The 62,903-nt window shown below is 43.7% G+C and overlaps 2 protein-coding genes across 2 annotated transcripts; one reads left to right on the plus strand and one right to left on the minus strand.

Annotated features, from left to right (window-relative positions):
* The first annotated feature begins 8,337 nt into the window (after positions 1-8,337).
* Positions 8,338-43,436, plus strand: AGK (acylglycerol kinase). Its single transcript, XM_027881196.1, has 15 exons — positions 8,338-8,482; positions 16,658-16,697; positions 20,577-20,656; positions 21,921-21,996; positions 23,344-23,436; positions 24,378-24,410; positions 26,387-26,481; positions 28,528-28,597; positions 29,164-29,243; positions 31,343-31,400; positions 33,638-33,782; positions 34,367-34,464; positions 36,656-36,726; positions 41,025-41,109; positions 42,970-43,436. Exons 1-15 carry the CDS (start codon positions 8,382-8,384, stop codon positions 43,105-43,107), a joined length of 1,263 nt encoding a protein of 420 aa, XP_027736997.1. The 5' UTR covers positions 8,338-8,381; the 3' UTR covers positions 43,108-43,436.
* A 3,381-nt stretch (positions 43,437-46,817) lies between these two features.
* Positions 46,818-60,726, minus strand: KIAA1147 (KIAA1147 ortholog). Its single transcript, XM_027881195.1, has 9 exons — positions 60,252-60,726; positions 54,704-54,803; positions 53,487-53,645; positions 52,643-52,796; positions 52,270-52,408; positions 51,673-51,804; positions 51,332-51,482; positions 51,066-51,134; positions 46,818-49,975 (listed from the first exon to the last, which is right to left on the minus strand). Exons 1-9 carry the CDS (start codon positions 60,499-60,501, stop codon positions 49,780-49,782), a joined length of 1,350 nt encoding a protein of 449 aa, XP_027736996.1. The 5' UTR covers positions 60,502-60,726; the 3' UTR covers positions 46,818-49,779.
* Positions 60,727-62,903: the final 2,177 nt, after the last annotated feature.

A 62,903-nucleotide genomic window follows, 5' to 3' on the forward strand; every position in this document is an offset into this window, starting at 1 on the left:
CAGGGAGCACGTAGTACCATGATGCTAAGGGAGTTGAGATCTTTTCTGGGTCAGCATTACAAATGATGCCTTTTGCAATATATTTTCCATTTATTTTCCAGTTTTGTTCACATACTTCTTTGTGCTTAATAAGCTTATCACTGTCCATTCTGTTTTCCATATTTACTTTCTGCTATGTGTGACTCTCCCACAAGTGTTCTTCCAGAAGTATTTCTGGCAACACATATGCTTCTGTATAACAGTTAAAAAATAAATATCCTATTTATTTCCAGTTAGACCATTTCATCTTTGGCTGCTATGTTGTACATTTTCACTGTGTATAATTTTCATCTAAGCAAGAGGTGCTACCCCTATTTTTGCTACCCATCCTATATATTCCTTCTGTTGGTATTCACATCTTTTTGTGAAGTAAAGTTTGGTGTTCCTTCCCTCTTTCATCATATAATGGACGTTATCTCAACTTATGTTACCTGCAGTGTGCATAAATCCATTAACTGTTTCACATGTTTTACATGTTTGACATCTTGAGCCTCCTCTTTTCTATGACCTGGGATTCTCCATGCATTTGTCATGTCAGAGCCCTGTCCATCCTCTGCAAGATTCATTCTGGACTAAATGATTTCTGTCTCTTGGCAAAGCTTTTCTTCTCTGTTAATTCTTAATTGTAAATCTCCTGTTAGTGGTTTAACGCTTCATTCTTTCACTTATGGTGTTTCCTCAACTTACTTTACTCCAGGTACCTTATGGTATTCAGTATTTAAATTACTCTTCCCATCTGTTCTTACCAAGGGAAAGCAAAAAACAAAGAAGCAAAGATGTCATATAAATAGAGTCAGTAGCGCCTGTGCATTTGGAGAGCAGGAATAACAAGTATTGGCTTGTTACTGTGGTCCAAACCACTTTCATTTAATCTAAAATAGAAGGCTGTTCTAATCTAGCCTAGTCAAGTCCCAGAGTCTTACACTGCCCCAGTAACATCTTATCATAGAACCTTAAAGCAGCACATTAAGTTAAAAGAAGGTCTGAACAGCCTGAAAAGCAAAGCCAGCCTTTGAACTGACACCAGATCACAATGGGGTAGGAATTCAAAGAAAGCACTGTATGCAGTGAAAGAAATGGCACGGGATTTAAAAGCAACGTCTGTGTCATAATTAGCATGCCAATAAGCAACATGAAAAAAAAAAGAACAGTTTTTAAAACCATATCACTTAGTAACTTTCTGGAAGATAAATGCAATGTGAAACTGTACAAAAACAAACTTATCACAGAGCCTGTTGAAATACATTTACTGAAAATGCTACACAGTTTGTAGAGAACACATTTTTGGAAGAACTCTCTAATGTCTTCCCAAATCTAAGGAAGCAGTTTGTATGATCAGATCTTTAACTTCAGCAACACTTTTTCTCACAGGAAGAGTAAACTGATTGCCTTTGAAATAGTTGAAAGTTGGGAAACGATGAAAAAGCAGAATATCAGATTTTATTCTAGTTTAACTAATTAGGTTAAAGAAAAGAAAAAAAAAAAAAAACACAAAGAATGCTTATGCATTCACCAGTACCTGAAAACATTAAGACCTTTATTTCACAGACTGATGAAATGGCCAGTAACAATTCCTAAGCAAAGGTCCTTGCCACTATTACATGTGGAATGTACCTTTTGGCAGGGACTGAACTGGACCAAGTTATAGTAACTTTCGTGGGATTATGCTTGTTCTAAGTGGCCATATTTTGTGCCCCAAGACAAAATAAGCTTCTAGCTTCAACCGTGGCAATACTTTGCTGGTGAAGAGGAATGGGTGTGGTTCATCATTACAGTGATGGATCTTCTCAGCCCGCCTTTGCCTGCAACTGATTCTGTTGTTCCCCCAGCTCCACCCGAGGACAAGGGTAAAACAAATTGTCATCATAGAGCGCTGCCACTGACTTTGCAAGGAGTGAAACTTTGAGCAAACACAGTAATGTGCTGGATATGTGATCTAAGATGTCAGCCAGATGTGTTCAGTGGGCCATGGTGATGCACACAATTGAGTCAAAACAAAATGAAAATAGAAGCATTTAATAGGAAACCAACTGGGAATCTCTTTCCTTCAAAGTGTGGCTGTTGCTCTTTGATTACAATTGCCCAAGGCCCCACTCCATCTGGTCCATAGATTAGTATGTCACTGCCTCAGTGAAAAATGAATCATTGCTGCAGATGTATTAGTAGTTTTCAGGAGCTCCTCTGAATACAAGATCATCTGCCTATGGAATATAACCAGGATGGTATATAGCAGCAGCTGGATGTTCTGGTAGGCAATACCTCAATGTGAATATAGGTAACTAGTATGTAACATTTCTGGATGCACTGGAATCAAGAAACAGCATAAAAGCCTTAATTTCCTACCCCCTCTCTTATCCAGCTGTACAACAGGGATAAAAGGAGAGAATATGACTTTTTGTTGTTGTTGTTTTGTTAAACAATGAGCTTTAATCTCAGCTGAAGGCAAAATGCCTGAGTGAAGAGTCTCATGGTTTACATCCCTCGCTCGGATTCTGTCTGCAGAAGAGACAATGCTTGCATGCAGATGGAAGCCCAGGAAAGGTTATGCACTCCCAGCCTGATGGGTGACAGCTACCTCCCTTCCAAACAGATGCTGCTTGTAGGGGCACACACATCCTGTGAGCAAGCCTTCACTGTGCATTTGGTCCTCTCTCCCTCCCTGCATCATACTATTTCCTATGCAGAGTCCTCTGATATGCATCACCACCATATTAACAGCATAAGCTCAGAGGGGAGTGACCTTAGCCTGGGTCAGCAAGACTATCTTAAGGGTAGGAACCTGTAACAGCAACAAAACCGATGTCCTCAGTGTAGCTCTCACTGAGACCTTCACTGAAAAGCAGAGTGTAGAGCAGATAGTATGAGCACAGGAGCTGCTACAGACTTTTCTGTGCAGGGCTTTGTGCTACTGAGTGAATGGATAAATCCCAGTCCAGGGCACTGTCCTTGTTCCTTCATCTGGAGGAGACCCAGAGGAGATCTAACTGGTGCTACCCTCAGAGCTTAGGGTCCAGGCCTGCTCACCCTAATGCCTCAGTGGCACCTGTATTTGCTGAATCCAAATGGTTTGGGAGTGAGTGTAGAGCCTTCTGAAATGTGTCTCTGCTAAAGGAACAAGTTCCCGACAAGATTGCCACAGAGCAATTTAATGGGTTTCTGCTGCTGTTCAAAAGCTGTGAATATCTCTACTCATTCCCTTGGAAAAAAGGTTAATAAACTCTGAGAATCAGGGAATACTTCTGTTTAATAGCTCAGCTGTGGGAAGAGGGGGCAGGGTGTAAAGGTGGTGGGGTTTGCTATACAAATACACTAGGCATGCTCCTGAATTTCCTTCTAGGGAGGGTGAAGCTCAGGTCATGTTCTGCTAACGGAAGAGCCAAGGAAGAGTGAGGAGGGGAAGCAAGGGGAGAGATTATTCTTGTGCAGAGCTTCCCTGAGTTACCCAACCAAAAACCCTGCCAGTATGATTCAGTTCCTTCTCCAAGCCAGTGGAGCAGGCACTAACTGCAGACATGACTACCCCAGGGAATCACACCTCCAGCCAGAGCTGGAAATGAGGGCAAGAGAATCCATCATGAACTTTCTCTGCTCTCACAGGCCGGAACTTTCTCCGATTAGCTTCAGTGGCTGCAGCGCTCCTCTCTTATACAAGTCATTGGCCGAGGTGGAACAGGGCGGAGCCTGGGACACTCAGTGGAAGAACAACTTCAGGCCCTGGATGCAAAACCCGGAGAACAGAAGCAGAGAAACACAGAGTGGGAAGTCCACCAGAGATTTCAGCTAGCACAAGAACCCCCCCAGACTGGGAGAGAAAGAGCTCTGTCTGCAGCCAAGCCTATGCCCATGGCTTGGGGGGAAAGAAAAGGTGGAGGAGGATGTGCCTGAAAAGCTGGAGCTCCTGGTCTGACTGGAGAGATACCCAGTCAGTCCTGCTCCCATCCACCAAGGAAAAGGGCTCTCCCTCACTTTAAATCATGCTCGCTGTTCAGGTGTTGTGGAATTAAAACAAAGCAAATTATAATCTCCCTCTCTGGGTTAAAGGCATGGAAAGATTTAGATTCCGTGTTTTTTCTCATCAGCTGCACAAAAGCCCAAAAGCTGTGTGATGACACTCTTCCCTGTCACTCTGGCCACAGTGATATTAATCACGTGTAAAAAACGGAGGGATGTGGGCAGACTATAACCAGACAACGCTGCCTCGGTCTGGCAGGAATGCGGACTTAACATCGCTGTGGTAAACACGCAGCTCCTACAGAGCAGTACATTTGCTCTCTTTGCAATACAAGCAGCTATTTGCAATCTACTTGTAAGGAGATGATCATCGTGGTGGCTTGGGGTGTGGCTGACAGCTCTGCTGTTCCACACCCTCAAACCATCCATAGGTGAGTCACAAATGCCAGGATAACCAGCAGGCAGAGGGATCTCAATTCTCCATCGCTGCAAGGATGACAGAATGACTACACTGGACTGGCTTTTTATGCAAACATAGGCACAGACTGTGCTGGACAGAAATGAATACAAAATCATTCTCTGCCCTTATCAATTGTAGGGCATTTCCAAGTAGTAGAGAAAAATCTCTCCACTGTTTCCCCCACATTCTGTGCCTAAGAAGAGAACAGAGATGATTGTGGATGTGACTTTCCTAAAGTTACAAACAAGTTGGTGCCTGAAGCATGATCATGTATCTGAAGCTTCTTCTGCTAACAGGCTTGGAACTGATGGTAGAGACAGGAGTATTAAAAAACTGCTCTTCAAAAAAGGGTCAGACATAAGTAACTGGGATGAGGCATTCACCTGTCTTCACACACAACTTGTGTGATAATTTTAAGTGACATATCCCCAGTCAAGTATTAGAGTTGCAGAGCAGCTTTTTGAAATATTCTTTTTTCACACCATCCATCTAGCAATCATAAGAAAACAAAAACACACATTCCAGAAAGCAGGAATTTTACTTGGCCTAAAAAATTACTACAGCACATGATCTAGAGGATGTTCGAGATCAACCCTTTATCCTCTGCACATACTCTAATACCTACTTCTATTGATCTGACATGCAGAAAACTAGGACAGCTAAAAGAGAAGTCCCTGGTACATGCAGCAGCATGGCAGGTGTGATCTACCTTGAGGGTGATCAGACGGCCACAGCCGAAAAACTAGGACGTACATGTTTGCCAGGAGGAATTTCAGAATGGACGCTGCATTCTAAGTAAGGCCAAATAAAAAGACGAGTACACAATCTGTCGCTGTTGCCTGCACTGTCTCTTTCCTCTAAGGGTAGTTCTCTTCAAAAAGACCCATCTCAAAAATCACCAACCCAAATTCTCAAATAGCCCCAATAGTGGGGATGGGATGGGACCTCTGGCGCTCACCCAGTCCTGCCACCCTGCCCAAAGCAGGGTCAAGTCCCTCTGCCAGGGATGCTGAAGACAACTAGGATTTGAGATAAAATTTCTCACTTAATACTAGCCCTGATGTGTTTTCATGGTTATGAACTCAGGAAAATTTCCACTCAGCCATCTTAGAGATATTCAGGTCTTTCATACATTTAAGCATTTTTTCCAACTGCTCCGAACATGTATTAGCATGCTAAAGAGGCTTTATTTTAAAAATTCAAGCTTGTTTTGGAAACATCGTTAATAAACATAACTGTACTCAGACTTGGTTGCAAAATAGGAAGTTACAGATGCTTGTGAATTATTTGTGGCACCACATGAGAATTATGAATTTGAAAAGCATTTATCAGCACAGTCTTTTTATAAGTGAAGGAAAGCAGGATGAGAGTACTAATATCTGTGGCTATCATTGCTGTTAGTGGTTGGCCATACCACCCGAATCCTCAAAAAAAGTAGGACAACCCAAAAAGAAAAGTAGGACATTTAATCACTCCACGCCACCTGGAACACTCAGCACTGCATCAAGTGCATGCATTCAGCACACTGAGATGCACTGGGCAGATGAACCTGGAATACTGAAGTGGGAAGCAATGGCTACTGGATGAGGTCATGCCTGAAATATTAATCAGGAGAGGATAATTTAATGTTTTCTTGGGAAAAAAACAATTCCCAGATCATCTGCTTTACAAAACGAAAAGAAAACCCACAACATAGTAGGGAAACTGATCCATAGGGTTTAGTCTGCTCTTCTTATCACTAACAGCAGTGTGTCTTCTGGACCATCTTCTGCCTCAACGTGATTTTTCGCAGAACAGACTTTTGCATACCCAGAATCCCAAATTTGGCCTCAAGCAGCCACCTTATGTTACTAATCACATCCCATCACGACATTCTTAAGCAGAAGGATTTGGGGAAGCTTTTGACCAAAAAAAAAAAAAAAAAAAAAAAGCCATTTTATTGACTTGGACATGTTTGTATTGCTGCAAATGGCATTTTGGAAAAGGGAAAAAACATCGTGGAAAAAAATTTGTGTCCAGTGTTAGGTTCATTACCCTGACCCACTGGTCCCTGCCAGACTGCATCCTTGTTCTTCTGAGTCCTCAAGCTCAGGTCCCTGTCAAAAAGAGGGCTGTGGTCTACAAAAGCAGCGTTGCTTCCTCACACTACTCATTTAGCCCATGGTTGTTTGTGAATGGCCAACACCTCTCTTCCTTTCTTATCGGGTGGGGTCTCTTGGCACTTCTATGAAATCTCTGAGGCTGTTCTCCATCTTTCAGGAATCATGAGAGACCATATGCTGAGTTGGTAGACACCCACAAGGATCACTGAGTCCCGCTCCTGGCCCTGCGTAGGACAGCTCCAAGAGCCACACCATGTGCCTGAGACCATTGTCCAAACACTTCTTGAACTCCATCAGGCTCAGTGCTGTGACCACTGCCCTGGGGAGCCTGTTTCAGTGCCCCACCACCCTCTGGAAGAAACAGCTTTCCCTAATATCCAACTTAAACCTCCCCTGACACAACTTCAGCCCATTCCCTTGGGTCCTGTCACTGGTCACCACAGAGGATTGATCAGTGCCTGTCCCTCCTCTTCCCCTCACAAGGAATTTGTAACTGCAATGAGGTCTCTCCTCCAGGCTGAACAGACCAAGTGACCTCAGCCACTCCTTGTATGGCTTCCTCTCTATATCCTTCATTGTCTTCATTGCTCTCCTTTGGACACTCTCTAATAGCTTAATGTCTTTCTTACATTGCAGTGCCCAAAACTGCCACAATATTCAAGGTGAGGCCATCCCAGAGCAGAGCAGGGCAATCCTCTCCCTCAACCAGCTAGCAATGCTTTGCCTGATGCCCCCCAGGACATGGTTGGCCCTCCTGGCTGCCAGGGCACTGCTGACTCAGATTCAATTTGTCATCGACCAAAGTCCCTTTCCGTGGCACTGCTTTCCAGCATCTCATTCCTCAGTCTGTACTTACATCCTGGGTTGCCCCATCCCAGGTGCAGAATCCAGCACTTGGTCTTTATTAGTTGTTGGTGATTGCCCATCTCTCTAATTTGTTGAGGTCTCTCTGCAGGGCCTCTCTGCCCTGGAAGGAGTCGACAGCTCCTCCTAATTTTGTATCATTGACAAACTTGCTTAGTATCCCCTCCAGTCCTGTGTCCAAGACATTTATGAAGATATTGAAGTGCACAGGGCCCAAGATGTAGCCCTGCAAACCCCACTAGTGACAGGTCACTACCACTAGTTTGTCCCAAAGTATTTTCCATGCTAAGGTCAGATCCTCCTTTCCCTGGCAGGATGTTTATGCTGTTCATGGCTGCACGGCATCCTTCTGAGGCTCATGTTTTCCGTGCACGATTGGAGACATTTCTCCTGGTGCCTGTGGTCATCCCATCGGTTCAGCTTAAACATCAAACCCCGGGTCCTTCTTGGACGACATTTATTCTGGCTGGAATATTCTGGAGTACTTTAAGGTTGTTATTATTATTATTATTATTATTATTATTATTATTATTATTATTATTATTATTATTATTGAGATTTGTTGTGTTTGTGGTTGGTGATTTTTTTTCCTCGTTTTGTGGTTGTTGTTGTTTTTGGTTTGTTGGTTTGGTTTTGGGTTTTGGCGGGGGGTGGTCACCGTGTATGTTTTTACTGGTGTGGAATAAAAACCTGTTCCCTTTCTCCCTGTGCCACACATCGCCTCCTGCTCCCCGTGCCCCGGCAGCGCCAGCGCTGGCAGCCCAGCGCCCGCGGCAGTGGCTCACCTGGGGGGCAGGAGGGCCGGGTCGCGGCGGCGGGCGTGGGAAAACACTTTTCCTCGGGATTTCTGTGGGTTTTTTTGTTGTTTGTCTCACCCAATCGGTGCCGGGTGCCGGCGCGGAACGCCGGGGCCGCGGGAGCCGTTTCCAGCCGAGCCGGGCCGGGCGGCGCTCCCCGAGGGCGGGATGGCGAAAGTGGTGGCGGCCCTCAGGAACCACTGGAAGAAATCCACGGTCGGCGCCTGCCTGCTGGGCTGGGGCGGGCACTGGCTCTATGGGAGGCACTGGTAATGCCGGCTGGGGCCGGGCAGGGAGGCGGGAGGGAGGGGGAGCTCCTAAAACGGGGGAGTCCCTAAAACGGGGGAGTCCCCTCGGAGGGCCCCGGCACCCTCAGGGCTGGGTCTCCCTGCCGCTCCAGCAGCCGTGGGAAGGCTCGGTGGCTTCTGCCCTTCCCACCTTGGCCGCGTGGTGTACCTGGCGCTGCTTCAGGCGGGAGGTTTGAACGCAGGGGATGTCTGGGTGGCGTGAGCGATTTTGGGGCCTCTTGCGGAGCAGAGAGTTTTCTCTCTTCAGCTTAAAAAAAATGCCGAGGACAGCCATCCCAGCTCGGTGGTCGTGTGCCCGTGGGTTTTCTCAGCTCCTTTTCACTTTTAATGGTACCATACGCCACAAGAGGGATGCCAGGCCCCTGTTCCTTTCCTGAGGCAGGGCATGGGCAGCAGCCCTGAGCTGTCCTTGCTGCTGTTGCCCACCCAGCTGCAAGGAGCCCGTCACTGCTGCTCACATAATTTGTGCCTAATGATGTCATTCCCTTTGTTTACCTGTGGAGCAAATGTCCCTTATGGTAAGCAGAATCCTCATTTGTGGTTTTTAAATAGCTGTGTTTATATTTTAGTCCTTGTCCATTAAGATGACAATTAATATTTCTGACTAAAATGCAAGGGTAGCCAAATTATTTTTAAAAATTGTTACTTTTCGTGCTGCTGTTTATCCTGTCCCTGTCTTCATGCCTTTTTAGTTGTTAAGTTGGGATTTTATTAGTGTTCTTTTTTGCTTGCATTGAAATGCTGCCAAAGCCTCAAGGGAAAAGTTAGGAAAATAAATCTGTTTATGTTGTTTGTTATACCTTCCTTCTTCACATCGTTTTGCCTCAGGACTTTTGCATTAAATCAGTCTTTGTTTTGCATGGTACATCTGCTTTAGTTGCTTGCTTCTCACCTGAAGCAACTAAGGCTCAGTTGACTTTCAGAGAAGTATCTGGGGGTCCTGGTGGATAAGAAGCTATCCATGAGCCAGCAGTGTGTCCTTGTGGCCAGGAAGGCCAGTGGTATCCTGGCATGCCTTAGGAAGAGCTCAGCCTTAGGAAGAGCTCAGCCAGCAGGTCGAGGGAGGTGATCCTGTCCCTCTACTCAGCCCCGGTGAGGCACATGTGGAGTGCTGTGTCCTGCTCTGGGCTCCTCAGTACAAGAGAGACGTGGAGCTCCTGGAACGGGTTCAGTGGAGGGCAAGGAGGATGATGGGGGGACTGGAGCATCTCTTTTACGAGGAAAGGCCGAGAGAGCTGGGCCTATTCGTTCTCAAGAAGAGACAACTGAGGTGGAACCTCGTCAGTGTCTGGAAGTATCTGAAGGTCCATCTGAAGAGGATGGACCAGCTCTTCTCAGTGGTGCCAAGCAATAGGGCGAGAGGCAATGGGCAGAAACAGGAAGTTGTGAGCAGAAGTATTTGTACTAAACAGGTTGGGGTTTTGATGCCTCCGTGTAATGTCAGTGACCTTGCATTCAGCTTTCTCCTCTGACGGCTCGAACTTTGAATTTCAATGAAATAACAAAATGTAAACAAGCAATTATTTGAAGTTCTATCATTCTAAATACCTCTTAGCCAAAATAATAAACTTAATGTACAAAACGAGGAGGAAGAAACTGCTTGGTGGCATTCCTGTGAGGGGCTGGCTGGTGGGGCAGAGCAGCCTGTGACCTTCCCAGGTACCCAGCTTATGCAAGTGGCCTCTTCACTGGCTTTCTGGTGCCACAGATACTAATGACAGCAGAGTGCACACTGCAGAGAGCTACTGGAGTAGACATTAAGAAAAAGACTGTGCTCCTTGTACATATGGAGAATGGGCACTTGAGAAGGCCTGGGAAAGGTGACAGGCACAACCAGTCTCCCCTTTGTGTCTCTGGTTTCCCGGAGCTCACGTGCCTGTTCGTGTGCTGTTGGTTTCAGCTGCGCTGATTTCCTGTGTGGTAACTGTGAAATCACGTTCTGATCACAGAGAAAGCGAATAAAGAGGAAAATATGAAAGGAAAACAAACAAAAAGAAAATCTTTGGTATCTGAATTTCAGTGCTTGGAGGTTATTTGCACTAAGTGTAGGCATGGTGCTTTAACCCAGATGATATATTGGGGGGGGAAATGTGTTCACATATCCCATTCTTTAATCTCCCCTTCTATCTATAAAGGAAAATAAAAAGAAAGATTTCCTTACCAGACACTAGAAATGCCAGGTGGGAAGTCCTGTGATGACAAGCAGCTGCGTGAGACTTTGATGCAGGGTGAAGCACAGCTGTAAAGTACAGCTTTCAGAGACTCAAACAGTGTTTGGAAACAGTGACAACTGTTTAGCTATTTCTGTGCTATTCTCTGTGGAGGATTGTTTTAGCCAGGGAATAGAAAAATGAGGAATGACAGAAGAACCTGATGGCAAAGGTGTAAAAAAGTATTCAAAGTGGTCTCAGCAGCCCTTTCATAGTGCTCTGTGCACGGTGAGTGCCTTACTTTGGGACGGCTGGACAGCAGGGAATAGGCCAGGATCCCTTTCTGCAGCTTGTTTTGCTTTCAGATGTGCTGGCTTTTGGTGTCTTTTTGTGCATTCCATCTTCCCAGTGTCTTTGCCTTCATGCCAGTTATGCTGGGGAGCATGAGAGGTGCCTTTTGCCCCACGCACAGACTGCCACAGGCAGCACTGGGAGAGGTTAATGAAGGATCCGTGTATGGGCAGTGTCGGCCCTGAGGTTTGCTGTTACCAACATCAGAGGCTAAATTGCTATGCATGAGGCATACCTGGCTAGACTTAGATTTGCCCTTTTAGAACAGATTTAAAGGTTTAGTGAGGTCTCGTGCTTTGGTTTCTGGCATCACGAGTTTCTGATGACGGAGTGTTTTGCTTTAGCACAGGATCAGTTCAGATTAGCCTCTGACTTCTTGGAAGGAGCTCTCTGAGATGCTGCTCATTTGTTTGCAGCTGGAGAAAATTTTTGTTTCCCATCCTGCATCCCTTTTCCTGTCCTTGAGGGTTTTCTGAAATATTTCTCTTGCAAGAGCAGATCATTTTCTTTTTTGACTTCTCAAGGTTCATTGCTCTTTTGGATGCAGTGGTTATGATGCCTGCATTAAGTGGAGCTACTGTAAATAACAATCTGTCCAGCAAATAAATGGCAACTCTTCTGTAGTCAATCTCTACATGCTCACAGGGACAGAAGAGCTCTGGAGTACTTCCTTAAGACTTTGGAGGGTGCTACGTGGACAAATCTGGACAAGAAGAATGTTACCTTTTCCAGTCTTGTTCTCAGTGCCACTTTTCTGCCTGGAAGTGGACCTGAGTGTCCCCCTCCTGCACCCTGAAGACTGTGCTGTGGGTCTGATGTGGATGCCCTTGTGCTCCTTAGGGTGTAAAGGGAAGAGGGGCACTGGAGTGTGATGGATCATTGCTGAGTTAGTTGAAGGCTGTGGATGACAATAACTGTCAAGGTCGAAGAGCTGCTTAGTCTGGCCTTTTTAGGCTCATTTTAATCTATAGCATATCATGCTGCAGGTACAAAAGACACTGAATTTAATATCCTAGATCAAAACTTAGAGGGTATTCACATTGTCAGGTGTGTGCTCATACACAGTAACATACTTCTCTTTAATGTATACACGTGAGTTTGGTTACACACAGAGATACCATATGATTGTTTTAAAATTTCCATGAAGTTTGGAAGCCCCTCTCACATTTATGTCCTGAGTCACCTTTCCTCAGTTGAGCTGCTGCTGTTCTTTGTACGTCCAGGTGGTGCAGTGAGTCCCCAGCTATGCCAAATCAGCAGAAATTTAATCTCTGGCATGATGGACATCAGCTTAACTCACTGTCAGATTTGACCAGACTGTTACAGTGATGTCCCTGCATAAGTGATCATCGCTTGGTCAGGATGGGGACTCTCGGTGTTGTACTGAGGCAGTGGACCCATCAGACACTTGGTTTTACTCTGTATGTGTTAAAGTATTGACTTTCTCCTTAGAAAATGCTGGCAAAGCACCTGAGCCTTTGACTGCCTGCCAGTAATCTTCAGTGTTATTGTTATCTACAATTTGAATGTTCGTCTCTGTGTGTTTGCCCACTGATAACTCACTTTTTCACCTTTCTGCATATACTTCTGAGTGGCTGACTTTATTTCATCAGAACTTAGTCAAAAAACCCAGAGTATAAATTCTGAGTCTTGGGTAAAGCTGATGAAAACTGAGATTGTCTTTCATGCCCTTCCAAAGCCGAGATGGAAGTAAATGCTAATATCCAGCAGAGAGGATACTGTGCTCTTGCCGTATTAGAAGCAGCCAAAAAAGCTCTCATCTAAGATAAAATCTCTTTTAGGAGTTCTGTTATAACTCCTGAGGAGTGATCCAATATGCCCAGCTTTGGTCAAGTTTCTCCTCACAAAACTAGTGTTTTAACACAGACACTGAGCTGGAGAGTCTTTAGGCTTCTTCTTTCTTATATACTTAACAGTGTTAGATTTAATACAATAACCCTTTTGGAAATGGGGTCTCACACTTGAGCTTCTTTATGCATCTGTAGTGTGGTCACTTCTAAGGGAGTTGCTTTGGTTGGCCCTTAGACAAAGGCTTACCCTTCCGCAGCTGTGGGCCTCAAACAGCCTTGTTTGATATTTGACTTTGTTGTTCTCCTGCTTTTTGCCTTCATGGCTGCCCTGGCTGACCCTTCATCATGGGAACTGTCCTTTCCTGCCTGGCCTCTGCTGGCACTGGGGCAGAGGATGCACTCTCCGCTGCAGGAGCATCCATATTAAATTGTGTGGATCTGTGTGTTTGGGTGTAAGAGTGCTAATTCCCTACTCTAGCTGAAAACACTCAGGGCAGGAGCAGTGGCCACCAGCCCTGCACTGGGGATGTTGATGACAAGTCAGAACAGCCCCTGTTCAAGGGGGTCGTACGGATGTTGTGCTCTCCCAGCTCTGGTGTGTGGGGAGCTCTGGGCAGTTGCTCTTGCATTCTTTCTCCCTTGGCTCCTTGCTTTGGTGTAAGCCCTCTCTGTCCTCCAAAGAGTCTGTGCTGCAGTGATTGCTGGCCTCGAGGGTTGACTGGGAATGTTCTGTTCATGGGTTCAGCTTAGGACATCCTCTTTCTTCCATACCCCACTGCCTCTGTTTGTTCCTCTCCGTCTCCCAATTTTTTACTGCTTAAGCAAGTTGTCCCAGCTGTAAGCTGTGCGGTGCTTAATTCTCACAGCGGGAAGACAGCCCTGAGTTGGCCAGCAGATGCAACACTGCTTGTCTGTTTTGCTTTAAGCTCGAATTGTGTAGATAAGCCCTTAGGGGAAATGTAAAGTAAAAATTGATTTTCGGTTTGCTGTGGATATGGTGCAAGTCAGAAGAAATCTCTGCATGTTCTTCAAGGCAGTGCAGCAATTTTCCCTCAGCCTCCACCTGCTCATGTTCGAGGGTTGTTGAAAAGGCTTTGTAACTGTCTAAGAGTGGATGATAAAGTACAAAAAAAATCAGCAGAATCTTGTGTGTGTTGTTAAAGTCTCTTTTTCTCTAGGAGCTGGTGTGCAGCCATATTTTGAGAATTAATACGTATGGAGACAGAAGACTTTAAGAAATTACCTTTCTGCTGTTTTTAACGTTTTTCTAGCCATATTTATTAATTGGTATGACCTACAGAGGGCTTCCAGAACACTTGTGGTACTGTGTGTGAGCGATCTGAGGTGAGTAGAGGAAAGTGCTGTGATGGAGGAGGAGGACTGTAAGTGCACTTGTGCTTTTTAAACTTCAGTTTGAAGTCAGTCACATTTTAAGGAAATAAAACATTTCCTGTTACCTGGCATCTTTTAGCCAAACTTAGGGCATCCTTAAGACTCAGATGACTCTGAAATATATGTCCCAGTTGAATCAGTGGGAATCCTAGAGGTGAGACAAATAACATATAAATTGCTGAATGGTAAATAGTTCTTCTGGTCTCTAAATCTTTCCTTTGACACCAAAACGTTAAGTGTCAGAATAGACTTTTTCTCATTCTGGAAGTGTTTCAGTGCAGGAGAAAATGAGCATAAATGTGGACATCCAAACTGTCAAGCTTAATTTTTATGGTTGAGACTCCATTGAGCTGAATCGGGCTTGCATCCTTGACAGTTGTTTTGAGGGTCTTTGAAGGTTGGGAAAGAAAGCAAAATATATTTTGCTTACATTTGGAAAGTATTGCTGGGCTCCATTTTAGAGGCAACTAAAACTGCAGCATAAGGTTGCAGGCACCAGGAGAAGGTGCAGGCTGATGGTGTGACACGGCTTGACTTCTGAACAGAATAGCATCAATGTGAAATAAACAGATAACGTAAGTTTGACCAGGATTCGTTAATGAGGTCAGGGCAGCAGTTCTCAAAGACATCAACTGTGCTGCCATCATTTGCTAGCACGATTTGCTTGATATCCCATAATATTTCAGCTTTATGTGTAGAAATTGCAGTTGCTTTGTGTTTGCTCTGGTCACACATAGTCATGGTGGGGGGGGGAAGTCCCCATGTGAGGGCTCATGCTCTCAGCAGTGCAGTGTGGACTGTCTTGGCTGAGCTGGAATTAGCTGTGACAATGATGCTTAGCTTGGAACACAAACCTTTTCAGAGGCACTTACTTTGACTGGTGTGCTTTCATCGTGTTACTGCAATCAAACCCAAGTCTGTCGCTTCCCTAAGTAATATTGCAGGTACTTAATACAAATTATTTACTTCTTTAGTTTTAAGGAGCAAATATGACAGCATGCCTCTGGGGAAATTTCTTCTTAGACATTTCAGTTTCTTGTTATCTTGATGAGGTATTACTCACATATTTTCTTTTTCCATGCTTGACTCTTCCTTTGTCCTTTCTTTATTACCAGGAATAATAATGTGGCTTTTTTACTGTAGAGTTATTTTCTCAGAACACAGTTTGATATCTCACCTGAAGTCACCCTACTTCCCTTTTTATGACATTGCAACATCTCTTGTTAAGCCAAAAAGAGCAGCTTATAGAGCTCCAGTGAGAGATAAATACTGTGAGCTCATGGAATCGAATAGATGGCACTCGTGTTTGGGCCTCGCTCTCTCCTCTGCCATTTCCATGGCAGGGTTTGGCCACACTTTGGGGCAGAAGCAAGCTGGTTTCTTAGTCACTTGTTCTTTTCTGGTTGGCCTTTAATCCTTTTAGTGTAGTGTTCATTTTGGTATGCTGACTGTAATTGGGTTTTTCTGTACTTGATATTTTAAGTACAGAATATACAGTAATATACAGTCTTGCCAGGTGTTGGCAAGGACAAGCTGGAAGGAATGTTTTGGTTTTAGCAAGGAGGGGCAGTGTCTGGTATCTAGAGGACAGGTGAGACTGGGCACTGCAGAACAGTACTCCCCATTTTGTCTGCAAGGGGAAATAGGGCAATTTTGGTCTGGAAAAAAGCAGACTTCTGTTCCTCACTCAGTAGCTCTGTCTCCTGTGTGCTTGCCAACTATACCCTGCTTGTCACCTTGCTAATGCTGTCACCAATGACAAGCACAAGGATTAGTCAGGAATTTATGTCTGAAACAAATGTCTGTGACATATCTAATACTGATATTTTCTCCTTTGTTTTTAAACTTCACTTGTGTGAGTTGAGTGTTTTTCACCTCTGTGAGTTACTGCTTTAGGCCGTGCTCAGACCTAGGTGGGTGGTAGGTGCTGCATGAACATGTTCAGCTCACTAACTGATGGAGAGAGGAGTTTACAATTATAAAGCACAAAGGTTTAAGTCCATGAAAGTTACACTTAAGTCTACTCTAAATCCCTTCCATACTGCCAGAATGGTAAGTACCTTCAGTGTAAATAACAGGCAGCATGAACATTGGAAAAACCCTCACCTTAGCTCTGGAGTACAGTTATGTAGCAATTTAAAAATAAATTACAGTTATGCAGCGTGTCAGAGCTTATGTAACCTCGGCACAGTCGGCATCCTGGTCTTTGTTTCCTGCTTTTCTTTATTTGACAAAGAATGTTTGTGTGCACAGGCAGAAAAAAAGTTATGTTTGTGTGCTTAAATGAGTGTGTTTCATCCACAAATTTTTTGTTTGTTTCAGTGTTGTCAAACTGTGTGTAAGAGGGGTATGCACCTACATTTTAAAAATGAGCAAATTGTTTTAAACTTACCCAACTGAACGCCTGCTCTCTCTTCTGTCTCACCTGATAGCGATAACCTGCTACGAAGAGCTGCATGCCAAGAAGCCCAGGTAATACCGTTTAAAGTCATAAAATTAGATTGAAATCTCCCTCTTATCTCGGTTGTGCAGGGCTCCTGAGATTTTCCCAGCGGGTCCCTTCTGCGTGACAAGCCTTGTAATGGTGCCATCTGCGCTTCTTTGCTGAAGTGCCAAAGGGTGCAGGAGGCCCCGCCTGCAACAGGGACGCTGCACCTTGTGTGCCCTCCCTGCTGCCGCTGCAGGGGACGGCACAGCCTTATCGCTGGGGTGATCTTAATTCCTGCTGTAGCTACCGGCCCCACAGTACTGCAGCTGCAATTGCTCTGTGCCTGTGGAGTTGTGGTAGGAAGGCGATTTGTTGATCAGAGTGAAATCTCAGACCCACCGCGAGGGGTGTCGTCTGGGCAGGAGCATCGCAGACTGCTTCATGTCAGTGCTCAGCTGGAGAGACCCTGACCCTTGTCTGTTCAATCCTGAGGGACTGACCCAGCTCTGTTGAGACCCGTGTGCTGGGAACTTAATGGAGTCGACCTGTTTGCTGATCACTGACAGGAAAACAAGCATTCGGGGGGAGATAGTTATCTCTGAGGGGACTGACTATTGCGTTTCCTAGTTTGTGGCCTGCCTGGGCAAACAGCAATTAAAAAATTCTCATGCTGTAGTATTCCTGTAAAGAAATCCTGTCCTTAATAAACAGTCTTTCAAAGGTATAAGTGCTGCTGCCCGTGACTGACATCACTTCTGTAGGATTTTAAGAGTCTTTTCACCTCCCACAAACAAAGTTTACTCTAAACTTGCTTCTCCGTGACAGATCTTTGCGATTTTGAAGGGTGTAACACTGTTTCCATCACTGCTACATAATGGGGCCTCAGAAGAATGGGGAAAATAATTTTTCTCAGTAGAGAACTTTTCTTCAGATTACTCTGCCTCTGTGGTGCACCTGAATAATTGCAATTTTAGCCTGCCTGCTGTTGAGAGGAAGAGTTTCACAGCAACTTGTCTTGTGCAGTGGATCTTCATGCCGGAATAGATGTAAGGGAGCTCAAGTCTCAGGAAAGAAAAAGAAAAATTTTTCCCTGAAAATACTACTTTCATAAATGATACTTATAGCTTCAGAGTATCAGTTGTTCTTGATTTTTATGTTTTCAATATTCATTTTTACTGCATAGTAACGAAGTGATAGAAGTTTTTTATATTGCCAAAAATAGCTGTTAATACCTCATTATTTGAAGCATGCTGGCCAAATTAAAGCAATTTTTTAAAAGGCACTGAGGAAATGGTGAGTGCGTGCTGTCAAAAAGGTATAACTGCTAAGGAAAGACTGGTACAAGAAGATAGTTAAGTTGTGGGAATTCTGAATTTCCTGTTTCTTAATTCTAGTCATTAAGTGACGGGTTCTGTTCCATTATGGCTTATTCTTATAAAGGAAAATACAAAAGCACTGTCAGTAGAGTTTTCTACAATTTCAAAGGTGAAAGCCTGGGAAAATATCCTGCAGAGGACTCCTACATTAGAATGGAATGAACCAGAAGAGGCTAGTAATCAATTCTTGCTGTAATTTCCATTTTTACTGATGTGTCAGTGCCAAATAGTTCTTGAAAACACACAACAATACAGCAGTGAGGCATTAAGTATCTGATATGTTCTTCAAAGTAACAGCAATCTGAAATTGTTTGAAAAATGCTCCTTGAATTTATAGTGTTGTATAAATATTGGGAAAAAAATAGCAGCAGACTCACCCAAGAGAAAGTTTAGTCTGAATGAAGTGGTGTTGGGGGGTTACTGCTATTTTTACATTGGATTTTTAAGATTTTAAGCCTGTTACAATATCAAATTGAGGAGGCAGCTGCCTTTCTGCCAGAGTATCCACTACAGCAGTACTTCATGCAAAGGTTCCACCATGCGTCTGAATTTAAATACAATTTTAGGATGACAGTCTTGGTGTGGCAAATGACTGTAGAAATATTCTATAATAAATAACTCATTTATCATATTTTAACATTTTACACCTCCTTCTCTTGAATAAGCCAGTGTCAGCTGACTTGGGCTTTGCAAATCAGTCCTGCTGATTGACGTTGTTGCTGAACTCAGGGCCTGTGTTAAAGGTGCTGTTTATCTGGCAAACAATTCACTCAAGGATAGTTTTGTGTAAAAGAATGTAGTTTCTTTGTTAGTATTCATAAAGCACCATAAAGGCTTTGTATAAAGGGTTTTTTATAGTTGCAGGTAGTGATTGTCATCTTGGCAATGCAGAAATACAATACCTGGGAATGTGCACTTGACAAGAAAGTGAAAAAGGCATTGGCTTACCTAAATTACACCTTCACATATATATTTAATAGCCGTTTTTATTGTCTGACTTTAAATTATCTTTACTTGTGTTCTGCTCTGAAAGACTTCTAGAACGTTGCATTATTATTTTTATATTTCCTGTCTTACAAATCAGCATTTGCTTTAGAAATGCCCCTGTACGTAACATAAATGTCTAAGTGCATTACATAAAGAAGTGATTATTTCGTTACTCATAAATTCTTTATGAGTCTTGTAAGGTTGTTTAGAGCCTTGTTAGATTGTTCAGAGCATGCAAATACATCACATTGTGTCCCCCAAGCAAACAATTAGTTCTTTCTAACAGCTGTAACATGCTAGAGGTCCCCTATTCCCCAATTCCCGCCCAACAGTTGCAATATAATAAGTTGGTCTGTTTTCCAGCAGATCTTTGAGTAAAGCTTAAGAGCTATTGATTTGTTTCCATCTCTTTGAAGATTTCTTTTCTCTCAGCAACTTCTCTCATCCTTTTCCTTTCTTGAAGAAGAAATTTGAATGTTTTAAGCAGCGTAGCGGCTGCACCCTTCTTTTGATTGAGGTTTTCTGAGCAAAATTGGCAAGTGGAATTAATTGTAAATTTGAACAGCTAACAACCACTAAAATCTGCTGTTCTTTGTGTTCCATATCACCTTCTTCAAGTTAAAAATTCAAGTTAAAAATTCAAGTTAAAAATTCAAGCCAAAAATTCAAGTTAAAAATTCCTTCTAGGGGGATTAACTTTCAAGATAAAGGGGAAAAGAAACCAGGGACAATTGACTGGGCCGTGTTCAGCTCAGTAGTCTTTTGTTCCTACTTTATTTCTGTGGCTTCTGGATAGTATTGCTGAATACCTTGTCATCCTTCTGCTCAAAACCAGCTTGATTTGGTGTGTTAGTGAGGATGCCTTTAAGTGACCTAAAAGAAGTTTACAGAGTGGGATGTATGCATGGAAGCTTTGCCTTTTCTTGCCCCTCCTGTGCTGAAAAGCTATGGAAATAGGTATAAGAGTCTGTATGGAGTAACTCTCAGAGAATTTAAAATAGAGGTGCCTCTTCAGAATTGCATTAAAAATTGAAGAGGAATTAAGTGATTTTTATAGAGAGACATTCAGGGGAAAAAAAAAAAAAAGAGAAACAGTGAACTTACTCTGGTAATTCTTTCATATCTCCAAAAACTGAAGCAAAGAAAATACTAAAATGGGTAGAAGAGACTGAGGAATTGAAGTTCAGAAGTGAGAAGGGATGCAGAAAGAAGGTGGCAGGCAGGTGTATGAGAATTACATAAGGAAAGAAAATCAAGTAACCTTGGAGTCAAGGATAGCTCCCTGGATCTCTGCCCATGGCAGAAAACCAGAGGTTGACAAAAACGAAATGGTGGTGGAATTGTAAAAATGAGCTAAAGAGTACTTATGACAGTGATGTGAGCTGATGCTAAGAGTGCAGGTCTTTAAATAGGAGACCTGTACAATGGCTGAAGATGGAAGTCATTTGAATGTCATGAGGCTTGAAAGCCCATTGACATTTGTAGAGGAGCATTATTTTGACCTGTTTTAGTACTGTGCTTAAAAGATAAACTGAGCTCTGCTCTTTTTCTCTTACTTAGGCTTTTGGCAATGAGCTGATCCCTCCCACTATGCCACTGAAGAAAGCAACAGTGTTCCTCAACCCAGCAGCTTGCAAAGGGTAAAATTCCTCTTTTCCAACACTCTCATTTGAGGCACTCTTTCTTCATTTTTGCTCTGCCATCCACTACAAAAGCCAGCCAGATTCTTGAGCTCATTTTTGCCTCCCTCTGATACCAAGCTGGCGCTATATAACTATGCCAAACTTTATTTCACCAAATATATTGGGATGAGAAATAGAATTAGAGGCTTGAGGTGAAAGAATGTTTTCTAAACATATGTATATTTTGAATTTTTTTTTCTTTTATCCTGTGTTTTGGCCTTTGTCATTCCTTCGTGTGTGGCATTCCTCCATATTCCATCCAGACTTTTGCGTGTGATACATTTCCACCTCAAAAGCTTTAGAAACGAGATGACCTTGATTGCTTCAAGACTTGACATTAGCCAGCAGTGCTCTTACTTCAGGGGGAACCTGTCCTTGAAAGGGATGTGCCCACAAACTGAGAGGCTAAATATGGGCTCAGAGCAAGACTCCTGGAAGAGGTCGGCTGCTATTTTTACCTGCTCATTAGCAGAAAACCTGTAATCTTGGATATGATGTGTGTCTGTTTCTGCTGATCAGCTAAGCTTTGTATCAGCTGCATTTTGGGGAGGGGCAGGGAGTTGTTAGTACCAATATGAAGGGAATAATATATCAGACGTGGAAGTGCTTGGACTTAGGTGCTTTTGTTCAAAATACACATGACTGGAAAATGCCAAGTATTAATAAAGCCTCATATTTCTACTTGAAAGCAATTTATAGTTAGTGGTATAATTATTTTATTATGCAATTAGAGGTAGAAAATGTATCAGTTTTGTAACAAAAAAAAGGTCAGATACAGTTTTTCTTCTAACCCTTACTTAATAATATGTTGTAGTAAATAGTTGGGGTTTTTTGATGTTTCTGAAAACCTATATGGGCCTTCTTTGAGGTCGTAAAGCCTGGTGCTCTGTAAGTCAATAATTTTCTAATAAATTTCTTTTTGGAGATCTTATTTTGTTTCGATGGATTTTTTAAATTATTTTTGGAGAAAGGTAGATAACATTTTCTGCATTTGTTAAAACTGCAATAAAAAACCTGACATCTGAGATATGAGACTAGAAAGGTAATACATTTGAACCACGTGAAATCTCATATTTCCTGACTGGCAGATTGAGTGACTGATTGTGTAGATTGTATGCTTGGTTTTAAGTAATTTCTTTTTGCTATTCATTTATTTCTTTTCTTTTTTAATTTCTTTTTAGCCACCAGCCTAATTAAATAGTTTTTGCTCTGTTATTTCTAGCAAAGCCAGGAACCTTTTTGAAAAGAATGCAGCACCAATTTTGCACTTATCTGGCTTGGATGTAACTGTGGTTAAGGTAAGAACTGATAGGTTCTGCTAATATAGGTACATTGTCTGCTCTGCTTTCTCCTCTGGAAGAATTAAAATTAAAATCTGTATGCATTTGAAATACTCATTTGTCCTGTAGCCATCTAATGGGAAGAAATAAATACTGAGATATTAAGCTGGTACTCAGTCTTTTTCTTTTTTAATTGACAGTTAATTTACGAACAGTATACTGAGATTTTAGTTTTCAGCTAAAGCAGTACATATGCTTGTTTGTCTGTCTAAAGCAGCCCTTCTGTAATTCACATTTGAGAGAAAACTCTCCAAGTACTTGAGTGCTGGCTCGTGGTACGTGCCCAGTGCTGTTGAAATTGTCATTTCTGCCTGAACTTGCAGAATTCCGAAGTGAGGAACTTGGACGTGCAGTGGAAATGTTCAGGTTAATTAAAAATAACCTCATCTTTTCACAATGGAAATATCTCAGTGTCTCTCCAAATAATTTGACATTCCCATTACAAAAGCAGAACACTGAGATCTAAATGTTGTGAATTAACAGACAGGTTTTCTTTGGAAAGACAGGAACAAATAAACATGAAGGGATTCTGATCTTTTTGCAGGTTTTTGAGGTTGTGATATGAGGATTATTTAACAGTCAGTGGGTTCCAGCAGTGAAGTACTCTGATGTGCATTTTTCTGTCTTGGAATCCTTTTCACAAGGTTTAATGTTAAAATGCTATTTTTATTAATGCCTTTCTCTGATCATTGAAAATACATAGTCCTACCCAAAGAGAAGAAAATTATTTTGCAAGACTTGAAACTGATGCCTGGTAGCAACTGATGAGTTGGCAAAACAGGGCTGAGCCAGCAGATGAGGCTGAGATATCTTTGTAAAAGACAATAATTTTTCAGAAAACAGTTTCCATGGTTTAGAAAGTCAGTGTTCCCTGTACTGTTAAACCCATGGTCAGCAGCTTGCTGTCGGGCATGTCATGTAGCTGATGCTGCTTCAGGAGGTGCACTTGAGCACTTTGGCTGCTAAAGGTGTCGGGAGTTTATCTGCGAGAGCATGGTTAGCTTTTGGTTTCTCTGTGAATTTACCTGGAAATAAGGTTGTTGCTGTGATATTGTAGATCTGTTGAGTAAGATATACTCTGATATTTCATTTAACCTTTGTGTGTGTGTGCCTGTGTGTTTACTTGCACATGTTGTATTAGGCAGCAGCCTGGTATTGAAGAAATCTCCATGAGTGTAAGTACAGTACTGCGTGCCTGTGTGACAGTAACTGTTAAGCAGATGGACAGATGATTCTTTTTCCTCTAAGAGAGAGAAATTAGAAATAGCCATCTGAGTTCTCATGTTTGGATTTCTGTTTCTTCAGACTGATTATGAGGGACAAGCAAAAAAGCTGCTGGAATTAATGGAAAACACGGATCTGATCATTATTGCAGGAGGAGATGGCACAGTACAAGAGGTACTGCAGGAGCCTGGTTGGCGGGAGTCGTGGTTGGGCTGAGAGTGAGAAGATTGAGTCTGTGCAATGTAGCAGCACCATATTACTAGAGATTTGTCAAGTTTAATGTCTGTGTTTTCAGTCAATGTTATAATCTCCTGGGAGCAGTGACACTCTGCTAGTTGGTATTAATCTAAAAGTGATGATGGGAGTGGGGGCAAAAGGAGTGTGTGACGTGTCTTCCAGAATTTTATTCAAGAACAAGCAAACTGTTTGGAGAGACACAATTCTAACTTTTTCTTTCTATGTGATTTAGTTTTAATGGTTTAATTTGCCAAGTTCAGTCCTATCTGTATGCTCCCCAAGAGGAATGCATATTTTGCTAAGTGGGAATCAGATAATTTAAAAGTTATATGGGAATGATAACAAAGCATGGTACATATTTAATAAATGCCTATTGTCAAGATGATTAATGACAGGAGCAAACTACCAGCAGAACTGGGGGATACTCTATTTTTCAAGTAAGACTGTATTTTGTTGAAGCATTTCCTGGAATGCTAACTACTTCATGAGACAATGGCTAAATGAAATGCAGTGACCTTAAGAGAAAGTGGTCAGAGTACATCTGCAAGTTCCTCCTGGCCTTAGAGTTGATTATTGTTAATTGCACTGGCCAGTGCTATTTTTGCACTATGCATAGCGTTATTCAGTGTTGAAACATTTACACTGGCAATGGTTATGGTGCCAGCATATGGTCAGGCACACTCATAACCCTGCTGTTTCCACCATGTTTGCACACTGAACATGCCTCCTGTCCCGTGTAAACAACCATAGCACCTTCCATGAAAGAGTAGGTGCTCCTTAAATCTTTCCAGAGAGTAAAGGTGGTTAAGAATTTCTTAGCTTTTTACTGTAACCAAAAAGTAAAATCCTTGGGGCTGAGCATTTCCCTTGTTTTTCAGGTCATAACTGGACTTCTCCGCAGAGCAGATGAGGTGAGAAAGTGTAATTTTTAAAATTCTGTGCATTTCTTAGAGTGTCTTGTGCATCCACTGTGATCTCTTGGCCTCAGCTGTCTTCTGCAGATACACTGCTTCCTAATCTGGAGCCAGCTTGCTACGTACCAAGTCAGCCGTGCTGGTGTCCTGCAATGCTGCCTGTTGTTCTTCTTTCTGAGGGATGCAGTGGCTCCCAAACCATGGCTTTGGGAGGTTTCCAGCATCAGAGCAGGGATTGTGGAGAAGCCAAATGCTCAACTTTCAGAGACCCGTGGACCAGCTGTGCATGCCACTTTGTTTGGCACAAGCATCGGGCGAAAGTACATGTTTTTCTTTCTTGTATTTGTACAGGCTTGAAAACGAATTCAGTTATGGTCACACTCCTACTGCTTTGGGAATGCTCTGCTGTTTTTTCAAGCAGTGAATATCTACCTATGCAGATGGCTGCACTAAGCAAATTTTAACCTCTCAAGGTGGATCGCTCCAAATGGAAATGAGGGAGATTTTTCTTTTTAAAGTGGGAGGACAGTGTTATTGAAGAAAGGAGGGAATCATTGTTCCCAAAACCTTCTGGCAGGAACTGGCAGAAACTCAATTAAATGATCCAGACAAGATTATGATGATACCCTTGGCAGCTAGAATTGTATCTGTTTAGGCATTTGCTTTGTCTGAATGTGACAAGAGGAACTTTGCAACCAAGCCAGTATTTTTAAAGGAGGGCTGGCTGTATCAGTTCTGAGAAATCTTTTTTTAAAGTTTAATATTATTATAGTTGGCTCCTGAGACCTCTGTAATCTGAAGATAGCGGAAGAAAAGTTTTAGAGGCTTTACTGGCTGGTTTCTCTTCTCTATTTTTTGACTTACTATCTTGATGTAGCTTGGGTCCTTTTGCAGCAGTGTAGGAAATTCTGCATCCAGCACAATTACAGTTGGAATACTGCATTGTAGTATTACCGCTGTGTCACTTTGTGTCTTTGGCCAGGGAATCCTTCTTGTCCTTCATATCACTGTGTCCTAGGAGTAGAGATCTGCACTTCAGCCCCCTCTTTCTGTGCTCTGCTTCCCTTTCCACTCGGGTATGTCATACCACTGTTGCCTGGATAAGAAGAACCTGTGCAAGGCATTCCAGAAACATTGTTCCTGGCAGCCGGGGGAGCAGAGCTTGACTGCATGAGCTGCAAACAGCCTCTGGTCAGCACACTGTAAAACAGCTCTGAGGAAAATGAGAGAAGGGTGTTTGAGATGCATTAAGACTGGCAGGTGACATGGAGATAGCAAGGGAGAACGGTTGGGCAGTGAGACAGGAATTAGTGAGTCAGTGCGGATTGGCAGTGTCCCGGTGCTGCTGGCAGCAGTGCCCAGGAGGGAGATGGTGCACTGTGGTATATGGTAGTTCACAGTGATTTGCTGACACGCTTCGAGAAGCACAGTTTATTACGAGGCATAGTGTAATAACTTGCTCCTTCAACAAGCCCTTTCGCTGAACTGTGGTACAAAAACCCAACATTGTCAATGACTTTCAAAAATTAGACCTTCTGCTGCTTCATGATTTGAGTGCCAGAGGAATCAATTAGTTTCCTCTCCTTAAGTGAGAAAATCTCTTTGCTGTGCAAGGTTACTCTGTCAGAGTGGGATTTCTGCAATGGTAAATGAGATTCAGAGCTTGTGGTGCCACCGTCAGTATTGCGAAAGATGGCAGATTACTGACAGAATCCATGCATTAGTTGGGATGTGGCTGCCAACCTGCGTGTAACAGTGCTCTTAATGATTACAGAGAGCTCCTTTGTACCCGGTTGGCAGTGGTGGATTCACAGATTTGGATGCCATGTTCTGAGTCATTATGTGTTACTGCCTCGTTTAAGGAAGTGCCTGGCTGCTCGGTGCCAAAGGGGTGATACCAGACACAGCTGTGATCTCCACACAGGAACTTCCTTCAGCTGATGCAAATGTTAATTTACTCTCCTTGTGTCCAGGCTGCCTTCAGTAAGATTCCCATAGGATTCATACCTCTTGGAAAAACCTGTACTCTGAGCCACACGCTGTACCCTGAGAGCACGAACCAAGTCCAGTAAGTATTACTTGTTTCTGAAACATGTTTGTTTGTTTTCAAGGAGCAGTGCTTCTTGGTAGCTTGGATACTTTCCTTTCTCTTCTGAGTTATTTAGAAGTTGGCAGTCTCTGGTCAGAGCTTGACGATTCTCTGAACTTGCCTGAGTTAATGACTTCCAAAAACTGACTAAAAATTAAAAGAAGGAAATGTATGTATTATTAGAACATGATATAATTTGCTGTGGCTAATTTCTCTGTGATGGTGTGATGCTCAGAGTTTTTTTTTAAAAAAGAAGGGATTAAAAGGATCAGCCTCTTAGGAATAGCAGAAAGGGTATGACAAGGATATAGCAAGGATATGACAAAGTAAAACAAAAATAAGTCCTATTTTTGTCCCTTCTCCAGTCTTAAGAATTCTAGAAACGAGTCTGCATATAACCTGGTTAGCACCTGCAAAGTAAGGAGTAATACAAGAATATGGGAAAGGCTGGATCCTATTACTGACTTTTGCAGAGCGGGACTGGCTTTTCCCTGTGGTGGGACTGATGCTGGCAGCAGTCCAACAACCTGATTCTTACGTTTAGCATCCTGGATGTGATCCAACCTGCCGGTATCTGTTGCTGGCATTTCAGGTTGTTTGCAAGATCATTTTGTCCAGTTCTAAAGTAAAAAGCCTGGTCAACTAATCTTTCTTTTCCCCACACTTCACTTCTTTTCGATTGCTCCCTTCCTCTCCTCTCCTACTGATAAATACGTTATTTTCTTGCTGCTGAAATCTCTTTGCTCTCGCTCTCCCACTAACTCATTAAAATTTTTCTTTGTGGAACCCTTGCTGGTATCCATCATCCATAAAACCCACGAGTCAACTGGCATAACATCCTTCATTAAAACTGCCAGAGTGCTTTGAAGCTCAGCAAGATGGACAAGGCTGTAATCAGCAGCTTAGATTAAAATAATAATTTATGTTTGGGTTCCAAAGAAGCCTTTTGAAATGAATGATCTTCTTGTCCCAAGGTAATGAACTGTGCAGGTGAGTCTGCAGCATATTGGTGAAGTTGAAGGTAATTTGGTCAATAGACTGCTTAACAATCCACACCAGTAATGGAACCTAACTTTAAAAGTGCAGAAGGGATATTTTTAAAAGGAGTATTTGGGCTTTGGTTCCTTCAGCACTCCTACTTTGGAGTGTAGGAACTGTAAAGGTCTTACAGAAAGATAAGAGTTAGGAGAGAAGAAGGACTGTGGGAAGATCAGCTTCCTTATCTGTCTCAGTATTGTAATCCTGATGGATCCAAGGGCAATTTCTCCCCCTGATTCACAAGAGTATTGCGCTGGATCTGAAAACTGCATTTTTTTCTTGTCCAGCTGAGACACTGGAAATGTATGCAATGTGGAATCTGAATTTTACCCAGCTTTGAAAACAAAGGAGGAATTTTAATCAAGTAAATGCTTCAAGGTTTGAACATAAACTACTTAATGGACTTAAACACTTTGATTACAAAATCTTTACAGCTTGAAATGACAAAGTACCTTAGCTACTGCCCACAACTTAATGGGGACCAGAAGGACAGGAGCACTGCTGATAGGTAGATTTATGTTGATTAAAAACTTCAAAACAAATTAGCATACTAATGCAGTTCAGTCCCAGACACATGAGCTGAGGCCAGTCTTGTGTTATCCCCACCTAGTAAGATAAAACAGTGATTTGGGTCCACAGTGTGTTAAGTATCTGAAACAGCAGGTAACACAGTTGGCATGTGATCTGCCACGTTAGGTGAAGAGGGAGGAATCTCTGAAAAGCTCAGGCTGAGAATTTCCTTTTGCTTCTTGTCTGTTTTGCTGTTTGTTAGGACGCAGGTTTTGTCATGTGTTGCAGCCCCCCATTTTGCTTTCTGATTTCAGTGAAATGGAGCACTTTTCCCTTGGGGTTGTTACATATGCTGAATAAAAGCCCCACCTGGACTTGTACTGGAATTTTCTGGAAAAAAATGTAACTATAAAGCTTACTCATTTTCTTCCTTCCTGTTTGTTTTTCTTTGCTTTTTTTCCCCTGTTTGTTTTGCAGACATATTACTAATGCTACACTGGCCATTTTGAAGGGAGAGACAGTTTCACTTGATGTCTTGCAGATCAAGGTAAAAGCATCTGCTTTTTTGGAACTCAGCATTCCTAAAACTCTCCTATTCTCATGTTCTTATGTTTACATGAACTGCTTTTCCTCTGTTTAATGCTGTTACGAATTTTGGTTTATGATATCAGCAGTTCTGATGGCAGTCATTTCTCTGCTGTGACATCAGATAGTCTAACTGGGAGGAAACACTGGAATGCCTGAACATCATCTCTTCTGAGGCTCAGAGAGTGTTGATGAATACAAAACTTAGTAACAGTGGTGTTTCTGTACCAATGTTGAGAGACAGCAATAGCTGCCCAAGCTGATTTGATGCATTCATATGTAGTGTGCAGTTAATAGCTTGCTTTGACATGCTGAAAAATGTAAAAGCAGACGGGATGTATAGTGCTTAAATTCTGCTAAGCTCTTTTTGCTGTTAGGTGTTTATCAAACACCCTTCTGTTAAATGTCACTTCTGGGATTAATCAGAAACCAGTTTTTACTTAGAAATGCTGTTTTCCCTACTTCAGAAAATAAATTTGGAAACAAGGTAAGAGAAAGTGATTTCGCAATTCTTGTTTTTCTTTACAGGGAGAAAAGGAACAGCCTGTGTTTGCAGTCTCTAGTTTGAGATGGGGATCTTACAGAGATGCAGGAGTTAAAGCTAGCAAGTAAGAAAATACCATTTTTGAAATTGTGCCTTTTTTAGCGTCTGTTGCCAAAAAGATATAACCCCCTCTCTTAAGTAAGTCTTTTTTTGAGTGTAGGCATTTGATAGACAGAAGCACCCACTCTTGTTAGGTCTGGCATTACACACATGGGAGTGTAAGATGTGTCAGCATTTTTGTAATTTCAAATAAACACTTATCTGATGCCGACCTGTTCTTTTAAGTATTTACTTTCTTCTTGCCTTGTGGTATCCGCTTCTGCAACTTTATTCAGATTTGTAGCAGGGGGAAAATCTCTCCCTTGAGTCAAGTCTAAGTAAAGTAATTGGCCGTTGTTTTTCATCACTGCCAATGAAAAGGTGCACGTGGACTCTGTAACTCAATTCCAACAAGGGACATCAGATGCAGTCAAAACGCCTTGAAGTTCCTGCTGGAAATGGCATGGACTGTGCTGTCTGATGCCTGTTCTCTGAATGCTAAACTAATAATTATTGGACTCTCTCCAGAAGGACATTTCACGTGCCATGTCTGTGTGTCAAATTACAAGCATTGTCTGGTGAAGGAGCAGCAGTGCCAAAGCAACTCACTTCATAAACTCTTGTGGGGGGAACCCAGCACATACCTCGGGAATGCAGCTTTAAGGAAATACCGTGTGCTTTGCGAATGTGCTGTCTTTGTCAGGAAGGAAGAGGTAGCAGACCTCTGGAGTCTGTCTGGCAAATATTTGAGAGGTTTGAGAGGTGATGTGGGATGGGGGAGATGCAGTAAATGGTCAGGTTTGTCCCTGGGAAGCAAGGAACATTCTTAGTAGACTGTGCAGGTGCTGACTTGGCTTTGCTGCAGTCTCTCCTGCTAATTGTAGCCCCAAGTTCAGGGAAGTACACTTCTCTTTGCTCTGCACTCTTACTAGACTTCCTTCCCTGGTTTTTCCTAGTGCCAGCCTTCCCATCTTTTCCTGCAGCAGTTCCCTTTCGTAAGAGTCTTTTGGACAGAGTACTAGAGCCATAACAGCACCTCTGGTATGTGAGGCAACATGAACATCCTCAAACCTCATCCCCTTCCATGACTGTTTCCTAATGCAGAGAAAATGTAAAGAAAATGTGCCCAGCTTGGAAAGCACTTCAGCACAACTGGCTGCTCAGAGTCTGCTTGGAATAAGAACCATGTGTGCTTGTCCTGTTTTTATACTTCTCCGCTTCATCTGCTTTTGGTCCCCATGAGGGATGAGTTACTGGGCTAAAATAAACATTTGGTGTATTCCAGTCCAACTGATCTTATACTGGAAAGAAGGCACCTATTTAAAGGGAGTTAACCTGTAAGACAAAATTCCAGAAATTTATCTAACTATCCCTCTGCTAAGCACTGTCCTGCTGGAGACTTGGTGCTGATTTATGTCATGATTTTACAGACAATTTAATGGCTTGATGGGAGTGGTGGGCAGCTGCACTCCTTAGTAGTTAATGATAAACTTTGATCTGCAGTACTCTTGACTTGATGGTGTTTAATGTGCTTTGCTGACCTTATTTGCTGGAAGGCAGTGATCAAAATGTTCACCAAGCCTGCCTAACTATAATCTAATCTTTAGATTCTATACAGTGTGTAGATTCTACCAACTGTGTGGCTGGTTGAATTTTTATTTTGTAAAACACTGATTTTGATGTGAGAATCCCTTGGGACAAATGAATGTTTTCTGGCTTTGTTCTTCTGTCACTGAAGCTTTTGATTTTTGTTTGTTTCCTCCAGCCTAATGCTTTATTGCATATTGTGGAGGTGCAGACCACCAGCTGTTGGACCACAGGCCTTTAAATCATCCCCAGTTGTGTCACATAACTAGGTAAAATTCTGCTAGTGAGATGTCCTGCTGCCTGTAGTGAAGATTATACACTGCATTTTGGTGATCTGTAAATCAGGAAAGGGATGTCACTGCTAAGCTGCTGGTGATGTGTAGAAATTATCTTACAGTATCAAAAAGCTAAAAGTTGTCAGGGAGCACTAACTCAGTGGCAGACAAGTCTGTGTGCTCTGACTGCATGCAAGGTTTCTCCCTTTCCCAGTATTGACCCCTGGATATCTTAGAAGTTCTATTTGTGTTCTCTTTTCAGGTACTGGTACCTTGGGCCTTTGAAAACCAAAGCAGCTCACTTTTTCAGTACAGTTAAGGTAAAAATTAATTGTGAGAAAAGTGTATGGGAAATGAAAAGGCTGACTTTGCTTTGTATAATTTATCTGCAAGTTTTTGTGAAGGATTCTGGTAACAATATAAAATGGCAGTGAAACTCGACTTGTTAAAAAACCTGCCAGTTGATAGACTTATTTCAGAAGAGATGAAAGGGAAGAGAAAGGCTTTTTTTTTAAAATTCCCTTTACTGAAGATCTGTTGCTGCAGGATCACCAGGGGGAGCCAGTAACCCCCTGTGAAACTAGTGAGCAGCAGTGGTGGTGAAAATTAGCACCTGAGTGCTCAGTCACCTTTTCTCAACAGCCTTTCTTGTGATAACATTTCACTCTGATTTATTCAGCCGGCAATATAATTAGGCTGCTCATGCACATTGATAATCAGGCTTCCTTGTGGGGTAAAATGAACATGAAGATTAATAGCTTATATCTCACCTTAAACTTTTCTGTCGCTTAAAATCCTGGAAAGATTAAAATTTGATCTACATGAAAGGTGAGGCAGTTTCATACACGTGCTTTTCCTCTTCTCTGAACATACAAGGATCCTAATGACAGGCTGTGGAAATACCCAGGAGCTGGTGCAGTAGATCAGACTGTGCAGTCTAGTCATGCTGTCTGTGATAGTGCCAATGATTCTTTTATAGGAAGCTCCTGTGAAGGAGAGTTTAATTGTAATGTATCCATGAAAGTTGGGTTGTTTGGTTGTTTGTTTTTTTAAATCCCCCCCCCATCCCCAGGAAATTGGAGATGATGAATGTGTGCTGGCATTCTAGGTAGGCACCTCCTCTTGATTTCACTCCAGCCCCCTTCTAAGTTTTGTTGAGTCCTTAGTCTCAATGATAGTGGATTTCAATGGTGAGCTATTCACTGTACATTAAAAAGATCTATTTAACCTGCTGAAAGTTGAAGAGAAGTGGCCACTTTTTATGCTATTACAATAGAAAAGTTTCTTCCTGAACTCTCCTAATTGTGGTATTTATTGGTTTATGAGCTTCTTATGTTATCGTTTTGTTAATTTCTGTAAGAAACAGCACCAGCCTGTTCAACTTAATCTCTTCCTGGCTTGTCTTTGCTGCTGTACACTTCACATTTTCTGGTTTTGCTGTAGCTGTCTTTTGAAACAGGATGACCTGTAACTGAAAAAGTGTAATGGAAAAGGGCTCACCTCTGGTACTGGTAGGGGCATTGTTCTGAGGTGTTATCATCTAGTCTTAAACATACAGGCTTAAATTATCACAGCATTGCTGCTTTTCCCTTTAATCATTAATATTTATTGTTTGTGTATTGCCCTACTGATACAACCTCTGTTTGTCCTCTTTATTATGTAAGTATGATAGTGGAGCCCTTCCTTGCTGTCAGAGGTGTGAGGTGAATTAGCTTAACGACCCGTGCTCTATAATCCAAAACTACTTCTAAAGTTTTGTGCATAGAAAAATAATTATATTGAGTTCACGTGGGCTCTTGGCTGTTTTGTTTTACTATATATGTTTAAAAATCTATTAAATGATTCCCTCCCTTAGTCCTATGTTTGGAGCGTTTCAGAAATTACTTTCAAAACAAGAGGAAATATCACCAAGAATAACGTGTTAGTACTTTTTTTCCCATTTTTTTTTCCCCCTGACATGCTTTTTAAAGTACACGTGACTTGCCTGAAGACCTATTGTATTGCTGTCTATAAGCACCTGGCTATCAGATCAGATCTGGATTGTTTGAGTTGTTGGAGAACAAAGACCTGCCAGGTTTTAGTGCCCCCCGGCTGCACACAGCACTGTCTTTGTCTGTTTGCACTGGATCCTGCTGTGCTCTTTGAAGTTGCCTTTGTGCCGTGCAGAGACCAATTGTACTTTCAGACATTAATATTGACCTTGCTGGTTTTGGTTGTTCCCTCCAGCCAGAAGCAGCTGTGTCACCCTGCCGCACATCAGCAGCAAAGAAAACATCCCTTTACCCTCTGCTCATAGAGGGAAAAATGCCTCACTTTGTGTGGGGAAGGAGTAGATTAGTGGACTTGGTGGACTGTGGGTAATCTTTTGGAAGCTGCAAAAAAATGTCATCTCACATATGGATCTGGAGGCTGGAGACCACAAAGTAGGCTGAGGCAGTGGTGGGGCCTGGGTAGATCTCAGGAGTACTTGGGAGCACAGAATAAATAGGCTACAGCACTAAACTAAAGGTAGGTGCTAAAATGCCTTTTATCTTCTGTCTTTTCGTGTAAACTCAAGGAGTGGCCTCAGAAACATCAAGCTGCTCTCATGTATGTGGGTCCAACTGAGAGACCTCCAGAAGAGCCAGAGGAAAAACCATCGAGACCTCCTTTATATGTGAGGCTTTACAGACGACTTCGCTCCTACTGGTCACCGCCAAAAGGTGAGATGTGTCTATTTTGCCATAAAATCACAGACAGGCTCTACTCCTCTATTAGATTGAGGGGGAGGTTTGTAGTGGGGGTGTCTGCTTTACTTTTGTGCTCTTTTTTAATTACTATTATTTATTAATTTATTTTTATTTGTGTTTTTTTTAATTTCTTTATTAAAACTGTGATTTCGTGAAGATAGTTACGGTGGTATCTGCCAGAAATGGAACAGAGTAGTCCTGCCAGTGCTTGTGGTCTCTTAAACAAAGATTCATTTGTAAAGAACCCAGGGCATTCCCTGGACTAACAGTTGCTTCCCATTGCTGTGGAGGCCTCCTTAGGGAAAACTTGGCACTTCTGGGTGGGCTTCTTGAAATCTTCTGGTGGAATGGCTTCTCAGTGAGCTGGTGAGAGAGGAGCAGCCCTTGTTTTCCGGGGTGGGGAGAGTTGCTGACACAGAGCAACAAATGTTACTTAAAATAGAACAGTAAAATTTGGGCCCCGAGTTTCTCATAGTAACATTGATGTTTCATTGTTCATAATGATCAGTGCAGTTGATTCCACTTAATGATTTATGTCTTCTCCTCTTGATATGCAGAAGTTCCCCGGGAGGTAGCCCCGGAGGACTGGGAAGAACTGAAGCTATCCACCATTGAGCTTTCCATTGCAACTCGGAACAGGCAGCTTGATCTAACAGTAAGACCATAATATAACTGGATTCCAAATGCTGGCTGCTTACAGAGTTTTCCTTTCTTGTTAAACTCCCATTCTTGTGTCTATATAAATAAAACTTGCTGCCTCATGCAAGGAGAGGCCCATGACTGAATCCTGGAACGGGCAAGTTTCAGAGCCAGTGTAAAAGCACTGGAGATGGATGTAAAACTGGGATGCAGTGGGATCAGGAGGAATTTGTACAAAGACTGCCCATGAGAAAACAAAGCATCAAAACAGACATTTGATTCCTTCTTCAGCATGTGAGAGTGATTCTGTTTGATCAACCAGTGCTAGAAGGAAGTTGAACCTGAATGTCTGCCTGGAATTTTGTCTTTTTCTCTCTTCTTTTTGACTTGCAGAGCAAAGAGTTAAAAAGAACTAGGACTAGGGGAAGGACAGGGGCTACATTTATTAGAAAGAAAGGAAATGCAGGTTGTTGTGGAAGAGTAGAACCAAGCAGCAAAGGAACTGTCCCTGTCATAACCTTCTCAACCTATTCATGCTGTTCGTTCATCGTTTTAAAACCCGTCTTTGGCTTATGCCTGTGTTTTGGTGCAATTTTACTGCTATGAAAGCTGTTTGGGTAGATGTCAGTCTTTGATTTTACTGGAAAACACTAACACAGTGATCCCATACTGGTGAGCTTCCCTTCTTGTCCTCCTCATGGCTGCAGGAAACCATTGCCAGTACACCCAGAGTAACAGGAGGTGTTGAACTTACCGCAACTTATTTCTTGCTCAGAATTTACGGTCTTTAAGAACATGAAAATTTGAGTTACATTGACATGTTATCTTATAGGATCAGAAAAAAAAAGAAAGGTAGGCAAATATAGTCTTTAAAATTTTTTCCTGTTTTCTCCTTAGAATGTACCACATGAACTTTAGTTTCTCAGTCCTCAGAGGCTTATGATTTGGACTGTCAGTGTCTTAGTAATGGCAGAAGCTAGACAGAGAGTGGTATTTGTTGTTTTAGTGGTTTCTAGATGGCACTTGAACGCAAGAGGTTTGGTTGCTGTACTGGGTTGGAGTCACTGATGTAAAGTAAAAACAGACCTTCCAAGAACTGAAAAGTATCTGATTGCCACAAACTAGCCCTTATGTCTCTTCTGTTGTTTTGTTGGTTTTGGGTTTGTTTGTTTTGTCTCCTTTATGCCTTCAAGAGACACTTTAATACTCACTGGTATTGAAAAAAAGAAGTGACAGAGTTCTCAGGTCTCTTGCATAGTTTAGAAAAGTGGACAAGTTTATGTTAGGCCAGTTGTACTTCTCTGTTGCTAGATCTGGAAGTATCTTGATGCTGCATCTTTCTTTTTTTTTGTAAATCTGTGGACCCCTTACAACTGCTTATAACTCCCACTCTTGAAGCCATTGTCCCTGCAGCCATCAAGGCTGAACAGCAGCTCTCGCAAATCGATACCAGGCCATGTCTGCCGACTACTGTCAGCCACTCCTGTCTCTCTGTCTCACCTTAGATTCATGCCTAGGCTGCCCTCTTGATAAAGCCATACAGATGCAGCTCAGACAGTGCCAAGACTACCTCTGCAGAACAGCAAATAAACCAAGTTATACTAATAGATGCATTTATTTTTACTTTTGTCATTTTGATTGCATCTGCACTAGGACTTCTGCCAGGACACAAATGTTAAAAGAAATAAAAAGAATAAATTGCATCTTAATCAAAGTTGCTTTCCTGGAAAAGGCTTTACTGTATACTCAGTTTAAGGGCAGGCTATAAATATGAAAGAAGCTAAGTAAGGAGTTTAAAGGATTGATACCAAGGCCACTTTGATTTCCAATTTGTATTGTTTAAAATTCTCCTACTGTAGTGTTCGGTGGCCAAATGTTGTGTCATTGTACTGTTGCTGAAATTCACGAAAGACACGTTGAATAGAAATAAATTAGTAAACCTAAGGGTTCTGCTACTGTCTTTAAATGTAACAAGAAGCCAAATGTGTGACTCGTTATTTTGCTTCTTGTGGTGTTTATCTGAATATTCATCAGTGGGAAAATACTGTCTATAATTTATAGACAGAAAAAATTATGAAATGCAGAAATGCATCTTCCGAGTCCTTTTGTGGGACAAAGGACTGGGCATTGTGTGAGCATATTGCAGTCTCATGGGTGTGGCATTTTCAAATGTTAACTGCTTCATTTCTGAATCCTTTTTTGCACAGCGCACTGAGGACTTCATGGACATTTGCATTGAAGCAGAGACTGTCAGCAAGGGAGAGTTTGTTCACAGAGGGTGAGTGTGGGAAGGCTGTGAAAAGGTGGCAATCTCTGTGTGAGTGGGAACAAATTCTGAAAAGCTGATTTTCTCTAATCTTGTGCTGCAAAGTTCAGAAGCAGAGGGACTGCAAAGGACACCAGTTGGTAATGCTTCATGAGGGTTAATGATTTTGTCCTTAAAATTCTTCCTCATTTTTTCTTTCTGTAAACAAGGCAGAACTCCAGAACCTGGAGTGTCAGTATCCAGGACCTGGAGTTCTTCCTAGCTTCTGAGTTTGCTATACCTTTCGTCTTTTCCCCTGTTGCTGCAAGTCAGTACTAGTTGTACATTGCTGTCATAACCAAGTTTTATAGATGGCCATGCAGATTTATCCCCAGAATCTTTTAGCTCTGGCCCATTGGATTGAGAGGTGGGTCACAGAGCTGACAATATCTGTACTAGTGATTCCTGGAATTTTTGAACTGTGATTAGACAGGCCCTGCTGTCTAAGGGAAAAGCTTCCTTAACTCAATAAGTCTTGTGAGAAATTAGGTCTGAGCTGGAAGAACTTTTGGAAGATGTGCATTGAAACAGGGACTTTAGGCACATGTCTTGGTGCTGCTTTTATGTGGAGTAAGAAGGCTGCAGGTATGAAGAAGCAGCATGTAGAGAAAAAGTGAATGTTGTCTTGTTCCTCCTGCTCTCACCAGATGCAAATCAGAGCTGTCTTTTCCAGTTCCTTCATACAGTCCCTCTCACAAATACATTGCGTCTTTAGTGCAGTTTGTACCAGCAGCAGATTTTCCTGCTAAATCCAAGTGTGCTCGTCTGCCCATTTCCTTTTTATTTGCTGTTTTCTAAGTCTTAGAGCTCCCTCTAGTGAAATCAGTGGGAGGATTTCAGCACAGTTTTACCGGTTTTGTCATCACTTTATTAATTCCTGCTTGTATCTCTTGTTTATGCTACTAATGGCAGCTGCAGGCCCATTATTTGGGCATCCCACAAGCCTTAGTGGGAATGGAATCTTCTGACCTAGGCGTACACTGTAGGTCAGGTTGTCCTCCTACAACTGCACGAGCCATGTGGACCATAGGTTGATTGGCACTGAAATCTTGGCTTTGAAAGCTACAGGGGGAAAGGAGGAGGAAATTCTCCCATTTAGAAACCAGAGGAATCTGGTCTCCTAAAGGAGGGAGACAAAGGAGGTGCTATGCTGGGTTCTCAAACACTTCACTAGTAGAAAAAACGTAGATGAACTCGTGTGATTTAAGGGAGGCCTATCCAAGTGTATTCCCGCTGTAAATAATGTCTCCCATGGACTGGACATGCTCCATGCAGTATTTTCTGACTGCAGTTACAGTGTCATGCTGAAAAAGTCTCTCATGAGCATTAACATTGCCCTGCTGTCTAGAGCAAATTAGAGGCAGTACCAAAGCTTTGAGCTGCTGTTCATGCAAAGTTCAGAGAAAGAAGCTCTTTTGATTAAATAGTGCCCAAAAGTCTACAGGTAACAAAGAAAGAGGGGTGTATGGGGTGGGGGAGCAGCAGGAGGGACTAGTTAGTTGTACAGAGAGGAGTCAGAGCAGAAAAAATGTGCCCTGTTTGTGCAAGGCAGAATCAGGGTGTTCAGAGATCCCACAGTGCCTTTGGCAGTGTGCTCTGAGTCAGGCCCATTATCAGAGGCTCCCCATTGCACAGCACCAACAGGGTTTGTCTTTGGAAATGTGTTTTTCTTCTCTTTTTAATGCATAGTTTAAACTCCACCAGAATTTGGGGGGGGTGGGGAGGGATGGTGAAAAGGTTTTTAGGGAAAATACCTTATTAGTGCAGATATCAAAGGTTTTTTATATTGAAGAGGGCACTGACAGGAGCTGATGAGAACTGATGGGTCACACAGAGGAAACTGCACATCCAGCAGGAAACTACCACACAGGTTCAGGCAGTGTGTGTATGTGGGAATGCATCATAGTGCTGGAGGGCAACAGCTGATGGATTTCAAAGAAAAGAGCAGGTCATCCCAGGTGTATAGAAGTGCCCTCTGGCTGTGGATCAGATTTGTGTGAACAAGAGCATTTGCAGCAAGGGTAGAGCTGATGTTTAAGATAAGGTGGGGGAAGAAGAGGTGGTTTACAATGGAGTGCTTACTACGAAGTGCTGGAGGGATGGAAAGGTATCATCAGTAATCCACATTTTGTTAGCCAGCTTAGATTCTGTGTATGAAAGTTTTGAGAGCTGTCACTCCAGGGCATGAATACAGTTACCAGCTACAGTGCAGAAGACTGGACTGTTGTTGGGTTTTTTTTTGTTAGAGGTCTTCCTCTGAATCAGTTAACTTTGGCCACTTCTAGACATGAAAACTAGGTTACAGTTGTGTGTTATGTGCAGTAGGTGTTGTGGTTCTCTCTCTGCCTGTATTTTTTTGTGATTCAGCATATGGAGTGGGATGCAACAATCATTGGAAACTGTTGCTGTTAAACTTTTCAGTCTTGTTCCTATTTTACGTTGCTGTCATCTTGAGTAAGGAACGGAGTCTAACGGAAATGGATTCTGACCCTTTTATACTGGGCCACTAGAGGGGCAGTCACTGCAAGTGGAGTTGTGTCTATTTGCTTCTTACCAGTGTTCTCCTTTGACTGATCTTTATTTCCGTGTCTTGGCTCTTTTGTCTTGACCCCATAATTGCATCTCTGTAGAGCTTCGTTTGCTTTCATTGACCAAAAAAATCTGCTTGCTCACCAGAGTGCCACATCTAGGACCTTATATGTTAAAATCCAAGCAGGTTAAACTTTAAGTGGGTAATCTTGCTGCTTGTTTGTACAGCACTGTATAAACTGACAGCATTGCATGCCATTAATAATTTATAATTTATATTGCTGGAGGATGTTTAATTCCCTCACAGTCACTCATCAATCTTTTATTCTATACATATTTGATTAAAACCAAATTTTCCACAGTTAATATTGCTTCTGTCCTTCCCTGCCCTTTCCTTTGGTATCTTAGCTTTTCTTCCTTTGCCTTTGATTATCATCTCCTGTTTCAACCCTTGCTTCTCATGCTCTTTCTCTGGGATTTTCTGTGATCTTAAGAATCAATTGCATTCCTCTGGGCATAGAAGACGTGGTGTATAGGGAGATTCTGACATGTTTTTGTGAGTTCTTTTCTTTGGGCAATATATAAATAGACTCTTCTTTCATATCAATCAACGAATAAATGCAAAAGCTGGGGACAGCTGGCATTCCTGTCAGAGGAATATCTGATAATTCTGCCATGCTTGAGAGCAGTGATGTATTAACACTGTTATTCTCTGCTGTCCTCTTTGCTGTTTGTGTGTGTGGAGTTTGTATGCCCATACTGAGAGGTTACTGCCTGGGGTGCAGTGACCCTTTGTCAGTGGTCACTCAAAAGGTGATGTGTGTTGTCAGTGAGGAGGCCAGAGGCAGGTCAGCACACCCAGGAGCTTGTGCTCACTCTGCAGCAGCACACATGGGGAGGGGGAATCACAACACCCTGTTCTGTAACAGCTGATGCAGTGACAGGACAGCATCCTAAGTCTTGAAAAAGACCCTGTGGCACTTGCACCACCAGCTTTCTAAGACGGGCAGCTGCCTTCTATGTTGCTCCCATTTGACATCACAGAAGTAGGAAAGAAAGCAGCACTTCTCCAAATACAGTACATAAGTAAGAATGTTATAGGCACCATAAGAGAGACACTGACAATACTGGATATGTTATTTAGAATGGATAAAATTTGAGTTTCTGGGGGTTTCTTCACAAGAATTATATAAAAGCAGTTGGTAAGAAATGTAATTCTGGCTGGTGCTGATGTGAAGAGTGGGGGTTTTGTTTGTTTTTAGATGGTAATTTAGTGGTTCGATATAACTATAATTCTTTCATTTTTTTGGCTTAGAGTTGTGTAGGTTGCTGGTAAGTTATGTGGGTGTATGGGATATGAGGACATAGCTTTCACTGCAGGAAGTGAACAATTCAGCATGTAAGTGACAAGCACAAAACTCTGTTCCATGTTCAAATATGCAAAACTATGTTCAAATACATTCAATGAGCTCAGAGCAGAAGCTGAGTGGAGGCTGTCAGTGCATACTGATATGTATTGACAGCATCAGAAGAGGGAAGGTTTATTTTACTTTCTCACAGTTAAACTCACAAATATTTGTATATATATATATATATATATATATATATATAACCTCTGAGTTTACCAAATGCATAGTGTTTTATCACCCCACAATGAAATGTCATCCCTAAAGAAGGCTGTTTCCTTTCTCTCTTTCTGAGTGAAACATGTCCTTACCTTGCCTCTCTTTTGGATTGAACAGAAGTCAAAAGATGCGTGACCCACATACGTGTCCTGAAGGGAGTCAGTGCATCCAAGCCAGCAGATGCATCTTGCAACTTCCAGAGGTGAGAAACAGAGCTGGAAAACTTTGTCACTTTATTTCCTTGTACCCTTTGATGCTGCTGCACATTAGGAAATCCCTGTTCCAAATCTGGGAGATGGATTACACTGAGACGCTCAGTTCCACAGTGCAGCAACTGAGTCCCTGGCCAGGAAAAACATACTGGAGTTCCCCAGCTGCTCTTTAAACCTGAGGGAGAGCTTCATTCTGACAGTAAATAGTGGCAGATCGTGTATGAAGAAAGTGATGATGGTTGTAGAGGGTATTGCATATACACAGGAAATTCCACCTGAATATGAGGAAGAACTTCTTTGCTCCGTGAGTGACCACACAACTGGAACAGGTTACCCAGAGAGGTTGTGGAGTCTCCCTCACAGAAGATACTAAAGAATTGTCAGGATGTAATCCTGTGCTCTAGGATGAGCCTGCTTGAGCAAGGAGGTTGGACAAGATGATGCACTGTGTTCTTTTCCAACCTGACCCATTCTGTGATTCTGTGACACACAGATCTCCTTAGCACTGAAGACAGGTACGTTTTGCCCTAAAAGGGATTGTGCTGTAGAGAAGAAGATAAATATTAGAGGCTTTATGGAGACCAAGGAGGGTGAGACAAGGCAATGGGGCTCAGAGCAGAACAAGGAAGTGCCTCAGAACTTTGAACTGATGAGGCTGAGAAAGAAGACTAAATTGTGCCTGCCTGTGTAATTTAAATTCATCTTTTTCTGCCTCTGGGACAGAAGCAGCTGTTATTGCAGCCCTGGGGAGGATAGTTTCTTGTTTTTACAAGGACATGAAATCAATCCCCTAGATAATTTCTATCTTTGAGTGATATATTATTTGGCAAAATAATTCTATATTAAGGGTGAATAGAATGTGCCAGAAGGTGAAAAAAATCTATTGCTACGAAGTGAAAATCATGAATTATGATGTCATGATTAGCTAGCATCGAATATAAATAGTTGCATCAAATTCATATCATGGCAGTTTTGTGATTCTGAAGGAATACTCTGGAGAGCTCGGCTAAGTATGGCTGAGCCGTAAGTAAGGGCTGTGGTCTAAAATGAGCTGTTCCTCCTGCGGCTGCTGCTCAGAGTGTGTGTGCATGGCACAAAGCAGTGCTGTTCCACTCCATGAGCCAACTCCAATGAAGGAACTGGAGGCAGCTCAGAGGAGCCTCACTAGCTTTGCAGAGAAGCAGAATATGTTGATCCAGCTGGACTGCTTTGCTGTACCTCTGACTTCCAGAACCTATACTAGTTCTGGAGTCCAGTGCATGCAAAGCAGTCGCTGAATTTGTTTTTAGGTAAAGTCAGCCTGCCATTTTGATGAATGGTTTTAATCACTGGTGACTTTATCAGCGTTAAAGAAAACACTTAAGAAAATTCTACTGCTGAGTAATTCCTGAACAGTGAATTACTTTGCATCTCATGTTTCAGATCAATATAGTGAAACAATACCAAAAGGGGTTTGTAATATGGATTTAATAGGAGTTACTTAACAGGCCCTTCTTTGGATTAGCTTGTGTCACCACTGGCAGACTAAGATCTAAGCGTCTATAATTGAGGTTCCAATAGCAAAGAATCCTTCAGTATAAACAATGTGGGTCATTAAAGCTTCTTAGCATTTAATTATCACTAATTAGCAACTAAGTGAGGTAACATCTTATGCAATGGACTCTTAATATAGTGAAGGATAGCTCTCCCTGTGTCATGGAGAGCAGATGGGCTGGAAGACAAAGGGAGGGGGGTTGTCCTGGTTGAGACTCAGCTAAATATTCAGCTGTAGTCTTCTGGCAAAATCAGGTATCAGTGTTAGAGTACTGCTGAAATAACATGCTTGGTGTTTAACTGTTGTGTGCACACAGGGCACTGAGGGATCCTTTGGCATTGATAACGAGGAGTATGAAGCTATGCCTGTGGAGGTGAAGCTGTTACCCCGGAAACTCCGGTTCTTCTGCGATCCCAGAATGAGAGAGCAGTTGCTCCATGCAGCAGTACAATGAGAATCCATGAGAATCCAGGGGCCAGTGTTTACCAGTCTTACCAGGGTCTCTTCAAGGTTCATGAGACCTCACTAACTTGATTAACCCCAGCAGACTAATAAGCCTTTTGGCTACTTCTACGCACAAGTGGATGATTTGACTGGTCTCAAAGGGGTTAAAAATGCAAATGAAAATTCTGAGAAATGCATGTTAACTTGATGGCATCTTTTTTTTCCCCCCCTCCCTCTGAGAAGTCATCAGTGTTCCACTTACAGCACTGCAGGCCGAGTGCTGTGTGCCAGATGCTACTGCTGTAGTGCAATTGTATATTAAAGTAAAACAAAAGCACACTTGTTCTTGTGTTCTAAGAGTTTAGGACTGCTTTACCTATGTATAAATCTGGCAAAACCTGGGATCATCCTGGAAAAAAAATTATTTTGGGGAGAGTGATGCTAAGGAATTCTGTCAAGTGTTGGAATTGCCACATTAAAACAGGTGGTTTGTTATCCACTCTGTCACAAAATAAATTGGAGATCGGTGATACCAAGCTTTGGAGCAAGTTTAAAAATTCCCCATATGTATCTGGATATTTATGTCAGTCTTTTTCAGCTTGCCAGATTCAACAACACAGAGTTCCGGTAATAATAAAGTAGAAATATATTCCTTTGATCAAGTTTAGGCATATTACACAGAAGCAAATTGGAAAACATCATTGACCCAAAGCTGTATGAAGGACATGTGGAAAGACTCTTTAACAAGCTGAATGAGTCTTTTTTTGTAAGTATTCCTTTTATTCCTGTAGTAATATAACACAAATAAGGGCATCCTAATAATTTTTATTATTCATTGTGTCTGGTTGCTCTCTTCTAATGTAAACAGTGCTCACCACTCCATATGCAATCTATATCCCCTTGAGCCTCAGTACCTTAATTAGTTTTGTTGCTTTTCTGAGATTTTGTTTATAGCTTTTCTTTAATTGCTGAAAGGAAATATTGACTTAGGCAAGGTTATGTGTTGCCCTTCTCATTGTAGCTTATAAATTCACATGATTCTGCCTTGCTTACTGGAAGAAAAAGAATTCATTCCCCTTATTTTTCTGATGTGACTTGCTCGTCTGTAGTCTCTGTGTTACACTGTGATCTAGTCTAAGGTTATCTGCTGACTCTCTGCTGTAATCAAAATACGAACTTTAGTGACTTGACTTCCAGCTGCTTTTTTTAAAGACTGCATTCTTGGCTACACGCTGCTCCACTAGCATCCTCTGCTGGAGACTTCATAAAGGAAAAATGCCTTGAAATGGGAAGCAGGGTTGGGTTTCTGCATGATGCTGGAACTACACTGATTGTTCTCCTTCCCTGGACTATTCTGCGGAGAAACTAGTTACCTAAACTAGATGATCTTCAAAGCCCCTTCCAACCCTAACCCTTCTTAACTAAGATCTCAGGGAGTAGAAGCCTGCTAGTTCTTTTCAGTAGTTATGCTGGTGATAGGTCCTGTTTTGTGCTGTCTTTCTTTTGGTTTGCAGCAATTAAGAGTGCCCAGTGGACCCCTGGGTCACTCTCCAAGGAACATGTTGGCTGTGCTCTGCTCTTTTTGCTTGCCACAGAGACACCTGGGACATTGCCCTGCAGCCACTGGCTCATTCAGAGTCAGGGGCAATTCCCACCAACAGAGTTTTTCCTCAAGCTGATATTTCTGTAATAAAATCAGCAGTGTTTTTTCTCAAGTGGCAGGAAAGACAAGGCAGCAGCCATTTCAAAAAGGTAAGCTTTAATTGTTTTTAAAAATACCCATGTTTTTAGTAAGCAGTTTCTCTACAGAGCCACAGGCCTATGGGAGCAACCACACATCTGCAAGATGCAAACAACTTTAGAGCTGTTAGAACTACAACCAGCCTGCTGCAAGGGGGGAGATGATAAGAACTAGCTCCTTGTTCATCTGTAGCATTTTACAGGGAAAACAACTAGTTCTCTTCCATAGCATCAGATGCACAGCTCCCATTGCAATTGTGATTCCTTGCTTGAGGGTAACCAAGAGCTCCCTTCAGAATTGGTGCTGTTAATGCTATTCTGATGTTAAAGTACCAAGTATCATCTGAGACACAGGCTGCTATTTAAATATTCATATCGGCATAAGTTGAGTAGCTTGTATAAATATCCCTCAAGTAATTTTCCTCCTTCTGCAGTTCAGGGTTCTTCCAGTATGGGGTGGTTCTAGACCTCTAAACTGCAATGTTCAGAGGGGAGGTGTGAGGCAAACATTACATAAAATAAGCAAGGGCTGAACCCCCTATCTGCAGTGTTGAGAAGAGGACTCAGTTCTCATGTTTCTGTCTGACAGCAACATAAAAAAACCTTCTTTGTACAAATTCCCAAGACAGGAAGGAGAAGTAGAATCCTAGGTCCCACTAATGAAAACACTCTGGTTTAAACCTACAGTCCATTTTAGGAGGGCTTAAAATACTGTAACAAAAATAAAAAGGAAGGATAACAACCTAATGATGGACCAGCCCAAGGCACCTGTTTATTTTGACCACAATTAAACATTCCCATTTAAAGGGTATGTTGCATTATCCAAGACCTGAAATCTTAGTTCACAGGTATTTAGTACCACCTGTTTTAGACAGACAGATCACATTGTTAAGTCAGTACATTTGACTCCCTCAAAATGGGCATTTGTGTTGACTTCTCCTATAATCACTATACCGCTGGCTTTGGGGAGGTGGAAAGAAGACAGCAACTAACTTAGAAGTAAAGGCTAGGACAAGAGTTTGGGTTAGTGTGCATGCTTTGTACCTAGACTTTTATGTTAGGACAGAGTGCTCTCGCCCTGCTATTCCAGAAACCCCTGCCTTTCCACCTCCCAGAGCAAAGCTTGCCTGTCCCTTGCATAGTCTGTCACTAAGAGGGCCACAGCTACTCCCAGCTTTTTGTTCATTAACTTGGACAGTTCTTAAAAAGAGGGAAGTATTACCATAACCCTGCTTTACAGAATAACCTGTACAGTAAGATATTTTCTCTTGAAAAGGTGGTACAACTTTCTTCTGCCCCTAAGGGTGCTGGACAGGCAAGGACTCCTGTGACAGATGACCATTAAGATACACTGCAGTAACTCCTTCATATCTGCTGGAAAAGAAGGTCTGTAAGACACATCTGAATTCTGATTCCATAAAGTGCCTTTCTCCAAGTATCCATTATAATTCTTAATTGGTTCTATGCAGCTTGGCCTAACCTAGCAGTAAGAAGACTTTTGGATGATTTAAATGTCTGGTGTGTGTCCCTTGTTCAGACTGCAAACCTAGCTTTTACTTCTCTCCCAAACTTTACCTCTCAATCTAGGTAGTAAAAGTAGTAATAATTCATTGCTCAGTGATACATTTCTAGTGCAATTTGACTTAAGATACAGTTATGAGGCTCTTGTTCTCCTGGTTAAACTTAAGCAAGTATCAGCTGAGAACCTGCAATGGCTGTACAATGACTGGGACTGCCTACCAGGGCACAGGATAACCCTGGTTACTGTAACCACCATTCAACCTGGGCTCTGATCACAGCAACTAACGAGGTGTTACACCAAAGAAACAAAAGGCACCACTGTAAAGGCAAAGTACTTTGAACGGAGGATTTCATACTAATCAGCAATATCCTAAGTTATGCCACACTTTCCTCCCTCTTTTAATTCAAAATAACCAGATAATTGTCTCCCATCCAGCTGCTAGCATTCAGCTGTGTATTTTAAATGTCTGCACTTAACTGTTTTACCTTGAATTATGTTATCTCCTGGAACGATAAGACTCAGTTAAACTGGTTCCATGCAAAACCAGCCTCATGAACAGGCCTAAGCCATAACCATTTGTTCGTACAGTGTACCCACTTATCAAGCATTTTCCACATGCAACGACAGTAAAAGCAGTGTCTTTTAGAAAAGGAGTGCAGGTGGAAAGTACTTTTGCAGCAATTTAAATAAGGAAGCGTTAGGAGAGAGAAATCTTTTTGTTCTGTCAGGCAACTTCCTGACTTCTGTAGCAGTCACCTGGCAAAAGAGGCTTGGTAGAGAAGCAAAATTACAAGGAAGAGCAGATGTATGTAGCATGGGTGTTACTTCTACGATAATCTGCTTGCTTTGATATTTCTGCACCCTTACTACTGCTAAAAACTGAAGACCCAACTTCTGGAAAACAGAGGTTTAATGAATGTCAAATGGTAATTTCTGGAGGTTCTGCTCAGTGGTGTCTAGCAGTGCTGTGTACTGGGCCTCATGTTCTAACAGCTTGTGAACATGGTGCCCTAATGCAGGGGTGTTGGAACGCCTCTGACTGCAGTGGCTGTAAAATGTCAACAAGTTTAAGGTTTGTGGTCTGTTTAGTTTAGCAAAAGAACTACTGACAAAGAGAATAGAAAGTCATTAATAGCTGACCACAGCTGAACTATGTAGCAAACCTTCAAGAAAGTCAGAGGAAAATTTCCTAGAGACTAGTTTGAATTTCTTTTTTTTTTTGGTGGAAGTGACAGCACTACATTGCCAGCTGTATTTCCTCAGGGACTGTATCTGCAGGCAGCATGTTAAAACTAAAGTGGAAGTTAGATAACAAAAGCTTGGAGATTGTGGGTCACTTTTATGCTTGAGGTGTCAATTTAAAAACAAAGCTATTTCTTAAGCAAAGAGACTGGTCTTTCCATTAAATGATACTCAGCTGTTTTTACCTCTTTCCCCATTTTTTCTCTGCAACCTCCTAAGGATGATGATGTTGCAGTTGTGAGCAATTGACAAGCAGCAGCATGTTTTCTTCTGTACAAAAAACATCCAAAGCCTTGAAAAAGAAGGCAGGGGAATGACTGCTCAGAGAAAGGAACATAATGTGCTGAAGCTCATACCAATGAACTCTGCAATGAGCCTGGTGAGGCTCCTTGTCCCACACCTCAGTAAAACTCCACAGCAAGCAAAACTACCCCTTTGCTGCAGACAGCCTTCAAGGAAAAACAGGACGTGCCAGCCTCCTCCTTTCCCGAGGGAAACAATCCACAGAGGTCTACTTAGGGAACATTCGCTCTACCTGTTTTAAAAGGTGCTCACTTGCTTTAAAGCAGGTGAGACTTTGGTGGTTCAGGCTCTGTGTCGTCCTATAAACTGCAAGGACAAATATATCAGCTACAGTTTGCATTTCTACAAACTGCAGAAAGCCTCCAACAGTGCTGAAGTCCATAATGGTGGAAGCAGCAACTAATTAGCCACAGTTCAGGAAGAACAGTGAGTTTAAAGGTGATGCTACTACTGGCTGAAGGATTTGGGGCAAAGCAGTATGTCACACCTGGAACCCACAGTACCATTCTTGGATTTTGCATGGCAAAGGGATTACTCTTTACTGGGATAGCCTTCCTGGAGGTAATGACTGGTCCTTCATAAACTGAATCTTATTCTTCCCACAGCATAAAAATTAGAAAAAACACTGTTCATCTGGTTCTACAGTTCTGCCCAGGAAAAAGAAAGACTTTCTGTTAGACGTTGCTTCTAGTGGTTGTGCCAGTTAAGAACACCAAAATCCAAGGGAACCCTCCAGCAAACTTTGAAGCTGTTCCAGCTGAAAGGTCACAGACTGCTCTCTGCCTCACACCGAAAGCCAAGGACACCAGCAGGCAGCGCTGAAGGCTCAAAAAAACGAGGATCAGCAGACAATGTTAGAGCAAAGGAGTGGCAAGTACCATCAGCTACAAAGGAAGGGCTAGTGACATTAGTTAAAGCATACTTATTGTACCCAGTCCAGCCAGCACCATCTGAGCTGAGGCTGGAGAACGTAGTGTCTGCAAAGTGGCTCAGTGATGTTGGTCCCTGTTAAATGGGAGACCGTCTTGCTGGTTTGAAGATTTTAAACCAAAGCAGCAGGAGTGATGCAAGTAAAACCCAAAGGAAGTGGTAGGGTGGGTTAAGTAGAGATGGTGTTCTTCTCCAGCTGTGAGATAGGTAGGTGCAGTCTTTGCCAGTTTATGCCCTCTCAGGTGCTGGAAGTGAAACTGTGCTGCTCCGGTAAGCAAAGTCATGAGATCCTGTAGCACCCCTGATCCCAAACTTGCTTCTCCTGTTGAGGAGGAAGGGTGGCTTTACTCCAGTTCAGCTGCTAGACGTTGGGTGAGGAGTGAATTAAGAAGTCCTGGGGTTTATCATTGGTTTAACTGTCCCCACCAATGAATGTGGTAGGGGACCACGAGACTGGGCCGTTAACAACCTGTGCCGAAGCCCTCTTCAGTCCCCAGGTGGAAGGGGGAGTTGATAGGAGGGTTTTCCAGTCAAGTCTGAAAGCTCAGCTATAGCATTTCACATTGGTTGTCATCAGACAAAGTGCTTTCCTGAAGTGTTCAGCCCTCAGGTATTCAGGCTAGGGCAAAACCTAGCTATCACTGCCAACAGTGAGGATTGGTGCAAAGGTGCCACTGGTCCTAGCTAAACAAAACCAAAAAACACGAATGAAAGAGAAAGGGAGAGAAAACAAAACAAAACAAAAAAAAAGAAGAAGCCCTAGAGCAGGTTCACTGGGAAGTTGAGGGGGAGAAAATAAAATCACATTTTGTTTTAAAATTATAAATACTCTCCATATAAAGTTATTAAATAACTGTGGCTGTGGTGAGTTCCAGTGATCCTCCTAAGCAGTGTCTGGTAGTCTTTAAAAAGTGATCTTTGCTCCCCATCTCTCTTGCCCTTGGTTTAAGTGCAGCAGGGGTTGTCAATGACTAGCATAACATCAATGCCATACACTTCCAGCAAGTCCATAAGGAAACTTCGATCCCCTTGGGGATCCAGGCCCATGCCTCGTGCGTGGTCAGCTGTCAGTGTCTTGTCCTGGCTGGCTGACACCTCCATCAGTGTCTGAAATATGCGGTTGTTCTGCTCCATGAAAAACCTGTAGGATAAAGTCAGCAAAGGTGATAGCATTGGACTTCCAGAAATACAGTATGTTTACCAAACGGGCTCCAGAGCCCCAGAATGGCATTTAACCGCCTTAAACCAGAGATCCCAACTTCTTGGGTGATCCTGTAGTTTTCCACTCCCCCACGGATGACCCAGAATAAACAAAGCACTAACTTTTCCTTTACAGTGGTGTTTCCATCTGTCTGGTTTATGGGAGGCATTTCCCTCCTCAGAATCAAGGCGTGTTATCAGCTAACATGTGCCTTGTGGTCACCAGCTGGGTGAATCAGACCTGTATCTCCCATAATGTAAATGAGGAAACAGTGTTGTCACCCATCTGTTAAGCCAGTGGGTAAATGAATTCTCCTGGTGCAGAACACACCAGTGAGAGCTACTTCTTACCTCCTGCTTTCCTAGAACCATGCAGAGCTATTCAGAAATAGCTCTGACTGCATCCCTGCAGCTCAGTGATCAGAGCCCTGCCCCAACAGCCCTTCACACAGTTTCATCCCATTTCTTCTCACCTGCTGCAGACTGTGAATAGCAACAGGCAGGGAAGGGCTTCAGAGGCGGTGGACGTGTGGCCTTCATCTAATTCTGTACCTCCTACCCTACACCCAGTTCTGGTTCCACTCTTTGCCAAGTGCAATACCAGCCACATCAGTGGGCCAGTCCTTCGCATGCAGGTCTTATCTCCACACCGTACCGCCCCCAACATGGAACAGTGCCTACTTCCCATGAACATTGTCCTTTCCTGAACCAAACGTTCTGGCAAGAAAAGTCCTATGGTGCCTGTTTTCAAAAATGGGAAGGGATTCTTGTATTTCTGATTGTGTTTTTAAAATTCACTTCTCCCTCTCGGCACTTAAGAGACCCTAGTAAATACTAATACAGCTGCATTTGGCTTCTCAGAAGGAAAAGAAAATTATCTGAAGAGGAAGAACCGGTTTGGGGAAGAAAGCTGACGATGGAATTATGTTAAACATGATGTTTCGTAATATGGCAAACCAGTGCAACATGAAATCACTACAAGAATCTCCCTAAACCTAACAGGCACCAAGTATCAAGAGGTAGCCACTCACAAGATGAAAAGGTCCTCTTCACAGGAGCTGCAATCCTCACCCACTTCTTGAGAATACATTAACATCTGCCTAAGAGAAGGGAGACAGATTCATTGCATAAGTGAACCTCAAAGCATTATGTGAAGACCAGAATCTCCAAGAGATGAGCTGAAGCAGTGGAATACTTTGAAAATACCAAGACAAGGAATAGAGTACAAAAGAGCAGTGTCCTCTTTATCACACAGCTCTCCTTTCAGGATCAGGACCACCCAGACATCTGTTATTACCTCTGGTCGTTGAGCCGTCGGTACTTCTCCTTGTCAGCATTGTTAATTTTCAGGAGTGGCTGCAGATGCTCGTGATGCGTCTTCACGTTCTGGTTGTCCACGTAGACATCATAGAGATCCCGTTTCTGCTCAAAGATCTTTTCTGTTGTACCTGCCAAAATCAGAGGAGGTTTTCAGAGCAGCACATTGCTTTCCCAACAGACTAATTGTTCTTTCCTGCTCTCATAGTTAGTCATTCCATGCACAACCTATTTCTCATCAGTTTTATTCCACAGTCTGGTGTCTCAAGACATTTTTGCAGCCCGAAGTTAAAAACATCACACCTAATCCATCATACTTACAGGCCACGTATGATACTTCTGTCTCCAGCATTTCTATGTCTGCCACGTTCACATAAAAGAATGGTTTGGACTCTGGGACAGTTCCTCCAAGACCAGGCAGAGAAACATTTGCAAGGCAACAGCAGCAATACACTGCGGACAAGAGAAGCACATCCTGAGATGCTTTCAGTTTTCCCTCAAGGGCAATCTGAACCCCACTTACTCAGCCCTCCCACACACTTCTACGAAACAATGGTTTGAGCTCTGAAATGCCCCTGAAGAGCTTCTCAAGTGACAACAACCTGTTTTGGATAGGAAATAATCGGTTCTCCCGTAGGAATCTCAGTGTTCTGGATTCCACAAATTCAGTCAGTGCTCTTACTGTCCTGTACTAACAGGAACTGTGTTTGACAGTGCCAAATACAATCTTACTCAAGAGGGCTGAAGAAAAGCATTGTGTAGGAAAGGCTTAAATGCGGAATGAATGGTATCTTCGTGAGGAATGGTCACAATGGATTTTGAAGACCTGCATGATGTCTGTCCCCTCAGTACCCACAGGCATTTCTGCAAAGTTTCAGCCTACTAGATCAGAGCTCTGCAGTGTCCCTGGAAACACACCTCTATAGCAGACAACTCCAACTGGGGGTGGTGAAAATATCAATATGCGCTTGCGCAGCAGGGCAAACTTCCAGAGGACAAGGATCTGCTCACCGAAGAATTTGATGAACTGAGACATACAGCCAGCAGGGTGTGTGATCTGCAGGTGGAGGGAAAGGGAAGAAAACAGCTCAGAGGTGAAACAAGGATACATGCACAGATGCTAAGTCTAAATGTGGGAGCAAGACCAGCTTGTAACAGTCCAAGTAACAAAATCTTATCTAAGGCAGCCTACAAAGCGCAGGAGTGACTGCTTACATAAAGACGTATGAGACACCAGTGAGGAGCAGCAGCACTCTGACCACTCCTGCAGGCCTCAGAGCACCTGCCTCACCTTCATCTCTGGGTACATGTATCTGTGGATGGAAGGCAGCCAGTGGACAGGTTGCTGAGAGCCGGGGGTACCCTTGCTGTCAGGGAGAACTCCTTTCTTGTCATCATAGAACGCCTCTAGATGGGAGTAGTGCCCTGGCATCTCCAGCTGGTGTCTGGAAAAGAAAGGAAAAAAGGGGAGATCTGTAGTGTCTCCAGACTATTTAGTGCCTTGCCCACAGCCAACATCTGATCTCCCAGCCAGAAGGGGTCCCGGGTGCCTCAGTTGCACAAACTCATCCAGGAGGACAGACAAAGCGTCAGGATTGACCAGCAGCTTTCAGTGCAGCCAGAGAACAGGGGCAGGACTGATGCCAGCAGCGAGCTGGTGTATGCATAGTACTGATCCTGTTTTCAATACTCTCAGGTAGGAACAGTTTTCTTTTCTACCATCACCATTTTCCCTGCTAGATCCACTCAACACACCTGAAGTACACACCTAGCCAGGATCACCATCATAGGTTTAGAAGGCTTTTGTAAGCCCTTAATAAAATGGTTTTCAGAAGGAAAAAAGGGGAACTTCCTGTCCTCTCAACTCTCCCTGGGACAATTATGTCCACATAAAATAGGTAGGGCTTGAATAGCATTTCACTAGCCTGTTAGCAAAGAACAGACTGCTGCTAATTGCTTCCTTATCTCCTTCACCTTGTGAACCTGTAGCACTTTCTGGAGAAATAATCATTCAAGGAAATCACAGCACAGCATTGTAGACAAATCTCGCTCAACACCTAAAACTGCTTTCCACAGAGGCTGCATTACCTCTACCAGTCAAGGGAGTGGCCAGTCCCATTCCCAAGGGAACTTACCTGACCTGGTTCTCCAGGAAGTGCATGTACCTATACAGCAGAGTGTAGGAAGGGGAGAGGATCCCCACAGACTTCATGCGGGCACCACGCTCTAACTCACTCTCCACAGGCATGTTGGCAAAGCAGGCCAGGCCAAAACAGAGTCCTTTCCGGAAATAACTGGAGACAGATGTTTGACAAAAGGGTTAATGTTAAAAAGAGGGGAAAAAAAGGAGAAAGAAAGGTAACTGACTGCTAAAAATACTCATTTGGGAACACAGTTTCTTCTTTAAGGAATTCCCTGAAATCCCACCCTACTATCTGAAGGGCTGAGGACAGGCCTTGGGTGCCCCAGTCTTCTCAGGAACAAGACAGGGTATTTAAGGCAAGAGTGCACTAAAGCTCCTACCAACCACATCACAGGCCAGTAAGGAATGCAAATAAGGAAATAACTTGGAAGGAAGACTAAGAGAGGATGCACTCAGTCAATGCAGTGCCCTTGCTCCAAGGAAGAAGCCTGCAGTGCATGCAGCTCTGAGTACAGTCTAGCTACCTACTCATATTTTGGGTGCCAGCACATTGAAGCACATTCTAGTTGACTGCAAGGGTTCAGTTCATGCGCCTTTGAGAAAGTAACTGTTCTTCCTGCCCAAAAGGAATTGTGACGCTGCAGTTCATTGCAAAACGTTGCTGCATTGCAACACTGGGTTAGCAAAATGCACAAAATTCTTACGTCTTTCTGCTGAAGGAAGGAGCTAGCAAAGAAGAAAGTGAGCAAGAACTGTTTATCAGAACCTTTAAAGGACCCAAAAGCACTGGCAGAATTAAGAACCTTTTTCTAAGACCTGTTTCTGCAAAATCCTTCCCATTTCAGTTCTTTCCTCTTCCCCTAGGCCTCTGCTGACAGTCCCAATAGTGGCAGTGCAGTGTAATTTGCCCCATACACATTAAAATTTGCAACCCCCCTGAGAAGCTGGCCTGCCCCATTCACCAGTTGGCCTCCACAGCCAGACCTGTCATACAGCAGACCCCTGCATCGAGCTGGTACTTGACACAGTGCTGAAAGTGTCTGAAAAGTATCTTTGGCTCAGCTAGAAATAGTTTAGCAGCACATTTATGCAGGAACGTAACTTCCTGGATGGTATTTTTGCTTGCATTTTCTGAATTAAGGGATGGTGGTGTTAGACGTACAACTAAGAAAAGGAAGAAGCAACATAACATAGCTCAGACATACTCACATGAAATCTGACTGGATTTTGTGGGACCCGCTTGCCATGGATTTGAATTCCACGCCTTCCAAATCTATATCTTGGGGTAAACACCACTCCACCATGTTACCTGCAGAGAAGCAAAGTTATTTGGGTAAGCTTGAATACAGTACTCATTTCTAAAGTGCAAAGAGCATCAACAGCAGGTTGTTGCTTTTACAACACTGGGATGCCAGCAGTGTGCCCTAACACAGCTCCTGAACCCCTAAATTGACAGTAGCTGACATACAATACTCCATGCCTCCCATGCAAAGTTTTTACTGTTGTAACTCAGATATTGCAGGACTTTTGGGGCCATTTCTGAAGCTAGTGCTAGACTGGGGGCTTATACTTGATAAGCCTAATCACAGAGCAGCTACAATTTTACCTGACAGTGGATAAGCTTTGGTCTACATGAGTATTCCATACAGAAAGAACCCAAACTATAAACAGTTGCTCTTTAGGATGAATTTTTGTGGTAGCTCACACCACCACCAATACTGTCCTTTGGCCACATGTGCTTGGCAGGGCTGGTCAAACAGGAACCCCTAAGCCATCATTCCAGTCATCACTACTTCCCTGAAATCTCTCCTATTTTCTTTAGGATATAAGGAGTTAGTTGAAGCTTTATATGCAGGCTGAGGCAATCCCTGTACTGCAATGTGTTTGTGCATGCTAGAATAACCAAACAAAAAAGCACATAAACTACAAGCCAGATCAAGATTAGTAAACATCTGTCACCTGCCAAGCCAGCTACAAAGCATGCAGTTGTTCAGGGGAAAAGGCCACCTGAGGAGCCTGATCCTGGAACAGATGATGTCAGAGAAGTCACAAAATGTCCCTAAAGGAAATGAAGCCCAGCAGCAAGTTTACCACAGGCAAAAAAACGGGTGAATTCTCACGCTTTCCCATGCCAGCATTTCAGAGCCTCATCCGCTTACCTGGGCACTCTCACTGCACCAAGCTGTGCTCCAGAGTTACCCACATTATTTGAAACAATGTGGTTTAGCTTTAAAAATCAAGGCAAACAAACATTCTTCAGTATAATGCAATGGCAGATGCAGCACAAAGGTGCTTCCTACAGGTGCAGTCCTTCCCCTGCCCTTTGGGATGAGCATCCCAGCTGTGCTTGCACCAGCAGCACACATTTGGAAAGGCCTTACACTCAGCTGAGACTCTTAGAGATATTTAAATTTGAGGCCTCATTTTTGAAGCCTGTCTTTTGTCTCATTACTCATACTGCACAAGTATATGCCTGCATTCTCACACAGGAATTGGGCTTAGCTACTGACATTTAAATAGGCTATTTTTCTTCACACATAGATGCTGTATTCAGCAGACCTCCCCCAGCCCTGCCTGGCAAGGACTTCAAAAAAAACCCAGCAGCGTTAGGCATGGCAACAGGAGAAGTTTGCGTCCAACTAACCACTTCTAGTGCACAAGTAGACCTCTCCCACAGAGCCGGGCTGGCCGGGGAGCAGCGGGAGCCTCGTGACCCCGAGCCCAGCTCTGAGAGATCACACGCGAAACCACAGAGCTCTGCTGTGAAGCGCCTTCGCCTCTGAGGCGTGTGAAAGGCTGGCAGGGAAAGCCAATGACATCATGTCAGCCTGCGCGGTCCCCTGAAGGTTTTGCATATTATATATAGATGGTGGCTTTTGTTGTTTGGGGTTTTGTGGGTGGGAGGGGGCTGTTTGGTTTTCTTTTTAAAGGCACAAGGCCCTTCCTTGAAAGAGTGAGGAACTCAACTCTTGAGACTGTCTGTTGTCTCTTAACCACAAAATTGCGGGTTAAGGTCAGATCTGCTTTTAAGCCTTGCACCAGAGAGGATCATTTACTGGTAGATTACCTGTAGATTAACAGATCGATATATAATATATAATGGCCAGTCTTCGCGAACGAAGAACCGGGGAAGGTCTTTACACCTTCCAGCCTGCGCATTGGATTTTTTAGGTGAGACACAGTGTGCGCGGAACTGAGCCCAAGAGTGCCATCAGCAGCAAAGGAAATTGGCTTTGCTCAGTTTAGTCACAAGCACTGTCAGGTGTCATATCCACTGCAGAGGTGTCCAGGTGGACATGGCTCAAACAATGTCTGTTCTGTAGCAGTTCTGAGGAAAGGCGCCTTGAAACAGAACTTTGCCCTACATGTGACCACAAAAACAACTCACATATCATGCAGCTTTTTTTTTTTTTTTTTTTTTTCCTGGGATCTGTCAGGAGCAACCTGCACCTGCACTCCTGGCCGTTCCTCACGCCACCGTGCCCTGGGAACATACGGGCGACGTGGCAGTCGGAGAACAAACGCAGAGATAAAAAAAATAAGAAAGTTGGTCTGGTGAAACAGCAGAGCAAACAAAGGAAAGACTTCACCCAGATGCGATAGCGACTGCCAGCCTGCCTGAGAAACCGGAGGAGGGAGGAGGGAGCAATGTTGCAGAAAAACAGGAAGCATTGCCCTTCCCCGTGGAGAAGGCAGGTCTCGTGCACACAGGAAACTTTCCAAGTGAGAGTGACCCAGTGTCAGAGAGCGGGTGAGTGATTTTGCTGAGAGTCAAATCTGCGGATCTGATCTCTTGGGAGCAATCTCCCGGGCTCAGGTCAGGTCAGAACCAACGCTCAGTTTCTGGTGTGCGAAGTTTTGGATGTTCTTCCTCTTTCTGCTGTATTTTCTTTCCACTCAATTTTCCCATCCTTACAAAAAAGGTGGTTACACTAGCATTTGGGGATCATCACCAGGCCCTCCTCAGCATTACACGTTTCCCAAGAGCTTTAGGGTCCCCAGCTGTGCAGTGCTACCATGTTGTGCCAAGACAGGAGAAGCATAAAGTGTGACCTAGCCATACATTGGCTCTGTTTCCTGCATGGAAGAAATGTGGGACAGAAAAACAGAATATATGCATGTTCACTGGTGCCAAACAGATTACTTCCCTCTCTTCCCTCCTTGTCTCTCTCCATTACATACATTACAGACTATGTGGAACCTCCACAAAGTTGATTATTACCATCTCCCCTGCAGTAGTGGTGAAGAGAGCTCCTTCTCAAGTGCCACAAGGTTCACCATGCTGGAGCTGAGAGCAGCACCACTGATTTAGAAGCTGCCTCTGACTCTTAAGTTCAGTCACTCACATGAGCCCTGACACAGTCACAGGGACAGAACTGTAACAGCGACCTGGCAACTCCAAAACCCATCTTGTGAACTCATCACATGCTCCACTGTTGTACACTGAGCTTGTCTGCTTCAAGCCCTTCTAAATTCAGGAGTAAAGCCATTACATTCTTTATTGGCATAGCCACCACATCATCCTCCTACAGTAAAACATCTCCTGCCCAGTTGCTCGCCTAGTTGAGCAGACATTACCTTGCATAACTACCAGCCCAGCCACCACCAGAAATGCTGCCTTTCATATGCCTCAGCAAGCTGCCAAAGGAGGTCTGCTATGCTCGTCCTGGCCAGGATCAAGCAGGTTTTCCAGCTCAGACACTAACTGGATGATTTTTATTAAGTCACACACAAGGTCCAGATACTCTTATGAACATCACAGGAGTCCTTCACACCATCTGATGTGGTTGACCCAGGAACTGCCATATCCTCTTTCTGACCCTAGCAAGTTCACACCACTCAAGATCTTTTTTCCAGGTCCACATCTTTCATAAGGCACTTTGCTCTCCACCTGTGAAGCTGACGTGTGTACCTCACAGTCCTGTCCTGCTCCCTACATTCATCATCCGTGCTGAGTAGCAGCTGGAGGATGAATCTTCCTGGACTTGACAGACTACTCCAAGGCTGATGACACCCAGCATTAACTGCACATCACATGTGAGAAGAGCTGTTTCCCAACTTTCCCTGGACTTCATTCAAAGCAACAGCTGGTTCAAACAAACTCCTGAGAAAGCTCAGCTTTCTGCCAACCAAGAAAATCTCACCATTTCGTAGAAGGCATATGCTCTCAGATTGAAAGACAACCTTCTGTTGCTGCAATCATCCAGACTCTTTCATGTTTTGGATACTTAGGAAAAACACATCCCCTTCCCATATCCTGTTGGAAAGATGGCATCCAATCTCATTTTGGATTTTGAAACGTCAAGAGCCTCTGACCTCTGAACTGAAGACACTTCTCTCTGGTGCAGTATGGAAGGGGTAACTTCTTGAAAGCCCTCGGGCATTTGAGGACATAGCAACCATGCTGTCTGGCAGTGTGCATTTTTGACAGTACATCCCACCTGGGCCTTCCTTCTCTTTACTACTTTCTTAGGATTTTCTGTTCAAGATCAGCATCCACTCTTTACTATCTGGGCCCTCTTGTGAGCATGATGTCTGTTACCTTCCCCTTCCATTGAAGAACAAACCCTACTATGATTCACAGACCTCTTTCCTGTCTCTAGTGCTTTTGCTATGGATTTGCTAAGGAAGTGCCTGTCTACAGAGGAAGGAGGAGGTCGCTCCCACACCTTCATGGAAATGGGCTCCTGAATCTCCCAAGCTGATTCCTAAACTTTCTCACTATACCAAATCTTTCAGCTATGCACCACTCTTGCCTTTTTACTCCAGGCTGGCACCTGGCAGCCAGAAGACCCAACAGTCTCTCTCAGGACATCAGATCCCCGCACACAGTAGTACCCGTGCTCACAGGTGCCAGGCAGATCCTAACTTCCTATCTGTGTTTTAACATCCTGTTTCTGGATACCGCTGGAGCACAGGACTAGGAAAACAAAGTTAGGATGTTTTCTGAAATGCTGATTTACAGATTTGAAATAAACCACCTCTGTCAGTAAAAGAAGTGATAAAACACCAAGGTCCAACAGCGCTGAGGGAGATGGATATGGCAGCAAAAAGTGGAAAATACATTCCCTTGCTGTTCTCCTGTGCCCTCATGGATTGCAGCACTCCAAAGCACTAAGTCCCAGAGATCCTAACAGAGGCCAGCTTCTAAACACGCTGGTCACTTAGAAATACACAGCCGAGCTGCTGCTGCTGCCGCCAGGAATCGTGCTCTGCGAGCCTGCCACAACCACCATCCATCACCGATAGCTGCGGGCAGGTCTGCGCCACGCCACGGAGACAGAAGGATGCTCTCAAGATGCTTTAACAGGTTGGTGCCCTCCGGGCAGCGGTGACCAGAGGCTCGGCCTGAACCTGTGCTGGGCATAGCGGGTGCCCCAGGGCCGTCCCCAAAATCCCTGTGCCGTGACCCGCTGTGGGGTAGAGACACCTGTCCCTCTCCTCGGAGCGGCGCCAGGCGCGGCGCCTTCCTCCCGCCAGAACTTCTTCTCGGCGGGATGGAGACCTAACGCAATCTCTCTTGTGCTCCGTTTTCGCAAACGCCCCCGGCCCCCGCGGTCCCCCGTGGGGGCAGAGGGTAGCCCAGCTCCCGCCGCCGCTCTCCGCTGGCTCCAGCGGCGGTGGCGGGAGAGGTCCTCGGGAGGCGGGATGCAGGGAGAGCGGTCCCCCAGGGATGCCCGGCCCTGGCCGCATCCATCTTACTCCGGCGACGCCGGGAGCCCCAGGCCCGGCCCTCCCGCGCCGCGGCGCCGCTCACCCGTGCGGGGGTCGAAGGTGACCACGAAGACGGCCACGATCTGGTCCTCCTCCGCCTCCGCCCGCGGCGGCCCCGCCACCTCCGCCGGCCCCTCGCCGTCCCACGGAGCCGCGCTCCAGCCGCCGCCGATCCGCCGCCCGCCGCTGCTGCTGCTGCCGCCGCTGCCCGGCTCGGCCGCGGGTGGCGGCGCCGACACCGCGGGGCCCTCGGCCCAGAACAGCAGCGGTGCCTCGTCCGAGCGCTCCACCATGGCCGGGCCGGGCTGGGGCGAGCCGAGCCGAGCCGAGCCGAGCTGAGCCGAGTGGAGCCGAGCCGAGCCGAACCGAGTGGAGACGAGCTGAGATGAGCCGAGTGGAGCTGAGTTGAGATGAGCCGAGTGGAGCCGATCCGAGCCCAGGTGAGCCGAGATGGAGAGAGCGCAGCGGAGCTGAGCCGAGCCCAGCCGAGCCGGGCCGCGCCAATCCGAGCCGCACCCCCCGCGCCGCACCGGCGGGGGGCGGGACCGCGGGTGGCCACGCCTCCCAGGGGCGGGGTAGCTGGTGGGACCGAGCCGGGGGCGGGGTCTGACACCGAAGGGCGGGGCTTCCCGGGGAGATCCCGGCGGAAATCTCGGCTCTGCTTCGCCGGGGCAGCTCCCGGAGGAGCACGGGAGGACCGGGGGTAGCTCGGTTCCGTGTCCTTCATCTCCTCCCACTGCCCGCCTTCTGTCCCCCCAGGCTGTGTCCCCAGTGCAGGAAGGCTCCGGGGGGCCCTGTCGGGGCCACCCTACTGGGGCAGTCAAGGGAGGTGGGCAGAGCAGCCTCAGGATCAAGAACGGGGCAGGCTCACACACCCACACCCCCAAACTACTGCAAGCCCCAAATCTGAAGGAGTCAGGGATACTGATCCAGTATATATTGATATGTATATATATACACATACCTTATATATATATGATACATATATATATGCACAAACGTGCTACAGAAAGATATGAAACATTTTTAGAAGGAACAGGCAGAATCATCTCGGTTTTGAAAGACGGAGACACAAGCATGACCGAGGCATCCACAGGCAGCCAACTTTTTGTAATTACCGTCCTCGTTATGCTACCACCAATGTCATTAAGTGTCATTAGGTTTAATTTGGTTCCCTAGGTCTTCCTGATTAATTGAATTACCCAATTAAGCAGGCCACAATTAAAAGGAAGATATTGTCATAAAAGCCTTAATTGTCCAACTTTTTTCCTGTTGAGCAGCTCTGAGTGTTCAATATGCCATTAAGAAACCCATCATTCAGCTTCCTCAGCAGTGAGATTTGGTTTTTTCCTCTTTTTTTTTGGTGTCATTAGTATCCATTTGCTGTGAGCTTCATTTCATCCAGCTCCAACACTGAGTGGGCATTTTGTTTCACAGACTCCATGCACAAGTTTACTTTGCAGAGCTATAGACCAGAGTAGGTGGTGTTTAGCAGATGGAGCTTTTCATAGAAGGTGACTGGTAAAGAAAAAAAAAAACCAAAACACAAACCCTGTACAATATTTTGTTACTGTATAAAGAAAAGCCAGATTTTGCAAATACTTGGCCACATGCTTTCCTTTAACCATACAGACAGTGCCAAGCTTCATTTGGGTAAATATATTTTTGCATGTTGGCGATGCTTAAGTGACAGCTCATTTCTCTCTTCTCCTTCATGCCCATAAATGTCAGTCCCCAGTGATCCAGACAGGAAACAAATCCCAAATAAGAATTCCTCCATGATCCATATGAGGTGTTTGTGATGCAGAGCTCTTCCTGGTCCCCTCTGCAGTGCAGTCACACCAGGGTTGTCCCAGCTTGAGGGAGAGGATGCAGTGGGAAGAGCAGCCAGTGACAGGGAGCAGAGGCTGCCAGTGCTGGCCCCAGGATATGTGAAATGTCATCACTCTCTGAGCTCTCGGATTTTGGTGAAAAAAACCCATGGGACAAGAGATCTGGAGGCACCACAGCTATTCATACTGCTTTGGCCAGCAATCTGGGCCTGCTGAGGGTACACTGTTTGCTGGATACATGCAAAAAACAAAGGCCACATTTGCTACCTTATTATTTCACCAAAATTGAAAAGATCAGGCCAGGGGATAATATTACCCTTTTAGAAGAAAAAACAAAATGAACACCTATTCCCTCCAATCTAAGGCTAAGAAAATTTTCATCAGATCTTTGGGTAGTCCTCCAGAAAAAATATGAAATGAAAATGTGGTGCCTTCTTTAAACAGCAGCTTTTCTCCTTTATGTATCACACCCCTCCTGAGAAAAATGGATCCCAAGGGGAAAAAAAAAGAAAAAAAAAAATTAAAAATTTTTTCAGGTAGGATTGAAACTGTGGTCTGAGGGAGTTTCATTGATGGGTTATTGATGAACATGTAGTTATAGGGACTTAAAACATTATTCCTTCAGATTTAGGATAACAGATTCCAACCCAGCACTCCAAGTGCTGAACATCTGATTTATACTGTCAGCTCACAGCAGTGCTAAAGTGGTCCTGGATCTCAGCTGGCCAGATGCTGCAGAGACAGCTCGTCACAGCAAAAAGCAGCCAGCGCTGGCACTCCCAGGCTTTTGGACCTCGCTCAGGGTAAGGCACGGGGAGACACAGCAGCTGCATTCCAGGCTCACAGAGGCTGCACAGCAGCAG

This window comes from Empidonax traillii, unplaced genomic scaffold (assembly GCF_003031625.1).
Source record: "Empidonax traillii isolate 1590-97213 ecotype Southwest subspecies unplaced genomic scaffold, ASM303162v1 scaffold84:size2688230, whole genome shotgun sequence".
Lineage (NCBI taxonomy): Eukaryota > Metazoa > Chordata > Aves > Passeriformes > Tyrannidae > Empidonax > Empidonax traillii.

What these genes read in the sequence shown, in the direction of transcription:
- AGK (XM_027881196.1), top strand. Translation starts at nt 8,382, where the DNA reads ATGGCGAAAGTGGTGGCGGCCCTCAGGAACCACTGGAAGAAATCCACG. An exon ending in AACCCAGCAGCTTGCAAAGG is followed by an intron (nt 20,657 to 21,920) that starts GTAAAATTCCTC and finishes TGTTATTTCTAG; the next exon opens with CAAAGCCAGGAACCTTTTTG. An exon ending in GCATCTTGCAACTTCCAGAG is followed by an intron (nt 41,110 to 42,969) that starts GTGAGAAACAGA and finishes GTGTGCACACAG; the next exon opens with GGCACTGAGGGATCCTTTGG.
- KIAA1147 (XM_027881195.1), bottom strand. Translation starts at nt 60,501, where the DNA reads ATGGTGGAGCGCTCGGACGAGGCACCGCTGCTGTTCTGGGCCGAGGGC. An exon ending in ACATGTACCCAGAGATGAAG is followed by an intron (nt 52,409 to 52,642) that starts GTGAGGCAGGTG and finishes CTCCACCTGCAG; the next exon opens with ATCACACACCCTGCTGGCTG. An exon ending in TGGAGTTGTCTGCTATAGAG is followed by an intron (nt 51,805 to 52,269) that starts GTGTGTTTCCAG and finishes TCTTGTCCGCAG; the next exon opens with TGTATTGCTGCTGTTGCCTT.